This window comes from Physcomitrium patens, chromosome 21 (genome assembly GCF_059467195.1).
Source record: "Physcomitrium patens ecotype Gransden chromosome 21, ASM5946719v1, whole genome shotgun sequence".
Classification (NCBI taxonomy): Eukaryota; Viridiplantae; Streptophyta; class Bryopsida; order Funariales; family Funariaceae; genus Physcomitrium; species Physcomitrium patens.
In genome coordinates, this window is record NC_143430.1 from 10103652 (window position 1) to 10159026 (window position 55375).

Below are 55375 nucleotides of genomic sequence, written 5' to 3' on the forward strand. Positions count from 1 at the left end.
TCAAACTTCTCGGGCAAGGCAACTCTCGGTTCTCTAACACTCGAAGGGTGTTCCATTCTGGGAGAAGGGACATGGTTTGGTGTAGATGTTGAAGCAGCCCCAATCATCTCTATATCTTCACTTCCTACCATTCTTGTTGCTCCTTGTGGTGGTAAATTGAGTTGATGCATCGCAAGCATTAACTCCCTCAATTGCTCTTGCATCTGTGCCATTGCACTCTTCATTTCAACAAGCTCTGCCATAGTAGCACTTAGAAAAGAGAAGATGTCTAATAACGCTCAAAACAAATAGAAGAGAGGAATTGATAACAAAGAAAATACTAAGAACAATATCAGTTTAAAAGAGGGTAATCCGCAACTTCTAATGCGCTTATGTCTTATCAAGAAAAAGGGGTAATCCACTCTTAATCAAGAAAAGACAAAGCTCTGATATTGTAAGTGTACTCTTGTCAATCTGTCAAGGACAAGAACTCGATGAAAGCTAAAGAGTAAGTGAGACTTTTCTCAAAAAGAAATAGGACAAAATAGAAATATGTATATTAAGAAAGAAACTGGAATGGCTATTGCCAAAATACAAGAAAACTAGAGACCCTTGAAACTTAGACTAGAAGCAAGAAAGGAGTTGACAAGAGTGAAGAGGGCTTCACTCTTGCCTCTATATATACTATCTAACTAGAAGCCACGTGGCGATGTTCTATAAGACCTCCAATATATGTTGACTTTCTAGGCCACATGCCTTTGCTTGCAAGGCAAGTTTTCTATGGATGGACCACGTAGTTAGCTTGTTCTTTAAGCTTCCAACATGTGTGGCACATGGCTAACTTGTTGACCAAGTTTCTAACCTAAAAGTCAACTATAGACTCCTATAAAGTCAAAGCAGCGTCTATGAAGCTTCTAAGAAGCTTCTCTAGAAGATATTACACAATTAACCTACTTTTATCTACTTTTACATACTTTTATCTATTCATATAGGTAATTATATGTATGTCCGTGACACTCAGCCACCATTTGGACCAATTTACAGTTTATCGCAAGATGAGATGGCTGAACTTAAGAAATATATTGACGAGAATTTAGCGAAGAATTTCATACGCCATTCAAAATCTCCAGCAGGAGCTCCAATTCTATTCGTAAAGAAAAAAGATGGATCTTTACGAATGTGTGTTGATTATCGAGGATTCAACAAGATCACAATCAAGAATAGGTATCCATTACCTTTGATATCAGGACTCCTTGACCAATTGAATGAAGCTAAGATCTATACAAAAATAGATCTAAGAGGAGCATATAATCTAATACGGATCAAAGAAGGAGATGAATGGAAGACTGCGTTTCGAACAAGGTATGGACATTTCGAATATAATGTCATGCCCTTTGGACTCACGAATGCATCAACTGCTTTTCAACATCTTATGAATGATGTATTTTGTGAATTCTTAGAGAATTTTGTCGTCTGCTATCTAGACGATATCTTGATCTATTCTAAGAACGTCGAAGAACATGAAATACATGTTCGTCAAGTATTACAAAAACTTAAAGATGCAGGATTGTACGCCAAGATGGAAAAGTGTGTATTTCACACTACTCAAGTTAACTTTTTAGGATAAATCATTTCAAATGATGGTCTCATGATGGATTCTAAGAAAGTCCAAACAATCATGGATTGGAAGATTCCAAGGACAGTAAGAGATGTCCAATGTTTCTTCGAATTTTCCAATTACTATCGGATCTTCATCAAAGATTTCTCACGAGTTGCAGCTCCACTTACACGCTTGACTAGTAAAGATAAATTCCAATGGAATCAAGAAGCGGAAGCAGCATTTGAAGCCTTAAAGATATCGTTTGTCTCTGCACCAGTCTTATATTGTGTTGACTTTTCGAAGGCATTTTTTATGGAAACAGATGCATCAGATTTTGCCTTGGGTGCAGTTTTATCACAAATGGGATCAGATGACAAATTTCATCCGATAGCTTTTCATTCAAGAAAATTCTCAGCAGCCGAGATCAATTATGAGATCCATGATAAAGAACTTCTTGCGATCGTGGATTCCTTTCAAGAATGGCATCATTATCTAGAAGGCGCTTCTAGTCCAGTCACTGTGTATAGAGATCACAAGAACCTCGAGTATTTCATGTCAGCACGCGTATTGAATCGTCGTCAAGCTCGTTGGAGTATGTCTTTGTCAAGATTCGAGTTCATTATCACTTATCGGCCAAGAAAACAACAAGGTTTGTCCGATGCTCTATCTAGACATTCTTATTTTGCACCAAAAGAAGGAGATGCAGCTTTTGAGCAACAAAAAATAGTCCTCTTGAAATCGGAGCAATTTCATCTCCGAGCAATGAAATCAACATTGACTATTGATTCAACTTTTTTCAAGCAAATCCAGTCCAGTATGTCCTCAGACCCTCTTGTTCATGATATCGAGAATAATTCTTCCAAGTCTCATGATCTTTCTAAGTTCGAGTTCAAGAATAATTTATTATATTTTGAAGGACGCCTATATGTTCCAGAAAGAGAAGCACGTTTACGTGTTCTTCAAGCACGTCATGACTTTCCAGCAGCAGGGCACTTTGGATATAATAAGACTTTGGAACTCATATCAAGAGATTTTTGGTGGCCACAAATGTGGAAGTCAGTCAAAGACTTTGTAAAATCATGTGATATTTGTTCAAGATCAAAAATTCTTTGTCATCGACCTTACGGACTTCTTCAGCCATTACCTATACCAGAACAACCATGGTCTTCTGTTTCTATGGATTTCATCACAGATCTTCCAAGCTCAAGATCTTATGATTCTATATTTATGATAGTAGATCGTTTCACCAAGATGGCACATTTTGTGCCATGTACAAAATCTATCACAGGTGAAGAAACAGCTAAGCTTTTCATTGATAATATCTATCGCTATCATGGATTACCTAAAGATATCATATCGGATAGGGGAACTCAATTTGTGTCAAGATTTTGGAAGACCCTTTTCAAGATTTTAAAAGTGGACATAAAGCTATCTTCGGCTTTCCATCCTCAAACTGATGGACAAACAGAGCGCGTAAATCAAGTCTTGGAGCAATATTTAAGGTGTACTATCAACTATCAACAAGATGATTGGACAACCCTTCTGCCATTGGCAGAGTTTGCTTATAATAATACGATACATTCTTCCACGCAACAAACACCTTTCTTTGCCAATTATGGCTATCATCCACGACTTGATACTTTTGATTTTTCAAAAGTTGATAATCCTGCAGTAGAAGATATGGCAAATCGGTTGTCAAAGTTACATACAATAATGAAGACGCAATTGAAGGAAGCTCAAGAACGACAAAAGATAAACGCAGATCTATATCGTAGGGAGCAACCACAACTCAACGTGGATGCTAAGGTATGGCTACTTCGTCGTAATATCAAGACTACTCGATCTTGTGACAAGTTGGACTATCGTAGGCTTGGCCCCTTTTCTGTTTCTGAACAGATCAACCCAGTTGCATATCGGTTACATCTACTGGAGGCAATGAAGATCCATCCTGTATTCCACGTGTCTCTTCTTGAATCATATAAGACAGTGGATATACAAGGAAGAAGATAAATGCCACCGCCTCCTATAGAAGTAGATAATAATGAAGAATTTGAGATGGAAGAGATATTAGACTCAAGGCGGCACCGAAATAAGCTGGAATATCTTGTTCATTGGCGCGGATATGATATTAGTGAACGCACATGGGAGCCATCCAAGAATCTAGCAAATGCATCAATTAAAGTCAAAGTTTTTCATCAACGACATCCATCAAAACCAAGATGAAAATCTCTCTTATAAAAGAGAGAAGATTGAGGCAAGATAACATTCAATTTCCTATCCTTGTTTGTAACTTCTTTGCATTTGTGACGCTAATTAGATGGAGAGCCAACAACCAACGGATTCAACTCAAGAACCTTCGTTTGCTGACCTGCCGGACAAGACATTACGATTGTCACAACCTTCAAGATGACGCAATCGAGATGAAGATCTTCAAGAACGACATGTTCTTCCTCGAATAGATGGTGAGATACAACGCGTTTGGTATCACGATTTGGGAAGGGACTCTCGATGTTTGGTGATTTTGCTAGAGGTAAGAACAACTCCTGATGGTCTTCCAAATATTCTATTCGAAGGAAGTTACGAAGGCCTCAACAATGATCAAATAACTGGGTGGTCTTCCCGCCCTGGTATGGGACACTACTGATCGTTGAGAGGCCCTATCAATCATCTTCGAAGAGAACAGAGATCAGAGTATGTGGCGAATACAATTCGTCACATCATAGATTTCCTCAACATATGATGACCGCTCCTCGTGGAACTCGTCTCTAGAAGGGGGGGTAATATCACGGCCATAATCATGTAAGCTAATAATTACATATAAAAATAGGTAGAAGTAAGTAAAAGTAGATAAAAGTAAGTTAATTCTATAATATTTAATATAGAAGCTTCCTAAAAACTTCCTAGATGCTGCTTTGACTTCATAGGTGTCTTTAATTGATTTTTTGGATTAGAAACGTGGTCAACAAGTTGGCCATGTGCCACACATGTTGTTAGCTTGAAGATCAAGCTAACTATGTGGCCCACACGTAGAAAAACTTGCCTTGTAAGTCAAGGCATGTGTCCTACAAAGTCAACACATATTGGAGGTCCTATAGAACGTCGCCACATAGCCCCTAGTTAGATAGTATATATAGAGACAAGAGTGAAGGCTTCTTCACTCTTGTCAACTCCTTTCTTGCTTCTAGTCCAGGTTCAAGAGTCTTTAGTTTCTTGTCTTGTGGCAATAGCCATTCCAGTTTCTTTTTAATATACCTACTTGTTTATATTTTGACTTATTATATCGAGATAGCTTTTTTGTGTATATTTTCCCTCATCGAGTCTTTGTCCTTGACAATTAGAGAACTAAGAGTTGCTCTGCCTAAGAAGTTTGATAGTAGAAGATCCAAATTTTAAGGATTTATCAATCAAGTACAACTTGTGATTGAACTTCAATTCCAAAGCTATTCAACTCCAACATCACAAGTTAGATTCATTAGTACACTTCTTTCAGGTTTAGCATTATGGTGATTTTTATCTTTTCTTGAACAACTAGATCCAATATTGATAATTTGGAGGCTTTTTTAGCATAGTTTTGATCCATATATGGAAAACATGATATAACTTGTGTTGCAATCAATAAGATCTATATTTTACAATAAGACAATTGATCCATAACATTATATGTTTTACAATTTTGATAACTTACAATTGATATCAAGTAGGGTGATGCTACATTTATTAACCAATTTTTTTATAGATTACAATATGAGGTAAAGAAATTGATGTTCAACTTACCTGATCTTCAAATATTGAGTTAAGGAATTGACTTTGTTGTGAAGTATAATAATTGACTTTTCAAATTTTGATTTAAGAGTCAGACAAGTTGACCTCAATGTTACTATAATTCAATGGCAACACCAATGCTCTTCAATACATACATTGAAAAGTAGAGGATATGCAAATTATTGTAATATGTTTCAAATTTCTTATTTAGCAAGAAAAAACTTGTTGCCATTAGGAAGGATTGTGCTTATATTGTGGAGAATCTAAGCACACTACTCAACATTTTTCAAAGAAGCAACGCAATTATAAAATGAGAAGTATAAATGTCAAAGAAGATAATATATTGAAAAATGAGTTTGTCCAGCTACAATAGGAACCATGCTACTGGAATCTTGTACAATAGCTAATGAAAGTCCTATTCTCTCGTAAAAATCTTCTCCTTGTTTTATATTAAATATTATTTTACGACTTATATATTATAAAGCCTATACCTTGTTAGATTCAAGAACCTCAATGTATTTCTTAGTTGAAGAATTTACTAAAAGACTAAGCATATTTTTAGTAAAGAAAACTAAACATGTTCACGTAGAAGTCATATATGGTCTTCTGTTGTCTTTTGATGATGTTATCGACAAAAATTTTCATATAAAAGTAATAATCAATGGTTATAATAGCTTTCTGATATTTAATATCATTAGATCTCTCTTTAATCCAATCATTTTAGATTTATTGTGGTTAAAAAAATACAATCCTTGAATAGATTGAATTTCTTGTATTCTTAACTTTTCTAAAAATATAACTAAGAGTATAGTTAATTAAGTAAAAAATCACAAGTCTAATAAAATTAAACCTATGTTTGTAGGTATAAGAGCTTTTTTACATGCTGCAAAAGAAAGATCACCTTGTATTATTTATACTACACCCATTTCTAATTGTATAAAGACTTCAAGTGGTATTTCAAGCCAATATCAAGAATTTTAAGATGTATTTGATAAAAATAATGTGGATACCCTTCTAGAATACCATCCTTATAATTGCTCAATTGACCTTCAAGAAATAACACAATTACCATTTGGACCAATTTATAGTTTATCACAAAATAAATTGGGCAAACTCAAGGAGTATATTCAAAAAAATCTAGTTAAGGACTTCATACGCCATTCCATATTTCTAGTAGGAGTCCTAATTCTATTTGTCAAGAAAAAAGATGGATTATTGCGGATGTGTATTGATTATCAAAGACTTGATAAGATCACCATGAAGAACAAGTATATACTACCTTTAATATCTAGACTTCTTGATCAGTTGAATCAAGCTAGGATCTATATAAAAATAGATCTATAAAAATCATACAATCTTGTACACATCAAAGAAAGAGATGAATGGAAGACTATATTTTGAATCAGATACGATTGTTTTGAATATAATATCATGCCTTATGGACTTTACAAATGCACCAACAACTTTTCAACATCTTATGAATGATATTTTTTGAGAGTTTTTAGACGATTTTGTTGTTTATTATATAGACAACATCTTGATTTATTCTAAGAATATAGAAGAATATGAACTTCATTTTTGTTGTATGTTACAAAAATTAAGAGATATAAGACTTTATGCCAAGATAGAAATATGTATATTCCACACTACTCAAGTTGACTTCTTAAATTACATTATTTCAAACAATAGACTTATGATAGAACCTAAGAAAGTTCAAACTATTATGGATTGGAAGATCTTAAAAAAGGTCCAAGATGTCTAATATTTTTTGAGATTTTCTAACTACTATTGAATCTTCATCAAGAACTTTTCTTGAATTACAACTCCACTTATATGTTTTATTTGTAAAGACAAATCTCAATGAAATCAAGAAATAAAAGCAATATTTGAAGCTTTAAAGATAATCTTTATTTTTGCATCAATCTTGTATTAAACCATATAATATTACAAAAAATGGTCTTTTTGAGTGTGCTCATTGAATTTCCTACTATCTATGTATGCTCTTAATTTACCATTATTTTTCTTTATAACGACCATAGAAGAGATTCAATATGTTATTTCCTTTGGCTTAATAAAACCAGCTTGTAACAATTTTTTCAACTCTCTCTTAATAATCAATTGGAATTGAAGATTCATACGTCTTTCTTTTTATATAATTAACTTGGCACCAAGAATAAGGAGAATATGATGTTGAATCACCTCAAGTGATATACCCTTCAAATCCTTATAAGACCATGCTAAAACATCTTGATATTTCATGATCAAATTATAATATCTAGATACTTCTTTTTAATTTAAATAAGCTCTAATTTTAATATTTTTGGACTTTTTTTCTTGATGAAAAACATCTATGATTTTCCATTTGGATTCTTGCATTGGAAATTATTCTAAAGAATTCTTATATCAATTACTAGATATAGGGGGATAGTTGATAACTCCATTATCAACTAAAATTGCCGATGAAATATTTTAAAACTTAAGAGGTGGTACTAAGTCATCATTTCTTTTAAAAACCTCAATTTCTTCTTCTAATATTTTATCTATATTAATATTAAGAACATAGATTTCTTTGACTTTTAAAATTTTTAATATACCTTTCAAAAACTTAATTGATTTATTAAAATTAGAATTGGAATCTAGATGATCGTTTAGCCATTGTTTAATTATCCATCATCCTTTCAATGATACAAGTTGAGACCTAAGTATTTGATTTTTTTTGAATCGTGTTCAATTGAATTAACCACCCTTTTAATTTGCTTTACCTTTTGAATTTTTGAATATGTTCTAACGAATCAATAGAATTAATTTTTTCATGATTAAGGATAGATCGAATAGAGATTTTGGTTCTATTCTCTCATGGATCAAAGGTAATATGGGGCTTGTTTCTCCCCCCTAGTTGACTATGGCTTTTGAATCCCTTAACCATGGCCTATCAAACAATAAAAGAAATAAATCCTTTGACATATGTATTCAAATGACATGATATGTCAAGGCATATTCTTCTTCTCCTATTCAAGTTTTACAATTTTTAATTTGGCGTGCTGAAATAGATGGACTTTGATTTGCCATCTTGATAACAAACGAAGATAGACTAGTCATATTCAATCCTAGATTTTCATGATTTGGAAGGGTATGATATTCAAACTATTGCCACCATCTACAATGATATAGAGAATTATTTTGTCGATAATAGAAACCTCAATTTATATTATCTTCATCTCACTTTGTTTAGCATAGGTATCTATTTTTGCTATTATCTTAATCTTAGGCCTTCTTTGATTTTTCATAGAAATTTAGGTCTATAATGCCCTCCTACCTACTAAAAAAATATCCTATAATTAGGTAGATGTAATATTAGTCCTTAATTTACTAAGATCATTTCATAAATTATATTCTTGCGCATTGAATCCTTCCACATCTTTGTATTATTGAAAAACTTCAAACATTGAAATTTTGGGATCCTTTTAACTATGCTTATTCAGATTAACACTTAACTTATTTTCAACCCAAGATTTTGAAAAGGCAATTCTTCTACCAAACAATCAAATCTCATAGATTTAACATTATTGATTCAAGTTGCCTTAATTATATCTTTTGTAACTTGTTCTAAATTTTAGAAGCAAAGTGGACTCTCTGATATACTACTTTCTTTTTCTTGATAGACATGTAAAGATGCAGCTCTAAATCTAGTCATTATTGCTAGGACTAATACACAAGTAAGTTCTTTCTCTTTGATTATTTATTTTCAAACATTATCAAATTTAATTTGGGAGGACGGAATTGATTGATATTATGTTAGACAGAATCTTAAATAGGTTCTAGCTCTCCTATGGATTGAGGCACAAATCTCACATCCTAAGATCCTTGACCATGTCTAGGTTAGTTAGAAGGATTTTGACTTTGGTTAGGATTTAATGGAATATATCAAAAACTAGTTTGAAGCCCACTATGTACATTCTGATTCAATCAATTTTTCTCATAGTCATAATATAAATTTTGGGACCTCATATTATTATCTATTGGAAGTTGTTTTACTTTTCTTCGATTATTAAATGACTATTGAGGATAATTACCAAGTGGAGGTTGTAAAGGAACCACTCTATCTAGTTTTCTACAAAATTTCGTGGAATGGTTACCACCACAATTTTCACACTCTACTTCGTTTTTAATTTAGCATTGACCATGTAGATGTTTTTTTCCATAAAATGTATCAAATTCTACTTATTGTCTTCCTTGATTCATAGAACCTTGGTTCCTAGTATTAAATCCTTATTGTCCCAAGTTATATCCTTAAAAGGCTTGATTTTTGTGTCGAGGAACATATGGTTGGAAATATTATTCTTGTAAAGGAATGGAATTACAAAATTAGGCCAAATGCCCTGATTTCTTGTATTGAGTATATTATAATCCTATTGTATGTCTTCTTGCCTCAATGGAAGGTAGGAAAGGATTGAAATTGGAATTTTTAACTAGTCCAACTAATTGTTTTGTCATCAACTTCATTTGATGAGAGATTTGGATTTGGAATTCTAATTGAGATGTCCTCATCTTTTTTGTAAATCCTCTTTCTATCTATTATCCTCAATAGGATAGCTTAATGTCAATAAAAGAGGTAGAGGCCTAATATTTAATAGTAAAAGATAGGTTCCTATGGTTGTAGGAATAAGTGGCGGTTGATCATGCAATTGAGAGCTTGACGCATAATGATTCTTTCCATGGGTGGATGTAAAGCTAGGGATATTGTGGTCTTCATTATGCCATAGCCTTTCATATTCTTTGTTGATTTATTCTACTTCCTTTGCTACATGTTTAACTACCATAAGGTCCTTAGAGCTTGCATGAAGGATTTCTTTAATGGTTTCTTATTTGAAAAATCCTTGAATGAAAAAATGTTTCAAGGTATTATTAGTGAGCAAAGTTCTTACAAACCTTGTCACTACTAATTCAAAATGTTGAATGTATGATATAATGTCTTCATCCTTCCCTTGTCTAAGAGAAGATAAAGTAGTTAGAGCCATATTTTGTCCTACTTTAGGCCAAAATTGTTCTAAAAAGGCACGTTGGATCATATCCCAACTTAAAAAGGTGTTAGAAGAATAGTTGCAATATTACTCATATGTTCCTTCTTTTAATATGGTTGGAAATCACACTAAATAATAACGGCCATCTATTATCAAACATATAGTGAATGTTTCTATGAAATACTTTATGTCAGCCAAAGAGTCTTCATTTCTTATACTCTTGAAGATAAGAAGATTAAGAGGCATAGGTGCAATACTAAGTTCTTCGAGAATTTGAATGGATAAACTTCTTAGTTGGATCAAGGGATTAATTGGTATGGATGGTTGTTCTTTCCATTCTGCTCTATTCAAATCCATTGGTTCTTACAGTTGAGGCAATTGAACACCTTCTTGATCCAAATTATTTGTATTATCTACCAAAGTTTCAAAAATAATTTTTTTTGAGTTTTCTTCAAGGTCTTCTAAAGAAAGGTCTTCAAATTCTTCAAAGAGGTTTCTAGGTGTATTTAAATCGGATCCAAGAATTGAAGTCTTAATGTTTGATAAAGAAAGTATAATATTTCTTACAAACTATGGATTTTTTAAGTATTGTACTAATATAGATTTATGGGACCTAGTAGAGATGTGTATTAAATTGCTACAATCACAATTTCATCTCTAAAAATTAAAAACTAAAAAAATCAAATAAGCCAGACATGGTATCATATAAAATTTAGATTTTTATTATCTTATGCTTATTAACTTGCAATCTACTTAATTAATTCTTTCGATAGAAAAGGATAATATCATAAAAATAACCTAAAAGAAGAATATTTACTTGAATATCACCCCAAGTAAGACTTTCCTTCTCTTAGATTATTATATGAAACGACATTGTGTAGGAGTGACCCTAAGCAATATTCAATCCAAAGGCATTCTATTGCTCCCATAGAGCCAAAGTTTTTTTTTTCTTTTCTTTTCTTTTTCTTTTTACACCAATGTAGTTTGGAAATTATCCACTAATTTATTAATGACAAATATATTGAAAAAAAATGATTCTTTACATGCATCAATCCAATTTGAAGAAAAATTCATCTGATTGCATTGCCAGCCAATTTAGCACATATTAAAGAATATTTAATATGACCTTCTTATTTAATTTGAACTAATCAATTTTTTTAAAAAAAATATATATTTTTTTGAATTCAAATAGAAAAGGATTCTAAAGCTCTATTGATTCTAAAGAAAATAAAATTTATAAGAAGGTTTAGAAAGTTACCTCTTTTCATCCCATCCTTCTAGATTCTACTTTCCAACTCCTACTTCTCACTCCTTATATTCAAGAAATTTTCTAAAATTTCAAAGAAAGAAATAATTGATAAGGTTCAAAGATTTACTTGTTTGCAAGCTATTAATGCTTTTCTCCTTTCTTCTTATATTTTTTTTCTTCAAACCACAATTTGTATTAGCAAAAAAAATTTTAAACTAAATGAACTTTGTTGAAAAGATACTTACTTTGGATTATAATTTGAGCTTGTTGATCTTCAATCTTCTTCTTCTTCTTCTTTTTTTTTTTTTTTTTTTTTTTTTCAAATTCCTTCTATCTAACTTTTCTACTTATTCTTTCTTTTTGAATTTTTTCTTCTTTTGTTGATGAAGAATTCTCTTGAATTCTTTTTAAGCTCCTTCTATATTACTTCTATGAATAGAAGAGATATAAGGGGTGGGAGGAGTGATGAAATCTCCCCACTACTAGAGAAAAGCCCTCAATTGGAAATTTGGAAAGATAAAAAGAATTGATATGAAGGGTGGAAGGAGTGATTAAATCTTCCTACCACTAGAGAAGGTCCCTCAACTAGAAAAATTATAAAGAGAGGGAGTGATGAAACCTTGAAGACAAGCTCCACCTTGTATACTTTTGGAACTAAGAACCAACTTAAGAAAAACCACCAAATAATGCTAAGACTAACAATAAACTAATCAAATATTACTTAAGGTTAAAAATAATAATATTGTAGAGAAAATCAATTAATGAAGAAATAAAAAAATATACTAAATTGATCTCAATACATGAAATTTATCATGCACATAAATATATATATATATATATATATATATATATATATTAGTAGATAAAAGTAAGAGTAAAAATTAAAAATAAAAAAGATAAAAGATTAGTAAAAGAAAAAATAAAAGTAAAAATAATAATAAAAATAAAAGTTAAAAAAAATAAAAATATTAATTAATTTTATTTTTTATTAATTAATCAAATTTTTAATTTAATTTAATATTATTATTTCTATTTCTATTTCTATTTCTATTTTAATTTTAATATATTATTTTTAATTTAATATTAATTCTCTTTTATTAATTATTTCTTTCTTGATTTGCATATATTTTTAATTTAATTAAATTTTTATTTTAATTTTATATAGTTAAGAAGAAGGTTTTTAATAAAAAAAAAATTAATTATAACATAAAATCCAGAATGTAAATGATAGAAGAGATAGAAATCACTAACCTCAATTGTATTCCACTCATAGCAGCAGCCTCTCTCCACTCCAAAAATCGCTACAAATTCAATTTTGATTCAATAGTATTAAATCTTTCACCACTACAAACTCAAGTTTAAGGTGCTTGTCTTCCAAAACTTTTACAGTAAAATAATAACTAGGCACTAAGAAATGCCTTTCCAAATAAGGGGTACATGAAACTGCCAAGGCAGTGAACCTCTTCTTAATCTAAAATTCACTTAAAATTCAAATCAACTCCAATTTGAGCGTGTAATAGCTTTTTAGAAAGCTAAGATCCCAATAAACAACTTTGAAAAGTTTAAACTGAAAAGATGCAACACATAAAAACTGATTGATAAAAATCCGAGAGCAATACACATTCATTTCAACATTGAAATCCTTGACTATCTTATAAAGTGAAAATTTGGAATGCTTTGTTTTCACAAATAAAGAAAAAATGTATGACACTTACCAATAATGAAGATCCATTTGAACTGTTTATTCAACAAAACCAAGCAAGATTAATCACAACAAGCAACTTCACATTCACACTCACTATTAGAAGCACCACTTCCTAGTAAATACACCAAAATGTCAGTGTAAAATTCACTCCTCAATCCAAATTACAAGATGGCCTCAGTTAAGACTTTCTTGTAATTGGTGGTGTGAAGTAAAAGTAGCAAGAACAAGGACAAAAGGAGCAAAATACAAAAAATAAGTGAAACAGGCAATCAAGTAATTGTACTCTCAAAAACTAGTTACAATCTATTCATTGAGTTTTCATCTAATAAAAAATAAAAAATAAAAGTAAAAATTTTATTTTTTGAAATATTTTTTATAATATTTTTGATGATGTAAGAAATATGTAAATCCAAATTACTATGAATAAGTTATGAAGGTTTAAAAAATAACAATTAAATAAATAAAAGTTAAGTCAATAATTTTAATTCAAGGATAACTTGTTTAAGAGATCAAGAATTCGAGCCTCATCAAGGCTCACAAGTAGTATATATGGTTCCTAAGATAGGCTAAGAGGCCTTAGTCTTATCTTCTTAACTACCTTCAAGGTGCTACAATCCAAATGAGACTTGTGCACCTCTCATCTAACAAGGACTATACTAGCTCCTAGTTCTCCTATTTTTTACTAGTAAAATCCATAATTTTACATTTTTTTTTCTTCTCCATGGTGTTTAAAAACACGCAATCAGCCTAAGAACCTTCTATAGCCTTCAAATCTTACTTCATTTCTTCATAATGGCTCCCAAAGTAGTAAAACTCATTTTTACCAAAGTCTTAGAAATTACTCTAAAAATTCTTTAAAAAATTCTAAATAAATTCTAATTTTTTTATAATGGTTCTATAATACTAATATCAATTGAAGGCTATAATTTCCTAACTTTATCATTTTTATAGTAATAAAAAAAATTTAAATCTATTATAAAACTTTCTTTTTATATAACTAATTAAAAAGACATGAGGTTCTTTCTCATACTTCTCCTAACTACTAACTAACATTTGTAGTTTTTCTTATAAATAATATGTATAGATAGAAAGCCAATATAAATATTGACCTTATTAAATATCCCTCAATACTCAATAATAACTAAAAAAATACTAAATCAACTAAGATAATTGCTTCCAAGACTTACCAAGATTCTAATTCTACAACTAACACTCTAATTTTCTATTTGTCTAAAGATATATCTAAGTTTGAGTCCAAAAAAAACTTACTCTATTTTAAAAATTTACTATATGTTCTAAAAGAAGAAGCACATTTATATTACCTTTAAGTATATCTCAACTTTTCAGTAGTAGGACATTTTCAATACAACAAGTCTTTGGAGCTTATATCTAAAGATTTTTGGTGGCCGCAAATGTGATAGGCTATAAAAGACTTTGTAAAATCATTTGATATTTTTTCAAGATCAAAAACTCTTCATTATTAATCTTATAGACTTTTTCAACTATTATCCATACTAAAACAACTATGGTCTTATGTTTCTATAGATTTTATTATGAATCTTCTAAGTTTAAGTTTATATGACTTTATATTCATGATTGCAAATCGCTTCATAAAAATTGCATATTTTATATCATTTAAAAAATCTATTTTAGGTGAAGAAACAACTAAGCTTTTTCTTGAAAACATCTATCGCTATTATAGATTGTCAGAGGATATTATATCAAATAAAATGATATAATTTTAGAAAATCTTTTTTAAGATATTGAAAGTAGATATAAAATTACCTTTGGACTTTCATCCTTAAATTAATAGGCAACCAAAACATGTGAATCAAGTTTTCGAGTAGTATTTGAAGTATATAATTAATTATCATCAAGATGATTGGACAACTCTTTTGCCATTGATAGATTCTGTGTATAATAATTTGGCACATTCTTCTATTTAACAAACACTTTTCTTTGTCAATTATGATTATCATCCACAACTTGATATTTTTGACTTTTCAAAAGTTGATAATCTTGTGGCAGAAGATTTGACAAATTATTTATTAGAGCTACATGCAACAATAAAAGCATAGTTAAAAGAAACTCAAGAACAACAAAAGTCTTATGTAGATGCTTTTTGCAAGAAAAAACCACAATTTAATGTGGGTAACAAGGTATGGTTACTTTATTGCAAGATCAAGATTAGATCCTAAATCTGGCCTTTGTAATAAATTGGACTATCTTAAGTAATGAAATTGTATAGATATTCAAGTAATATATATTTTTATTGTATCAACAAGAATCTAACCAACATATTTTACTTAAGATTTTGCATAAAATAAAGGTGTTTTATTATTTCTTATTAATTTTTTAATTATAAGTAAACTTATAAATATATCAAAGATTAAAATATATATATATATATATATATATATATATATGCTTTAGAAATTTTAATTTTTTAAAAGAAATAACCAAAAAAAATTCAATTCAATATGAAATTAATTCAATTTTTATTTATTTATTTTTAAATCTATAATAATAATAATTTAAATTCTTCAAATATTTTATATTTTTAATTATTTTTAGTACTAACTATTTCAAATCTTTAACATATTTGTAACATAATTTTATCTTTATCTTTATATAAAATAATTGATATAGATGAATTAATAACTATTAACTTTTTAAACTTGGCTTTTTATTTAATATATCTATCCAAAATTAGTATTAGATAATTAAAAATTATCAATAAATTAGAAGAAAAAAAGATTAAATATTGATATTTAAAAAAATCAAATATGATAGAAAGAAATAATTCTAAATAATATGAATACATTATCAATATATTATGTTACATTTATTTCGAATAAATTTTTAAAAACCATAAATAATAAGAATAATATTAAGAATTTTCTATTGAAATTAAAACTAAATTCTTATCCAAAATAAAGAAGCTTGTAATGTTTTGTATAAACAAATAATAGATTCTAAAGAAAAATTAATAACTATACTTTCTATATGGATAATTTAAGTATTATATACAAGTAATTTGAATCTTTAAATTCTTTAATGTTATAGATTTATGAATGCAACATCAAGACATCAAAACATATAAAAAATGAATCTATAATAAGATCTCTTATTAAATCATAAACACATCACAAGTTCCAAAGTGTGGCTTAGAATTTTCTATGTGTAATAAAAGTCGTCAAGAAATTTTCAAATAATTCTTTGTCATCAATATTTAAAATCATGATTTTATTTTTGTAGTAGGAATTATTTTTTTTTACTTATCAATATTCATAATAAAATTCTAAGAATTGTAGAAATTTATCTAATAAGAAGAAAAAATATTTAAGATATTTAGAAGAATAAAACATAATATTTTATGCCATTAACAAAAGCTAAATGCTTTTGGATTTTTTTAAATTTACTAATAGTTTAGTCTTTGATATTTTGTTTTTAGTAGATGCATGTATTAACTAAAGTCTAATGATTAAATTAGAATTTATGATACAAATAAAGCATTTCTATCAAATAATGTCTTTTAGGTCAACTAAGTATTTTGACCAATTTATGTTTATTCATATTTTATATAGCCTCATCTTATAAAGATAAAAATATATTTTTTTGAAATATAATTAAGATTTTTATATTATAATGATGTATTAATGGATCTCTTATTTTATCTTAAATGGGCATGAGTTCATTTTAATATAAAAAATATATAAGCTTTAGCTAAAATTATAATGGTGATTTTATAATCAAAAGAAAATTTTAAAATTTAGAAGAAAAAATGATATTTTTGGTACTATTATAAGATGCAACTTTAATCCATAAATACAATATTAGGAAAAAAGAGTCAATTTTATGTCTTATTCTACTAAACTTGGTACAAAAATTTTACAAAAATATTAAGTTCAATAGAATTTGATTGCATCTACATAAGAGAATCAATTAGATATAAATTACAATACTAATAGCAAAAATATTTGGTTTTGATTTCAAGCATGTAATGAAACTATGTATTTTTTATTAATCTATCATACAAGATTTGTAATAAAAATTTGAAGGCATAATTCAATAAAAAGAACCTCAAATGCAATCCAATTATATGTATCAAGTCTTTTAAAGATCTTGCCTCATAAATCTAAAATTCTTGTTAAGCTAGATAAATTTGAAAATAAATAACAAGTGTTCTTTATAATTTATCTACTAATCCTAAATTTTGAAGTGCTTAGAAAGTATTTACATAAAAATAAAAAATAAAAAATTCTAAAGATATTTCTAAAGTATTTAAACAATTTCAAATAACATGGTCTTTATTTTAAGGATCCTATCTAAAAACAATATGGATACAATACAATGATTCTTCAATAAATAGTAAGACATAGAATGACCAAAAAACTAAGTGATTTTTTATGATCAAATTTTATTTATTATGGTTGGGTGTGTTAGAAATTAATAAGAATAATAATAATAATAATAATAATAATAATCACAAGCAAACAAACAAGTAATGGTGTAACTCTTTTACATAAATGAGACAAAACATGGATGATTTGTAAACTATTAGGAGTTAGAAGAAATACAATAATTTTTGGGATTTAAGAATTCTACAAAGTAATTGATAATACATAGTTCCTTAGAAGGAAACTAAAAATATCAGAAGTAGACTAACTAATATTAATGATTAGTAATATGTACTAATCCTAGTGTATTAGAATTATGAATAATCAATGTTTTCTACAACCATTCTATTATTCTCAAAATTGGGTAGGCCCTATTTGTGTACAAAAAAATTAAAAATAAATAAAAATAATTTCTACGAGCAAAATATTATAAAATAAAACAATTATTTAAAAACCTCAAAAGATCCTTAAAATGTAGATGAACTATCTTCATAATGAAGTGTCTTTTATATATATATATACATTTATTTTTATTTTTTTTAATGTCTAAAATTACACTCATTTAAGAGGAAAATAAATAAATAACCACACTATTTTATTATCATTGAAGGCAATATTTACATAGTGTCAATGTAGTGCTGAGAGAGACATAGAATTATTGAGTAGAGAAGCACAAGATGAATGCAGCATAACGGTAGTGATAATAGAGCAGCATGCACACCTGTGCCCGGATTATGTTTTTTTAATAAATAGTGGTGCGAAAACAACAGACTGAGAGGAGATGGCACATGGAGGCAGGCAGTGAATTAGGGTTCGGTTGGGCGTTTGTTAAACAGCACTTTGCATTGACAGCAACACAAGCTTGGTTTATGCGTAATGTGGGTGGTACCGAAGGAGCAGTTCTTTGGACAGGAGTCTATCCTGGACAAAGCTTGATCATGTCAAATAATCTCAAACTACATGTGTAGATTCAGTGCTATTAAAAACCTAAATCTAACTGTGGTCATTCATTTCAACCGCTGCACAACCATGCGGTTTTCTGTCTCAAAAATAATTCAAAAGATCTGCGATTTTTTGATGAGCTCAGTTTTCACACTCCAGAGAACACACATGATAGTGATCATAACTTCATTCTTCTTCTTTTTTCTGTTTTTGTCTAATGTTTCAGTACATGTATGCCTTCGATGTGTATTTCATCAAAGCAAGTGCACAACTCTATCTGGGGTCTCTGCATAAACTACAAAGTGAAGCTTGGTGTTTCATGACTACCTGTTGCGATTCTTCCATCTTCCAGTGAAGCTGAAATGAGCAGTGGTCACATTCGGTAGATGGAACTGAACTGAAGTCATCAACAAGCCTCCTAACTACCAGTATCTCCTTCACACAAAAATATTTTTTCATCGAATCAACCCTCTATAAGTGCAGCGCATCAGAAGTGAATTTTTTTCAAACATTTAGAGTGTGTGAACATTAGAATAGTTAGACATGTAAATAACATAGCAGTGTACACGTACATTCTTCATATTCTTCAAAAGCTTTAAATTTAGGATTCAGTAACTTTTATACTATTAAGGTAGAGGGAGGTTCTTTGGTCTCCAACGAGTTCTCCCTCGAAGTATCTCTGCTCCATCACTTTCCATCCGCAACAAGTGTACAAATTGCAAAAAACCTACATTGACATCTGTAATTTTCAACTCAGGCATCCGAGTCGGGGAAGCTGCCGAGTGTGAGAAGGTATGCGTTGCACCGTTAGATGCGCCATTAGATGTCCCATTTGAAACCCCATTCGACTCTGGAGAATCCGAGATTGATGGCTCAAGACTGACCATTGATTGAACCATATCAGACTGTCCGCACTCTCGCCTGTACTCCAGATTCATGCTAGCCAACTCATAATTGTCCAAAATTGTGGGCGGAATACCCTGCATGAGCACATCGCATAATGAGTTTCAAGTGCAATAATTACTAAGGACAAAAAGGACATTGTTCCATAGGAAATCGCATTGGAAAATGAAAAACGGGAGGAGAAGCAACCTCACGTCCGGAGGATATTTCATGTGCATTTACCTCCATCATCCAACCGATGTACTTCACGTTGTTCACATGCTGATTCATGTCTAAATCACTGCGTCTCGGCTGCACGAACAATGAAGTCAAGTCTCATCAACATTCGTACCTTCCAATTGATTTTGAAACCATAGCCCATCACACGTGGTAAATCAATTCAACGTAGAATTAGTTCAACGAACACAGAAGGCAACTTACTGTTAGCCCTGACCGAACGAACTGTGCATTCCCATCGAGCCTGATGATCTTCTGTGTTAACATGCTCTCATCTTTAATTGCCGATCTATCCAGAAAATAGGGAGAAATTTCAGCTCTGACTTCTTCGGGCATCTTAGAAAGCTTTCTTGTTTTTCTGTGCATCATCACCCATGTACTGCACACCACAACCAATCCTAAACAATATCACCATCATGCACTTCTAGATAACAGAAAAAAATAGACCATGGTAGATTTTTTGAGAAGCTTTGTGTGTCCTTTTAACGAGGAGGGCTCCAGGTCATTGGGGATATTCACCTAGTAGCACGGGCTAAAATCTGTCCTGTTTTGTAATCTCGTACAAGCCAATCTCGACGCATCCCATTCTTTCCGGATGCAGCAACCCACGTGCCCACCTCAACAACATCGCCCCTGATCATGCACAAATTCAATGGGTGTCATAGCCACTTGGCCGCCAGAATGTGGTTGCATTTGAGAACCTCACAATTCGAAGGCATTTTTCTAAAGCGGCTTTTCTACACATGTCATTTGAAGACCTAGAACATATTTAGCAGAGCAAATTAAATCCTGTAGATATGTTACATCATTTGCATAATTGGTAGTCCATAACTCAATTAATCGAGCAATCTTTGCAACAAGACAAAGGGGCAAGCCTATCTATATTGTGCGCACCACGCAGGATACTGCTCAACGTGGACTTGCATCCGGCTAACGACCCAGATTAGATTCCTGCAAGACATTGCACGCGTTGCTCCAAAGCCATCCCCAGCAATCCCCGACATCCACACATGATTCAAAGCCGTCTCCTACACAAGGTCCGGCACAAAAGTTTTGTTGAGTTGCACTAGGCAAGTAAACAGAAAAAAAAAAAAAAAAAAAAAAAAAAAAAAAAAAAACTCACAGGGTAAAGGATCCAGAATATCCATGTAGACTGCGACGCATGAACCTGCCAACCATGAATTTACACGACGCTAAGCAAACAGAATGCCCAATTACCTGGAAATGATTCATCATTGTCTCGATGGAGGCCGTTCGATCAGCTCCTATCTCATATGAGCGAATCACAAATGTCTGCCGGTACACTAGCCTGCTCTCCACAAGCCTCCCTTGTCGAAGAGCATCAACGGGAACTTCTGATTTTACAGGAAAAACGTCATGTCGCCTCTGATTCTCGGCTGCCAGTGCGACACTGGCTATGGCAGCTAGGATCGCCCTAAATGCTGCACTATCTTTCTCGAGAACAGTGTGTGGCAATACTTTCGAGAAAGCATCGTTCACGTCTTCAGCCCTATTTCCCCCTGTGAAGGCTCCATTGCCTGTCGCCGCCGCGGCATTCATACCCCTCGAGGTGCCATGCAACCCCGCCGATGCTTTGAGCGGGAATTGGCTGTCTGCTACCGAGAAAAAATTGGAGAATTCATATCCTGAGCTCGATTTCACAGCATAGCATGCTCCAGGATTTTTCGGTGAATACGAGGGGGACTCGCAGTGCTTCCAAGGAGAAAACCCAGTGGCCGAACCGCCTTTCCATGCATCAATACCAGAATATTTTGTTCTAATTAAACCTGCTCCTGCGATCATCTCCATCGACTCTACACCTGTGCGTTGTCACATGCGGGACGGAGAGTCCCGCGATTACCAATCTAGCTTCGCAGCGACCGTCTGCGCCCAAGGGCGATTAGCAAAATGCTAGCAGTACAGGAGAAAATGTGATCTTTGTCTCCACCCTCTCCCCTCGAAGATCCGATTCTATCTCAGCTGCCTACCTTCACGGCCCAGATCTACACAAAAGCACTCTCAACATTACCGCTTGCCGATCTCGACCTACACCTTTCACCCTCCCCGAGACTTCTGCTCCAAAACTGAACGCCCCGTCCCCGCTACAAAAATGTACTCAATGTCACACCATTTTCAACCCAAGCACAAGGGCAGAACTCACATTCCAACCGACGCGATGATTTCAAACGAAACAGAGCACCCTGTCCTCGCTCATCCTCGCCTCTCGCTCATCCGCACACCAACAACCCCCGCTCTCGTTTCTCTCTCTCTCTCCTCTCCTCTCCCAGGCCATCACCCAGCACAGCATCCCCCATGTGCAATCATCATCAGCACCACCATCATAAATCATCAACAGAATGTATCATTAAGAACAAATTGGAAAGAGACCCCCATGCCTAAATCCAAAGCGTCCTCCCCCCTGCTCCACCAAAATTAAATACTCCCACGTACTTCGTAACATACTGTACCTTGAGCAACCTTGCGGGGGAAGGAGGAAAGAGGGAAGTGTGTACTACTCACATATTCCTTCTGGAACGTTTTTCCTTCGCAAATGAAGGATGGTTTCCGGTTTCCTCAGGCTTTGGCGACAACGCTCACACTCAACCCAATGAACGGTGCTCACCCTGGCTCCACTGCGTACATTCCCGACTTCTCACTCTTTTGCTTGCTTCGAGAGTGGCGGTAGCATTACCAATGAAGCATTCTACGATGTGGGCGAGGAGTCAGGGGAAACGGGGGAGAAAGGGGGTCTAGGGGGGAGGAGGCTGTTGCTGCTGCTGCTGCAGGCAGGGGCTGCGATTGCCTGACCTGACCTGGCCTGACACTGCCTTTCGCAACAGCTCGCGTCTGTTTTGCTTGTCTGCCAGCCTTGCATCCAGCGACACTTTCCTTTTTAACTTACTCGCCCACATCCGCTGCTGTACCACCACGGCGCGTCGGGTGGTGTCCTGTCACATTCGAGTCCTGTCACGTCGCAGCCAAGCACGGGGCGCGGTCATCCGGTAACTCCTCCCTTCACTCACCAGTAAGTCGCCGTTCGCCACCACACTGGGCATAAGTACTTCCTTCGCACCTCGTCCGCTACCTCTCTCCTAGAAACCACAGAACAGGCCTCCGCTTGGTACATACTAGAGGAATGCTTGTGTGTATGAGTCTCTGTGTGTGTGGGTGTGTGTTTTCGCTCTCTTTTCGACTGACTCGCTTATATTCGTGGCATGAGCCGGTACCTAGTCTCAGTCAATGCACATCTCCTCCCCACTTGTCTTTTTCCTGCTTATCTTCTGGCTTTCTTGTTTTTATGCTTTTCGTTTCTTTTCTTGCATTTCATTGTTTGTGTTGTTGGTGTGAGCTCTAATTACAATTTCCTTTAGCAGGTAAGAAAGGGCGGAAGCTCCAACGACTTTGTGAGAATCTGCAGAGCTGCCACGAAGGGGCCATCATCACTCAATATCTTATGTTTCATCTGCCTACACCCACCCTCATTAATGTGGCTGAGGGGATTCCATTCCTTGGCTTCGTCCCACACCACCTGATTCTCTACCGATCTACCACGTTGAATGAAAAAAAAAACACACGGCCAAGAATGTTAAAATGAATAAATAAATAAAGAAATAAAAAGACTCACATCTCGACTTCACGAAGGGTACAACAACTCGACCCCGCTAGGCAGTAGAAAGTCAGGCAGTTAGGCAGCCAGCTAGCCGGCGGACGAACAAGTGAGTGAAGGGCCATGCCAGGCCAAGCAATTCCGTCACGTTAGTGAAATGACCCCAACAACTACTACTTGTTCCACACGCCACCGCGAAAAAAGGGTTCACACAAACAAAGAGCGCGACGTCCTCACAAAAACATTTCCTCTGGGGGAAATCTGCAAGTGTGGGATTTGCTGGGGCTGCGAGCATCCACAAAAGCCCCTGCCGCATAAGTTCCCTGGTGGGGTACGGCGATCCCGCTACATACTCATGGTATGCCCTCCTCCTCGCCCTCTCAGCATGGCATTTTCTTCTTTACCCTTTTACACCTCCTTCCTTGTTCATCACTGCACAGCGAGCGGTCTCGAGCTGCCGGCTACCGTTGCGCCACTGGTTTTGAGCTGTCGCCCACTGATCTCATCGTTTTTATTATTTCACTCCCTTCCATTCTCTCCTTCCACTCAACATTTTTACGAAGTTAGGATCCCACTGGATGCACACTCACACACACACACACACATATCCACACACCCACACACGGTTTTTGCTTTAGTTATGGTTTCGTGCTTTCTGTGTATCGGTGGGGGTTGCATGGGCGCTGTGTGTTGCAAACTGATTGCCTTACATCCTCTGCTGCTTCACAACTGCGGTGAGTTCCGTTTCGAGATCTGGAAACAACCATAATCTTCCCAACTGCGGCTCTCTGCTTGCTGATCTGGAAACTGCCTTAGCTTTCAAAACTGTCGTTTCGGTTTGCATCGGAAGCATTTCACCGTCTGGATTCGTGTCGGTACAGACTCTTCGATGAGTTGTGGGATGTGATGAATGGTGCTTCCTTGGAAGATTTGTGTGAGTTTTATCTGGGTGGGAATAGTTTGAGATCAAAAATAGATTCAAATCGAGATCTCTCTCTCCCTCTATGTATATATATATAAATATATATACACATATATATATAAATATATATATACACATATATATATAAATATATATATACACATATATATATATATATAGATATATATATATATACATATGTGTATTCTTTTTTGCAAAACCGTGATTTTCCTTATTATTTTGGACACTTCATGATGCTAGACTTATTGAATGACAAATAGTTTTAAAGCAAGTGTTAGAATTGATGAAAAAATTACACATAATCTATAAACTTCACATGGGTGCACAACTGCAGAAGTAATTTCGTGGTTAGACTACATGAAATAACTCACTAAATCATTAATGTTCTTGATTTTAATGTTTGAAAATAAATAAATAAAGAAACAAATAAAACACACACACACACACACACTAATCACACAGAATCGTTGAATGTAGGTGAGAATGATTGGTTTAACATCTATTGTATCTGTAAAGTACTTACAAACCAGACTGTAATGAAGTGGGTGTATTTAAACTTCAAAATATTATGAGAATAATGTACTGTAAGATTCTCTTGACGATTGGATTGATTGAAAAGAGCATAATATCAAATTCTGCACATTGATAATAAAATTCACCTTGTACTGCAAATGTAGAACTGGAAAAGAAACCTCTTGTGACTAATTTGTTATCAGTTGCAACTAATTTTTTTTGAATAACGTGGCTTTTGGAAGAATACAAAGACAAGGAAAATGCATCTAATGGTTAAGAAATGATAAAGTGACAATGTTTTAGGGTACTATTTTGTTTAATTTTGCATCAATCATACTCTTTTAAAGTGTGTTAAATGAAAATGTTGAGTAATTGGTAAAATGAAACACACACACATGTGTGTGTATGTACATGTATATATGTATATATGTAACAGTTTAAAGATCATAAAATGCATTAATGAAAATGAACATTATGTTTTAGGTTATTTTGTCAAAATATTATTTTATTCAGCATGAGTTAAAATATATATATATATATATACATACATCAACATAAACAATTAACTTATTATCAAAAAGTAAAAGTGATTAACTCCCCCACTCACGTATAAAGCAACTTTTCAAGCATGATAAGGTACTTTTGTCTTTTTAGTCTCATGACGTGGCAGTCAGCCCATGTTTTGAAGCTTCCCTGAAGCACTGTTGTCCTTCAGTGGAGGTAGATCCGTCACCAACTATCTCCAGGGTATCAACCAGGGTATAGATCATATGATCATGCCCAGTGACTGACCTCATTGCTAAACAACAAGAGAAAATAATAATAATAATAATAAAATGTTTGGGTTGTGATTCTCCACCCATTCCTCTAACTAACTTGTTTTTGTTTTTGACCACATTCCCTTCTTCCTTACACAGCTACAATCAAAGACCCATGTTTGTTATAGTAAAAGTTGGTTGCTATTTCCATAAGAAGAAAACAAATGTTTAGATATTTCTATAATACGGCAATAGACTTCATCGTGCTACGATTAAAAAATCGAGTGGATTGCTTTTCTACAATATAATCATAGACATTGGCGATCATCACTAAGTTTCTCCAGCTTAAATGGATACGAGAATTTTGAATAAACGATGATGGACACACACACAAAAAATAATAAAAAAATATAAAATAAAATCACGAGGAAAATATTGATGGGTATATTCACATTTCATGAATATATTTCGTTGTTACGTGGCAAGTCATTGACAGTATGGAGACATTTTGTCTAATGTTATATAAATGCGTATAAATGGTGAGAAACATGCACATTAATATATTTGGAATGATGAGAAACAGCCCATAATGTGATGAAGCGGATAAAAAAGCAAAAATGAAATTCTACATTATCTGATCCACAATTCTGTATTGGATTAAGCTCTGATCCATTCATGTACAGCTGGCGCACTTCTGCCACGCTGGCATCCGACTCATCCCATCCCAAAACAGTAATAACTACTAAACCAATCCCAATCAAAGGCCGCAATGAATGCCAGAATTGGGCCTGGCCGGGCCGGGTCGATCGGGGCCAAGCGCACCTGGGATTCCTTACAACCGCTCCTACGTGGGTGCAGGTCGACCCTCGGTGACAGGGCGGGTCTTCGTTCTCCAAACTGGGGAACAACACCAAACCAACTACCAAACCGTCTGGGTCCTGGTTCGGGATCAGGTTAGGACCCGAACCCAATCCCAAACCCAAACCTGGGCCCTATCTTTCGGCGCTGATGGATTCGACTGAGCAGAAGTCTTCGAATAGAATATGCAGCACATACTTACAATGTGCGGACATTGGAAATAGTAATTCTTTGTAGAGATGAAACGATTGGAGCTTAAGCGTCACAGAGGAGGAGAAGGGCATAACAACAAAACGAGTAAAAGGAGTAAGGGAAGACGAACTGAGTGGATAAATAAGGAAAAGCGGTACTTTGGAGAGGACCAGTAGGGTGTCGTCAATCGATCGGCCGGGAATCTAGAACCAGCATGGCGACTGATCGATCAGCGGGTTTTGTTGGTTCCGGGAGGGAGATAGGACATAACCTCGGAAGCATCGCACATCGAGCAGAGCGCAGTCGAGGTGTGCGTGGATTCGTCTGTTTGATTCTCCTCGTTACGGAATTGTTTTTGTTGTTTTTTGGCCGGAGTCCACCACGGATTCGGTAACAAAGTCCCTGGGATGTGGGGGAGGGTTGGAAGCGGAAGAGGGGGGAGGAGACGATGGGTAGGAATCAGTCAAAGGACTAGGACAAGCCAGGGTTGGACGCTCTGCGACCCAGGTATTTTTAGTGTGTAGCTATGGGAAGCGTAGCTATGATTCGAGCGCTGCGGCGGCTATGTGGAGGGGGAGGGTTGGAAGCGAGAGAGCAGCTGCAATCTAGAAGCTGTTGTCGCGAATAATGAGTCCGTTGTTCCTGTAAGCTGGGGGGGATTAGAAGGTTTATCCAGCTGGGGATTACCTGCAATCAGGTTTTCTGGTGGGAGCGGTGAATGCTTCGGGCGGGTGGTAGGAGGGAGGTTGAGGTGGGATTTTAGGAAGACGAGATGAGTGATCCATATGGGAGGAGATTGTTGGTGGATGATTTCCACGTGGGTCCCGTGCTGGGTACTGGGGGGTTTTCGGTGGTGAGAGCTGGTGTGCGGAAGCAGGACAATCTTCAGGTTGCTATCAAGACGCTGAAGAAGTTCGGCTACGGGAGAGGGGACCATGGCCGGCCCGGCGCGCAAATGTCGCAGGCGGAGGCGCTGGTGAAGAATGAGATTATGGTCATGATGCGCATTGTGGACGAAGTGTCGCCTCACCCCAATGTGATTCATCTTATCGATGTGTATGAGGACGACGGAGCAGTGCATTTGGTGCTGGAGCTCTGCAGAGGGGGCGAGCTGTTCGATCGCATAGTCCAGCACGAGCGATACTCGGAGCGAGACGCCGCGAAAGTCGTGCGTCAGATTGCGTCAGGGCTGGCCGCACTGCACCAGGCGCAGATTGTGCACCGGGACCTAAAACCGGAGAACTGTTTGTACGTGAACCCCTTGGCAGAGGCGCCGCTCAAGATCATGGACTTCGGCTTAAGTTACATTCACCATAACACAAATTCGATTGTGGGTATCTTTGGGTCGATTGATTACATGGCCCCTGAACAACTCAGTCTGTCTGGCATAATGCCTGCCAATGATATGTGGTCGCTCGGGGTGATCCTCTATATTCTCCTATGCGGGTGCGTTCTTTGAACTCACTCAATTTTTCAAGAAAACCAGAAATCCCCTAATTGCAAATTTCATCTCCATGTTGTTGTTGTTTTTTGCAAATTTGTTTCATGCAGAACATGCTAGAGTCTATGCTGTGTGTTTTCTAAGCTTGGCTCGTTTTTTAATCTGTGTGCAGGTATCCTCCATTTCGTGCTAGGTCTAGCCGTGACAAGCAGATGCAAATCCTAACGGTGACTACTCGTTCCCACTTATTACACTCTCGTAGTGCTCTGTCGGATTAGAGAAACTCTTCTTGTTGTCTCAAACTTTTCTCTGTGCTTTCCCTTGTTAAGGCGTTTATCGCGGTTTCTTCACCATAGTAAACAGCTCGCGTGACAACCCGGCATCGAGTGCGTTACAGAGACTCCATTTACCAGTAGCTAACTGCTTTGATTGATTCGTTTGTACCGATATTTAAGTTTGTCAAAACGTCTACGCTTAGCACAGCTTTTGAGTAAGCCAATCATAGGTTTGCAGGGATCATACAGCATGGAAGAAGAAAGTTGGAGAGGTATTTCTCATGAAGCGAAGCAGCTCATTAGAAGGTTGTTGTCGGTGGATCCGTTTGCGCGTCCCACTGCTCGAGAGGTAAGTTGTGTGCCTCACACTAATCCAATCTCAGCCCTCCCTTCCGGTACCGTTTAAATATTATTGATGGGCATTCAATATTTACTTAACCCTGAATAAGGATAAGTGCGAGGTTGCAAAACCCCATCCTCGCTCTTAAGCTGGATTGTTGTCGTTCCTTTGAATTTGTTGTCACTTTTTCCGAGGTCCGTAGTAATGGCAAGAGCGTTTACCAAAGCGATATAGAAGAGTTGCTGACAGGGCACCAATGGCGGATGCCTAGTTATTGTCACACCCATGGGTGTCTGGAGATATAGCAAACAGGGACCTGCTTCACAAAGACGTTTTCATGCGCTTACAACACTTCAATGCCCGACGCAAGTTTCGGGCTACAGCCTATGCCAGCATTGTGAGAACAAAGTTTCTGCTGCGCACCAGATATTTGAAGGAGCTTCTTGGAGACCGTGTTCTTACTGATTCTGAGTTGGAAGCTTTGCGTGTAAATTTCATGCGTATGTATGTACTTTACCGACACCGTCAGATCCTTTTGTTTAGATTTTTATGGAGCTACTGGGCTTACGCCTTTTGATCTTTCAGTATTCCATTTCCGGTCGCTCTTAGCTCTAAAACTACAAGAAAAGAAAACAGTTTTAGCCCTTCATCTTAGAGATATAGTTACACAATATGAGCAGTGAAGTTGGTGCTTGACAAGGTCCTTTCTGGATGGGACTTCGACTGAGCTGATTACCGTGGACGTCTCCATATTGGGGAGCTTGTATGACCTTTCAATGCTGGTTTTGTGCGTACAGATCTTCAAACGGACAGACGGCTACGCTTAAAGAGTTTGAAGAAGTTTTACGCTCCATAAACTTGCACTGCTTCGTGCCACTTGCTCCTCGCATTTTCGAGTTGTTCGACTACAACCACGATGGCGGGATAGATCTGCGCGAAGTGGTCTGTGGATTCTCTCTTTTGCGAACATCACATCTAGATGATGCCTTACAAATGTGCTTCAAGGTGTGTCCCACGAAAGTTTTCTCTGCTTTCTGAATCATTATCCATCTCTAATTCTACGTTTTTGAGTAGTTTTCAATCTGCTCAAGTCTACTCGTCATGAATGCCATACATTGTGTACTTTCCGGATTCCTCCTAGATTTAAATGATCTGAAACATAGCAATTTTTCTCTCGGTGCTTGTAGATCTATGACAGAGACGATTCTGGTTACATTTCTAAGGGTGAACTGGCTCGAGTTCTTGGGGTATGTCACGATCCACTCGCAGTGTGGTACATTCTTCTGCAAGTTGGTAATATCTGCATTAAGTTCGTCGAGTCTGACATCACAATATCCTTAAATGTCATTTGTGAGTTCTGCGTCTTCATGAAGATGGTGCCGTGTACTATACTCCTAGGGGGCTTGGTTATGATGGGGGCTTTTAGAGGCGCTGCTACTGTTTGGATCCTAACTCTGTTCAAATTTGCTGAGCAGGCATTGCCAGAAGACTACCTCCCAGCAGATATCAGTCAAGTGCAGATGGACGATATCTTTGAGCATGTCGATACCGACAGTGATGGTCGCATCAGCTACCAGGAATTTCGACGAGCTCTCTCTTTACAAGATGCTGTCATGAATCATTTTCGTATGGAGGGTCAGGTCCAGTGAAATGCGCATTCATAAACACATTCTTTTTGAAGGACTTCGTGATAGTCTGATACTAACGAACAAAATGTACTCGCAGTATTGACACAATCACGAGATTTTTGGCTTGTAAAGTTGAGCTGGAACCCTCTGATTCTTGAGGAGTTGTGCTTCTAGATGTCATTTGAAGTGACGTCGAATGTGAAATGAAACTGCTGTAGATTCGTCTTAGCCTGGTGTAAATATGGTGTGCATGTGTACTCAATTAGCTTGAAGGAAGGAACAATCAATTTGACTGAATACAAGAACAAGAAATTTTCTTTTCAGCCAGTTGGGCAAGGAAACTAGATACAACTGTTGTATGTGGATGATTCATTCTGTATCTTTTCACTGCCGAAGTTCATCTGGAGCTTGATAAGTGGGTATTCGCCGCAATCCAACCACAAAGGAGGCTAGTAACGAGCTGCATACAGAAATATCATTAGCAACATCTGGAGCTTGTGTTGAGGTCAGTTTAATAACTGTTAAGAATTGAAATTCATTACATGCTACCCAGGCGTGTCGTGTTTCATTTGTTTTGTATCTTTTCGAAAGCTACTTAAAACAGCTGGATTTGACCATTTATTAAAAGAAAAAAGTTAAGAAAAAAAAGAAGCGAAGTATTGCTCGGTACTGATCTCGTTCCCCTCAACTCTCTCTGATCTTCGTGTACCAAATCTCACATTTGTCTGTCACAGCTGAAGGCCTCCCGTCCGCTCAGCGTGACCTCGACGAAGATTAGGACTTTCCAGAAACTAGGGCTTGGATTGCACATTTTAAGACTATTATTATGTGCTTTGACATTTTTGATCCAAACACATCCTAAAATTCTTGCATGGATTATTTTAAGAAGCATGTTAAACAAGTTAAAAGTAATCAGTAAATATATTTCTAATAGTATAAGTGATTTATTAGGAAAATATGCAACTAATTTGGACACTTTGATCCAAAAATATGTATTATAATAGAAAAAATTATAATAGAGTATAAAAGATGATATAATTATTAATTTAATTACTGAATACAAAAGGTTGTCATTTTCTTATGATTTACCTGCAAATGTTATTTATATACAAAGTATACAATTCAAGACTATCTTATACCCTTCTTTTAATTATTATTATTACTATTCTATCCAATATTCTTATTATTACTATTCTATTCAATTATTACTATTCTATCCAATATTATTATTACTACTATTCTATTCAATTATTACTATTCTATTCAATATTGTTGTAGTTGATTTTGATTGTTGCTAAATATTAATACTATTGCTATTATTGAGAATTAAAGTTGATAAGATTATTACTTTATCATAACTTGGTATTGTTGCTTTGTGGCATTGATTCTAATACAATACTTGTTGCTTGTTATATTATTGCTACTTTAAGATTTGTTGTTGTTGAACAATCTTGTTATTCGCTACTGTTGCATATATTTTTTTAATAATGGCATCATCTTTGATCGACCATTGCATTGATTGATTGAATGAAAAGAACTATGATACATGGATGTTAGTCATAAAGCATTTGATGCACATACATAAGCTCTACACACATATAGACTCAACATTACAATGTCTTTTGGATATGAACAAGAAATCAAAATAGAAGTTAAAAGCGGTGGAAGCATAAGCATTGATTGTGCTCAATCTCAAATCTTTGTAATTAGTATACAAATGTAAGTCAACAAAAGAAATGCAAGATGTTTTAGTTAGCATCTACAAGCTATTAGAGTTCAATATTGAGATCTTCTTGATGAAGAAACTCCACAATCTTTGGTACATTAATGAAAAACCTATTGAGAGTTTTCTTGGCAAAATCTTTGACCTTAGAAATTAATACATTGAATCTGGTGGTAAAATTGGCAAACATAGTTGGACTTTTCTTGTATTTACTACATTATCAAAGTTATTGAATTTGTTTGTTTAGTTGATTGCATTGAAAAACAAGAAGAGATCACAGAAGAAATTATATGGACCATACTTTTTAAAGAAAAGATATAAAGAAATAATAAGAATAGCTTTCTATTTTTTGCTTTAGTAATATATGTATATAGGAAACAACCTTTGAAGAAGAAATATCCATAACAAAAGCAAAAATTAAAGATTAATAAGTCCAAAAGTAGTTGTAGGACTTATGGATAGAAAGAACATTAGTGAGGTGATGTAGAATATTTTAGAATAAACGGTAGTGATATAAGTATTGATATTATTGTTATTTTCTTAAGCCAAGAAGCATTATATGAATCACAAGCAATAATTACATCACTATTTCAATCATGCCATTATATTTGCATTAGTAATGCAAAAAATATGCACATCTAAAAAAACATAAGTAAGCTTCTCAATTTTCATGAAAATGCAACTATCCAACTTTATGGCTACAACAGTGTATCAACACATCACAAAGTTTAAATAAAATGCACATCAAAATTTTAAATCTAACAAAAAAAAAAAAAATAAAAAAAATCATATGATTGTGAAGGATATATATTGGATTTATAGAGCACATAATATATTCTTGTCAACTATAATATTCTACAAGAAAGATTGTAAGTATAGCTTGAATGAAAATGGAGTTGATTGGATCCTTTTCTTAGATTACTTATTCATGCAAGGTACTCTCAACAATAAAACTTATCTTATGCCTTGTAAAATTAAAGAAGTTATTGTTAGTGCTAATTCATCTATCTTAGGTTGTATATTCATTGAATAATATTAAGCATTATCATATGCTTTGATGCATACAATATGAAAGGTGGAGCAGATGAATAGTATTGAAGAATTTGAAGATTAAGGATGAAAAGAATAAAGTACTCACATGTGAATTGTGCATTATTGATAAGGTCTATAGGTAGTCTTTTTCATACAAGTAGAAGCATATTGATAGCATTTTAGATGTTATAATATCTAATCTTAGTTATTTTGATACAACTAATTTTCATAGTACTAAATGGTTAGTTGTGTGGATTAACAAATATTTATATTATAGTAGTCTTCCATTTCTTTAAAATAATGACCATGTGTATGTTGCTTATAAGTCATAGGGAATAGAGGCACAAAGAAGAACTAAAAGAAAGGTGAATATATTATTAAAGAATGCCAAGTTAGATAGTTGGTATTTAGAATTTATTGCCAAGTTTATAACCTAGACTTGTAATTGCCTTCTACTTGTAAGATTTAGTGGTAAGATACTATATAAAGTTTTTTATGATAAAAAAACCTTCAATTAAATATGCTTATTATTTTGGTTATTATGTGTAGTATTACATATTAAAAAAATGTTAAAATCTTGATTTAAATTTAAAGAAGGGTATTTTTTTAATATTAAAATATACCAAAAAAATATAAGATTTTCCTATTTAAAGACAAGAAGATGTTTTTTAATCAAGATTTTTTTTTTTTTTTTTTTTTTTTTTTTTTTTTTTCTTAATTTTTTATGACAAAGTTAAATTGTTCAATGAGCCACCAGCTCTTCAAGATTATAAGAACAAGCTTGGTTTTCTTAGTCTTGAATATCCAATTGGAGTAGAAACATCCAAACATCAAGCCTTGGAATCATATATATATGATGGATTTAATAGAGAAATAATTGATAAGACAGTAAGTTGTATATCAACATAAGTAGTAGAGTTCTATTAAATAGAAGTAGATGCAACCACTTAAGTTCTACTACCAAGACGTTATTACATAGATGGAATTGACTCAATAAACATTAGAAGTGGTAGAAGGACATGTTGCATGCTTTGGAAAAATGAAAACTATTTTGTTTAAAGAAATTATCATATTTTAATTGAAATAATATATATTATTCATATTGACAAACATAAAAAATCAAAAACCATTGAATAAGCCATAAAAATATTCGTTAACAAGAATTAGAATCATGCCATAGAAGAAGAACTTGATTTTTTGAATGATCATAATACAAGGGGATTTTTATCTTTACTAAATGGCAAAAAGATTGTGAATTTGAAATAGATTTTGTAAGATGAAGCTTGTTAGCAATGGTTTTATTGAGAATTTTAAATCACACTTGGTTGTGAAGGATTTTACTCAGATAAATGGTCTTGGTTACCAAAAGACTTGTATACAAGTTTCTTATCTTGCAACAATCTACATACATGTTATAATTGCTACTATCATTGATTAGAATATATTGCAACTTAATATTGTTTCAACTTATTTGAATAATGAACTTAAAGAAAAAAAATATCTATATAAAGATTCCAAAAAAATTAAAAGTTTTGCTTAAACACAAAGACAATGTTTTATGATTATAAAAGACCTTCTAAGGCTTGAAACAATGCAGATGCAAATTAAACAAGAGTTTAGATGCATCCTTGGTAAATTTTTGTTAGGAGCATTCAAAGTCATATCTTTATTTGTATACAATTTACATAAAAAAATAATTCTTATTTTGATTATCTATATTAGTGATGTATTAGTTGATGACAAAAAAATTGAGATCCTTATGAATAATAAGGATGAATTGCAAAAATGCTACAAGATAATAAAACTTAGTGAATCTAGTTATTTCTTTTATATTGATTTCTTTAAAAATAAGAATAATGGTACTATCAATTTGAGCCAAACTAAGTATATTTATTGGAAGTTGGAGGAATTCAGAATAAATGATACAAAAATAGCTGCAATATCAATGATACAAGGTCATTTCACTAAGCATAAGAATGAAAAATCTTTGGATGTAAAAAGAATAAAGCTTTATAAAAAATCTTTAAATTTGCTATTGTATCTTACAAATACTACAAGGCACAACATTACATTTGTTTGTTAATACTTTGCTCAATAAAGATTACCAAATCACCATTACTATTGCCAATAATTTAGCATACTATGGTTGTACAAAGAATTAGAATATAGAATATCATTTCATCACATAATGTATAAAAAAAATAAAAATAAAAATTGGATTGGAGTAGTCTTACAAAACAAATGGTGGTAGATAACTTCACCAAACCTCACTAAAGATAAGTTTCTAACTTTCAGATATATGTTAAACCTTGTTTTAACAGAGAACTAAGTCCGACTTCCGAAAGAGAAGTGTTGAATAGTACCACAGGAATTGTACAACAAGCTACTACCTGTCCAACACATAATCAAGGTTAGAAGAAGTGCTGACCTTCAATGTTGGATGAATGTTGTTTCATAACACCCACACACAATGTGCAGGAATCAAAATTACAATTTTCAAAAACAGGAAGAATGTATGGTAGCACAAGTGAGAAGATTTTTATTGCTGGATGGAATGAATCCAAAGACTTGAAGTCACAGGTGGGGGCTCACAAACCCCAAATCCAACATTTGCTTTAAACAAATAATATGCAAGACAGTAGCAATGACTACTCCTCTGAATAAGTTAAAAACAATTTGTTGTGTGCAAACCATGTCTGGTGCAAATGAATGAGTGACGTCTACTCTGATCCTGTCCACAAAATCACCACTTTCTATCGATCTCCATCGTGATACCCTTGAACTTAATCTGTTGGTTAGACTCAACCTGCACGAGAGTGACAACAACATGCGATACATACGGCTTTCTTATATCCTGCAGCTTACTCGTCAGTCCCAATGTCCATTGCATGCTGAAATCACTGGGTCGATGGTGATCTGCTTGAGGTATGTGGGAGAATGTGCCGAAGAACTCATGGCAGCCGGTGGAGTATTCAGTGGCGCTTGGGAGGAAGAGAAAAGCGTGAATCTGCGCAGGCTTGGTCCAATCCAGTACCAGGTCGTTGATTGTCAGGTATTCAAAACTGTTTCCGGAGGGATCAATTCGGCGAGCACGAAACGTGAGGGGCTCACCGGAGAATACCGTCCAGCCCTTTTTCAGCAATTTGGCATTCTTGATCATACGTCCTAGCCTTGGACTGTTGGGGGGTGAGCAGATTCTCGGCCCAGATGGTGGTGGTGGCGGTGATTCATCCCTAGATTCAAAACTCATGATACTCGCTATAGTGACCGGTGCAGCTGCCGGTGCTAGTGGTGGGTCTAGTGGTGGTTCAATCGTCCAGAGGTTGTCACCCTGATCGTAATCGTATCTGGCAATATAACGAATTCGGACAGAACTCAGAGTCCGCTCAAACATAATGGAACACAGTTAGAGGGGAGAGTGAGTTTATGTGTAACATCACTTTGTCACCTTTACAATGAGCAGGGATTAGAGTTGTGATACGCACCTCAAGTTGGCCAAGTTCAAGACCTGGCTAACCGATATGGAAATCAGGGTCTTGTTCTCGTCGTAGAAAATAAATTTGGAATTCAGGTAATCAGGGTCGTTGTAATCAGAGTGCATACCACCTTGAGCTATCCAGAAAGCCCACAGACGATCCAAGTTGGCGTGATGCGAGTAGAACAGTGGGTCTACAGCTGCCCGGTTGAGGTTCCCCATGTCGTCCCTGACAGCGTATGGCTTCAGCGTTAGTGGGTTCACGCGGGTGTTGGCCGAAGGATCACCTGTGAAAATATGAACATTTCCGTGAGGAGTGCGCTCAACGTTTCCTGGACTCCTGCCTCCTCGTGTATTGTATCTGACTGGAGCTCCATGGAAGAGCCTCGCTGTTTCAGCGGCCATCTGAAGTCTCATGATGTCATTGTTATAGGTATCCAGCCCCAAGCTGTCTGGACATGGCCCACCCGGAGTTTGAGATATATACCCGAGGTCGACGACATTGGGAGGACGAGCGCACTGGTCTCGATTTGCATTGTATAGGGGGTTGTCGATCGGATCGTCGAAGAAGCTGGGCATGACATTCCCCTGTACTGCTCCCGGCGACTGGTTGTCCCAGTTCCAGAACAACAGTGAGAACGAATCGTCCCCAATCAGACTCGCAAGTATCCGCTCGTGGAAGTAGAGGAATGCTCGGTGCCACGCGAAGAAAAACCAACCGCCATGAATCTCCAGTGGCCAACTACTACCATTAAATTTGAATGCTCCGCCACAGTAGGCACAGTGCAAATTCGCTTGTGCATACAAGGAGCGAGGGTCTGTGTTCGGAAGAGCTGCCATCCTCTTATACGCAAGTCGGTATTTAGCAATGTAGGCATCGTCGGCAAGATGAGCAGCACGGCGTATTCTAATCGGCAGGTTGGGTCGAAAAGTGAAATCCACTGGAGTCCTAGAATCCGGTAGGGGACAACATCCCTGCGTACTTTTACAAAGTTTAATCAATGGTGCGGGGAAAGGAGCTCCTTCCACAAGAACACACGCTAACAGAACGGCTACTGCAACACCTGACACGTAATTGAGCTTCATAGCTGTGCCACCTCTTGTGTGTCTTTTCACACAACCATCCCTAATTTTGCCAAAGAGCAGCCAGTCGGATCGACCTTGCCTCACAAAGCACGGCTTCTCAGCAATCGAACTATCTACATCCTGTCAGTCAGCGCACCACGCAACCAGCCTTGAGTGATGAGACAATTTCACCGAGCTACATAATCTGAGCCTATAGCTCCAACAACCCGGTGTGGGGAGGGGAAGCACAAGGAAGTGCGACACAGCAACCGTAGTCGTCACCGAGACTTGATAGTTTCCAGCCCTGAACATCCAAATTCCAAAAGCAACTCGACATGCAGCTCCAGAGCAGGTGGTTAAGCGGGACTAGAGGACGACGTGCATGGACGCTGTCATATAGTCTTGACAGATCCTGCACTGGTCTTCAGATGTATCGGTAAAAACATTTAAATACAAACTGTGTGGTGCAGTTGTTCTAAATCAGAGCTCGAGACTTAGCGCGCAACACCGCCAACTTGGTTCCGGCTCGTGCAGTCCGAGCGTGTCAACGTGCAAATTCCCCACATGGCTCCTACAAATTCAGCTGTAGTGCTGGCTCGTGCCAGTCTTTTGTTCCACATATAGCCTTTGGTTGTGTATACAATAGTTTCTGGGGTTCTAAGGCGGGGGAAATGCAAAATTGAAATCAAACACACATTCAGTGACTGCAGTATGGATCCTAAGTCTTCAATTTTAGCTTAGCCTTGATTTTCTAAATGAGGTGGTGTTGCTTTTCCATTCCCACGCGGTAAGGATTTTGTGCCTAATAATATCACCAAATCGCCGAACAGCATCGGAATTTTGTACTATTTTCATTGTAAAAAATACAATGAAAATAATTTAATATCATAAAATATTAATAATAATTAAGAGAACTGTGTTCTAAAACATGTACAATAAATAAATAAATAAATATATATATATATATATATATATACACACACATATATAATAACAATTCATATATATGTAATTTAATCTTTGTAAATAAATGAATACATATTGATTTTTATGTATTAAAAATAGTGGCTATAACAAACATCCATTATAGAGATACACAGTACACATCAAAGTAAAGTTATGCAATATATAATTTCAATCACAAGTAGCAAATGTAAATATATCTAATATTACATAAATTCGTCGTGATTATTTTGTCGAATGTAGAGTTGACTAACAAATATGAAACACACAATCTCCTGCCAGATGCACTAAATAAAATAAAAAGAAAAAGAAAAAAGAGTTAAACTCAAGAAAACTGATCTCATTTTGCATTTCGGAACATTCACACAGGGAAACAGCAGAAAGTGGAGCTGCACCGAAGCTAACATTGAATCACAGAATACTTCAAAATGTACCAGATAATTGCAGTGTTCGGCGGACTAATGTAGAAACAAAAATGTTTCTAATGTTGCCTCGGAAGACAGATTGAGAAGAAAAACCAATCTGCTACACGCTAATCCTTGTCACACTGGGCTTCCGAAATTTTCTGTAAACGTCCCACGATCAAATGACCCATGTTCAACAGATGGTCCGATGCAATCTGGTCCAGGTTTCCCTTATCAACGTGTCTGGCATTCTGATTTCCTGATAACTTGTGTACAGTGCCCCATCACGAGCCACCTCCCGCTTTCCTTCACATCGACCGGGTCTTTGTCGACGAATCTCGAAGAAACTTTTAACCGCAAACCGGGTTTTCTAGAAGTGGGTAGTTCTCTGTCGGTATTAGCTTAGTCGACATCGGAGAAAGCCTTCGTTTTGAATCCAGATCGACCACATTTGGAGGGAGAGCTTCCGGTGACGAGGAGATTGGAGTCTTCGGCGTAGTAGACTGCAGGGACCGTATGGAATGTGTTACACCAGGTTCCAGATTGATCAGACCTCTATTGGGCGTCAGCCGAGTTCCGGATTGATCAGACCGCTGCGAATCCACTTGTGAATGTTAAATAGGGCAGGTGCAATGCAACAGATTGAAATCCTCCCATCCTGAATCTCAAACCTAGTCCGCCAACAACCACCGAGAACATACGCTTAGCTCCGCCGCCACTGCAATGCTCCTTCGGTTTTAATGCCGCACATGCCTTTGTGGCACTTAGCAACATAGATGGCATCGACAAGTTGTGTTATCAACATCAAATATAACCTCTTGAAACCATATCATTCAACACATTTTATAATAGAAAACGAACATCCAGCTATTGATTCAGAAGCGTAGACTGGGGGGTTATGCTATCACCATGAATTTCTTACAAATGTTTGCTTTGTTATAGAATCCGCAACAATGTTACAACACTGTTACGGATTCTACAACATTGTTGAATTTCTATCTCTTTTGCTGCGTCGGTTCTGGTTTGTAGTACCTGGCTACTCCAGCCGCGCTTTCTGCCTCGTCATCACCGATGTGTGAATATATATTCTTTGTGTGTGTGCATATATATATATATATTCATACATGTGTGTGCGTATACATATAAAGAATGGCGGAAGTTAAGGGATTTTTTTTTTAATGTAAGGGGCACAATTTGTTTTTTTGGTTTTTTTGGTTTTTTTTTATGAAGAAGGAAATAAAATAAAAATTTGTCAATATTTGGTTATAGTTGATATCAAGTGGCACATATTTCCGAATCCAACTTGTGCCACTTGACGAATTCTTCATAATTGTTATTTGAGTTGGATGTGATTGTGGATGAGTGAATAATGCATGCAGATTAAAAGAGGCTGGCAAAGGACTTTATGTAGGGGTAGTTTCCTCAAGGGAAAACGAAAGCATTCACTCATTCCTAATGCCGAGGTGAGGTTTTGCAACATCAATGAAAATCAAATACTTGCTTTATATATACATATAATCCTAAAAATACGTATTTAAAATGTCTTAAATTTTTTTTAAGAATCTAATGTAGAAAGGTTTTAGCATTTCATTGAGATGAGTTATTAATTTTTAATAAATCAGTAATATATATATATATATATATATATATATATATATTAATATACGTGATTGATTAAAAATCATTATTTTTTTTATTTTTTTAAAAATATAATAAAACATCTTAGACAAAATCTATTTTGATTTTATAAACAATCGTACTATGAAAAGAAAAAAAAGGAAACAAAGAAAAAATCATATGTGTAAATACATTATGTTTTTAATTTAATAACTTAAAAAATATTAAATATTAAATTTCAAACTTGTGTATATATATATATATATATATATATATTATAAAGAATAAAATTAAAAACCTTCTTATTTTAGGTTCAATATTTTATTTTTAAAAATTATATCATAATTATATTTAGAAATAAATATAATATCTAAATTTTATATATATATATATATATATATATAGATGAAATTTTTGAAAGAAAACTCAATTCTTAAGATCTACTTAAAATCCAAATATTAAGATTAAATCAATTCAAGGCAGATTAAGAAGTAGCCACATAAACAAAGATGGTTAGCTGCCATAATTAAATAAGAATAGTATAAGTGTATAATAAGTCTAGTTTAAAGGAATTTCTTTTTTTCTTTTTGATTTCTACTTTTATATTGAATAAAATTTTCCATCCAAATTACATGTGCAAACTAAATTCTCAATGTTGTCTATTTTTGCTCTAGTCTTTTTGTTTTAATGTAGCTTGTAATCATGGTTGGTGTAGAATTTATCATATAAAAGTTTCATGCTTGATTTATTTATTATGATAAAAGTCACCAATTTTTTATGTATAATTTCTATAGATAGAAATTTAAAAAAGCTATCTTTATTTTTTTGGTACTTGACATAATTTTTATTTTATCAATTCTTTTCATAATATTTCAAACTTTATCACAATATATATTCAACTTCTATTCACTTAAAAATAATATATAATATTTTTTTAAATATTAATAAATAATATTCAAAAATATCATTTATAAAGTGCTAGAAAACCTTTAGTATCTTTTACAATCTTGAATACATAATCATGTAGTAAAATATACTTTATATAATAAAATAATTAAATGAGTGCAGATTTTATAATATATATATATATATATATATATAGACGTGGATCTGGTTAATGCAATTATAGAAGTGTCACCTCAAAGAACCAAGTCAAGATGAATTTCATATTAACAACATAAAAACCTAATACCATTTATAATCCCAGGTATACATTTCTCCACATTACTTATTAATTTTATAAACTTGATATTTATTTTATTTTATTATTTATATATTTTTATTTATAAAATAAATAATGATCTTTAATTTTTTATATCAAATGTTATAATATTATAATATCTATAATGTTCAATTAAAATTTTTTATTTGTTAAATTTAACTTGTTATATGGATGCGTTATCACCAATAATAATAATAATAATAATAATACATTGTAGTTGCACTATTATAGTTTTTGAATCTCTACAAATGTACCAAAATCTATGTACATATTATACTTTCTTTCTTTGATTTAAAAAATATTTAATACAACTACTAATAGGCTTATATAAATACAATTTTTTTTTGGTTCCAATGAATTTTAAAAATTTAATATAAAATTTGTGACATTAATAAAAAAAAAGGTCTTAAGTATTTAATATCTTTAAGTAATAAAATTTTATGCAAATTTAAATATTTTTATTTTTTAATATAAAAATAAATTAATATTTAGATATTTTCTTTTATATCATCACTTCTTTTTTTTCATACTATTTTTTAGAAAACATTCTTGGTGCCTCTTTCAAGTTTCTTAATTTACTTTAGATTCTCTATTTATTATATTTACTTGATTTTTTTTTTTTAATTTTATAGATTTATGAAAATAAAATTATAATTACTTAATATCTTTGTTTAATAATATTATTATTATTTAATTTTAATTTTTATTTAATAAAATAACTTAAAGACTCTTACTACTTAAGATGCCTTAACTTTTAAATGTTTTTATTGGTTGAATTCACAAAGGTCTTTTTAAGTTGACTTTAAAATTTTAAAAGTACATGCAAAGGATTTAAGTAGAAAAAATAAGATGGAGTGCACTTTTTTCTATATAGAATAAATAGTGTTATCCTCTAAAATTTTCTATTGACTTATCTTAAAAATGTGATTTCTAGAAAAAATTAAGAAATCATGTCAAGAATTACTCAAGACAACGATTAGAAGAATTATATTTGAATGCCTTATGATTATTTAAATAAATATAAAAACGAACATATTTAGAATTGTGATAAAAAAATGATTTGATCCGTTTTATGGTCTTTACTCACTTTATACTATATCCAAAGGACAATACTTCCAAACAAGGTCTTTTCTTTACAAAGCAAGGAATCTTGATGAGACATTCAAACCATAGCCTTTTAAAGTGGGCTTTTAGGTATAAAGTTTCCTTTATAAAAATAAAAAAAAGTTGTGGTTTGACAACATAATAAATAAATAGTTAAAATGTGAAAAAATATTTATGATATTTTTATGATATATAAACAAAATAAAAATATTTATGATATTTAGTGAATAATAGATTTCCTTTTAGTTTCTTTTTATTTAAAATATACTTGTGACTAAATTCTACTTATTCATCTTTATATGACTATGACTATATTGTCATATTTTGCATCTTGCATAACTATGGCTATCTTGTGTTTTTTATATCATATTGTTAAATTCTAACATATGAGTCAAACTTATACTTATTTATTATAATAAAGACTATTGAATAATGTTCATTGTCTTCAATCTTTGCTCTCATATGTGCTTAATACATTATAGATTTTTGAGTCTCTTAAACCTTGTATTTTTCACATTTCTATATATACATAAAAAGTATAATGATTAGATTGCAATAAAATTAAAAAATAAAAATATTATGAATTTTTTGTTTAAGATAATTTTATATTATTTAAGCATAATAACTTAATGAATTGGTTAATATGCTATAAAATATTTCACAAAAAAAAAATAATATTTATTAATTTTACAAACATCAAAAAAGTGTAAAGATTACCATCAAATTTCAATCACATTATTTTATTTTGTAGACTTTATAACTTGTATATATGTATTTATAAATATGATTTTGTTAAAAAAATTGTATTGGAAAAAATAGAATATTTTTATTCATAATAAAATATAAACTTTATAAATGATTTAATAAAATCCCAACAAATAATATAAAAAAATTAGATTATTAAAATTTCTGATAATTATAAAACGTAAGCAGTTAGGTATATATGTTTATATATAATTTCTACTATAATTTTTTTTTTTTTTATTATTCATATTAAACTTGTTAAAAATAATTTAGTATTTCAAGTGTTAATTATTTCTTTTCCAAATTCTATTAAACTTTTCAATTTATTAAGTATAGTAATTTTAATGTGTATTTGATGCATAAATCATTAGTGTGATAAGTATAAACATGCTTGTACCAATCCTCAATTCTATTTAAATTAATCAGTAAGTCAATGTGTTTTACCCTATAAATCTCATATTCAATTTGTGGCTTAAAACTTTACTCAAGTCAGTGGAGTAAGAAGTTATCATTAAATTTCATATTTTAATTTAAATAAGAGTGACCAATTTTTTAGCTTTTAATTTAATCTGTCTCATCACATACAAAACTAAGTGTTTTTAAAGTTCATAAAAATAGCTTTCTAGTTTTTAGAAATTATGAGGTCAGGTTGTAATTTAATAAAACAAGCATTCGTAAATTCACAAAATTCAATCCTATAAACTTGTGACTATTACTAATTTTACTTTGGATTTTATGAAATTTTGAATTAAGTGGTTTTTGAGATTTATTACAAGTTTAAAAAAGAAATGAAATGCATTTTAAAGTTATTCTCTTCTGAGAATATAAAAATAAGGAAGTTAAACAATGAGTATACAGATAGATGTCAAAAGTTTACATGCAAGAGAGCTATACATATATATATATATATATATATATATATTGTTTGTTCTCAGTAGAATCAAATAAGAATACAAAAAGAATTTTACTTTTATAGATTCTACTTCTAGATTTTTTGCAATCCTTGCAAAAAGCTTTCTACCAACCATTTGTGGAAGATTCTTTGTTGCTATATTGTCAATTTATAATTCCTTCAATTGCTACTTGATTTCTTTTTCTAATTATATTTGCTTGGTTACAGTTGTTAAAGAATGTTCATTAAATCTTTATATTGATTTTTTTCTTTAATTTTTATTTATAACTAAAGTACCTAATTGTTTTTGGAATAAAATATTTATATGTATTTTGATAATTTTTTTTTCTTATTACGAAGTGAAATTAAAAATATATTAATTAGTCCTAAAAAGACTTTAAAGTTGTTTAAAATAATTAAAAATAAAAATAGTGTGTATTGATGATTAAATGAAATTATTAAGAAAAAAAAACTTTAATATTATGATTTCTTATTTATTCTATTAGTTAATTGTATAATATATGATGATTGTTTATTTATTTTTATATGTAATCTTTTAAATTTTTATGCATTTTTATCATTATTTTTTTTGATTTTAGTGTGGTATTAATAAACTCTATTTGTTTGATTTTTGGTTATTTTGTTTGTATTATAACTTATAAGTTTATTGTATACTATTTTACATCAACAATTAACTTTAATGTGTTGTATCTAAAACTTAGGAATACTCTCAAAAATAATAAGTATATATAAAAAATATACATTCATACATATATACGAATTATTTATATTTATCAATATTTCTCTTATTTATTTATTACATATTTATATAGAATTGTGTATTTATGCCTACTTTATTATCTATTTAAAAAGATAAAATACAAAAGAATAAAAATAAATAGATATGTTCTAAATAGTTTTAAGTAACTTCAATATTTATGTGTATTTTAAGATTAAAATAATATTATTTAAAACAACAGATTTAATTAATTCTTAAAATCAAACTTATTACTCTATTTTTAAAATAAATATATTTTCAAATATTTAGTCTAATATTATTTTATTTTTAAATACATATATGTAAATTTAAGAGACACTAAACAAGGTGATATTTTTATTTGCTTATTTAGTTTTTGTAACAATTAGTGGTCAATATACAACAAAGACTATGATTTATATGGTAGAAGTAAACACCTATCAAAATGAGGATTTGGATTTTAATACACAATTGATTAGGCTCACTAATAACTTTCACATGTGCAATACAACATCAAACTCTAGAATCTCTACTTGGATTCATCATGCTTAATACCTTTGAGCTTAACTCAAATTCATCTTTGTGGAGCTACACACACTACAATACTTACAACAATATATATAAGGGAATGTTAAATAGACCCAGGTTTTGTATTAAGTCAATCTACCCTTGATGAAGAATATGGTAATCATGATGAATGTGGTTGGATTTCATTGGTTTCAAATCTTGTAATGGAGAAATGAATCTACATGTCATTTTTCTTTTCTTAGGATGGGTGGATCAATTTAGTAAAAATATGGGTTTATTTAACATTCTCTTTCTCTCTATATATATATAAAACACAGCAAACAAACGGTTTCACCCAAATTATTGATTTAAATAAATATCTATTACAAACATTTTTATTATGTCCATGACGTGGCATGAAGGGTAGTATCTACCTCACCATAAGACGAGGGGTGTGCATGTGGGAAAAGGAACATGGGCATGTGGGCCAAAGGGATTGCACATGTGGAAAAAGGGGAAGGTGCAGGTGAGAAAAGGGAGTGAGTCCCATGTTGCTCAGTGCCCCCTACTCGTCCTCCCCATGATTGAAAGATGATCACCAAGGTGGTGGTTGGAGGGGAACTTGGGGCAATGGCCCCACCTTTGCAACACTAAAGAGGGCAATCATTTTCTGGAGTGGAGCTGGCGATGGCGCATTGAGTAGCTCATCACCACCTCTGCCCCTGCAATGTCAACAAAGCGTTACCCCCGGGGATTTGTTCCATTGTGGGTAAAGTGAGTAAGTATGTAAGTATGTGTGTGAATGTGTATGTGAAGGTAGCAGTAGTTTTGGAAGCTTGTGTTAATGTTGCTGCTGAGGCCTGACTCCATAATCATCAGCATCATCATCAGATCAGGGCTCAAGTCGAAGCTTTTAGACCTGCAACGGGTACCACTGAATCTGCCCTTCAGGACGACGACGCAGCAGCCAAGGCGTGTGCGAAGGGATCAAGGAACCGATCAGACAAAAGTGCTCACTTACTTATTCCCTTTTCCTTGACTGATGGGTCTGAGTGGGTTCCCATTCTGGTCTGCGCGGGGTTGCCACGGCCTTAGCGATTGCAGTGTTGCGTCTGCCTCGAGGGACTGGCGACTAACTCTGCGTTCGTTGCAAAGGTCGGCGTGGGTTGTTGGTCTCTCGGTGCTCATGCGCTTACCCACAAAAGTCGCCACATAGATGATTTTTTCGCGTGAGTAGATGATTGTGCGCAGATGTATAACTATATAACTATGTATATATATGCATGTGTGGTAGCAGAGAATGTTGTGGTATGAGTTTATCTACTTGAATTTGTAATCTGAGTAGAGAAGAAGAGATGATATGTCAAATAGAAAAAAGATTCACATTTGTGGTGTTTGCTTGCATCAATGCTAGAGATACATCTTGCCTCTGGTGCCAAGCTTGGAACCCAGATGGAATTCAGATTAGGAGCCAACACTCCAAAAGAAAAAAATGGCTTAAGTCACTGCAATCCACTCGTCACCTAATACCACAACTTCTGTGCCTCCCCACCGTCAACCGAAACAACTTCACGTATTCCTCAATGCGCCTGATAGCAGAACGGTCACAAACCTTCTGGGTAGCCGACACTCAGGGGCCACTGCGAGATTTGGAGTCTTCTACATGAGGACTTTCTATTGGGGAAAAAAAAAAAAAAAAAAAAAAACAACACAAAACACTCTCAAGCGGTAGACGAAGCTCAAGTGGCATCGAAAACCAAGCAAGGCCAACAAGCGAGGCATGGGAGCAAAACTGAATGTTCGGGGAGGTACTGATTACTGTTGTCTAGTCGGGGGTTCTGGAAGCCTCGACTCTTGCTAACCGATCCACTAGCATTTCAAACTTCTGATTCCGCTCCAACATGCTCAAGCGCACAAACTCTGCACCAGCACCAAAGTGCCGACCACTTCGTGTGATAATCCGCCTCTCCTTTAGAAATGCTTGACAATCTGCTGTTTTTTTGCACCTTAACCACGCAAATGCTGTACACATTTCAACCGCCAGGAGTTATAGACCTTGATAAATGACCTTCAGAATCGTTCATGTGCAGGTAAGGTTAGTTTTGCTAGTCGAGCGACAAAGAGGCGAGTGCATACCAGGAGTTTGATCTATGTCTTTCTGGAAGAAAGTACAGTAAGAAGGCTGAAAACCCGGGATAGAAAACGCGGAGGACCCATTCAGGGCCTCCCGCAGTCGTTTCCACCGATAATGCATGACGGAATTTCCAAAATGGAACAGCTTGTTGTTGTCCGAATGCTGAGCGACGGTTTGGGGACTGCCACTTTGTGGCTCGGACGAGGTGTATCCTTCAATTACGGCCTTAATTACCTGCGTTGCACGCACTTGAGAATCATGAGAGACGCCTATCGTGTTAAGTTCCAAGAACTTCGTCATCTTCTTCGCCACTCTCTCGTCCTTCAAGATAGCCCACCTGCATACACATATCCACAACTAAGACAACCGAAGCAGGGGGTGCGTGGTTTCGAATTCGCCTGCGAGAGACATAATAAGACATGACAATACCATGAGAGCGAAGAAGGTGATCCTCACCCAATTCGAGTTCCTGCATGCCCAGTACTCTTCGAGAGCGTGAAGAGCATGATAGCATGGTCGGCTGCTCCTGTGATGGGCGTGTAATGCGGCCAGTAATACGCCAGGTCGTGTACGACGTGCCCCGTCCCATTCACAACGGCATGCTGTATCCTTCCATCTGGATTGTTCGGAGAACACACCATCTCAATGTATGGTTCTTCGTGCTCTGCGCCGAGATTGTACTCCACAGCATCGCCGGCCCACTTGAATAAGGCGGAACGCAGATAGTCGGTCACTGCAGGGTATGACTGCCAACTAGAACTTGTCACCTTCGCAATCATTAGAAGCAAGAGCTTAGACTCGGAACTGTGCTAAATGCATACAACGGGATGACAGGTGGGGAGCTTACGGAGTAGAAGGGAGCCGCGGAGACAATGTTCGTTGGCTTGGATTGGTCCGACGAAGTAAGAGCGTATAGAGTAGCTTGAAAGAGCTGGGTGGAACCTGTGCCAACCACAATGTGACGGCCCTCAGTGACTGCGTTTCCCACCACTCGGTGCAACTCCCGGATCTGGACCTCCAGCTCGTTCTCCATGAACCAAACATGCTTGCTTTGTGCGAAGTAACTCATTCGTTGGTAACCAAGTATGACGGTGATAGTGTTAGCTGCGTTTCGGAACCAGAACTCCTCGAACATGGTCGGATCCCCGCTGCACAGACGAATACTTCAGTTTCATCTCCTATTCATTAAAAGAACCATGCACGAAGATTCTGTACAACTCAGTGAACGACTGGTTGGGCTGGTTTAGATGGCTTACTGGTCCAGATCGATAACACAATTGTCGATCACCTGGGAGCAGTCCACGCCTCCGAAACACTCGTAGCACTTGCAAATGCCAAGACTTCGCTCAGTGTCGAAGTCTGCCATGTAGCCATGGCCAGAGCAGGGAAGGGAATTGGTTGCGGCAATTTGTGATGCCAATTGGCTAAGCGCCGCAGATGTGTCGACATCGACAGTCGCGGGATGAGGAGACTGACTGTATTGAAATAACCATGTCGAGAGTAGACCAATGATCAATGGGATGGACTTAGAAACCCAGTTAGTGAATTGGACATTCCCAGACGGACTGCACTTGGTCGACAGAGAGGTGTTGGGCAGAGCAGCGGCAACCAAATGTTTCTTCCTCTGATGCCGCTCGTATCTGCCTATCCGCTCGGCTTCAAGAGCCATTTCGGAGTCGATAAGGCGACTCAGTCGGCAATGCGTGGAGCCACTTTCGCCTCTCAAGAACTACACACTTTACCCGAGGCATCGGCTATTCGCACCGCTGAAACGTTTACTAGTGTAATCTATTGATGGCTCCCATTTCCATTCCCAGCTTGATCGCCTCGCTTCCAGCTTGGAGAATTCCTCAAGCGTCCTTACTCTGTTCCAACCAACACAAGAACTCCAAATTGGTCGACTCGACAGTAATAGTTGGAGAAGTGCAGTGCCACAAATGATTTACTAATACGCAATTAGCGCAGTGCGCCACAGTACCAACTTAAATATCCACTAGAAGATTCTGGTCCCCTCAGACGAATCCTACGACGACAATTTAGCTGGCCAACAACCTGACAGGCAAAGGGAGCACTGCAGCTCATCTCCACTGAACCCAAGACACCAAGACAATGGGCTGAAGAGGCCATTCCTTTACAGCGTCGGCCTGTATTTCCCAAAACCGACAGCTCGATTCTTAGAGCCAGCAAACTGTAAGCAAATTCCAACACCGCAATCCACCTCAACCATCTCCAACCCCTTGGTAGCTCAGTTGAGATTACGTCAATATCATGTGCTCGTCGCAAGAAAAGATGAGCAACAACTCTCAAACACGGAGTCCCGCAATCCAGGAGCCGAAACGGGACGCTAATGTCCACCCTTTCGGAGGCTGTTCATCAAATTCCACGACCAAAGGGAATAGACGCAAGCAACCATTCCGCACCGCACTACAATCATCAAAAGAAACCCTCAGCGACGAAAATCATCAGCCCTCGCTAAACCGCGACCAGGAGAGCAACCATCGACGCACATTCGATCTGCCACGGATGCCAGAAGCTGAAATTTCTACCTGGAGCTGGCAGCTCACACATCAATGAGTGCATGTTCATACGTACCAACAGTAGGCTGCGACATGCCTTGCAATTACTCTTCACCACAACTAAGTACTAGCAGAAGGGCGACAAGCAACCATTAAAAAGATAAAATGACGGAACAGGAAAAAACTTAACATGAATCGTGTCTTCTTTAGTGCCACTCATCAAGTCCACCACTTGCGCCCGACGCCCGTTGGACTGGGAAAGACCCAGCGTAAGTGCTCTCTGTGCCGACATCCAACCAAACCAGCGCTAATCAACTTCGGGAGATGTGCCAGGCTAGGACTCCGGAGGTGGTGCTTGAGCCTAGCGCTACAGGGAGCGCAGCTTAAATAGGAACGCAGCCAGCCGCCCTCTGCGCCCGCCACCAGATTAGGGACTTTCTCCGCGTCGTCATCGTCAACAAGATGATGATGAAGAACAACCCAGATTGGTTCGGTGTCCATTGCTGTGTGAAGCGAGCCGGGCCCTATTCTCCTGGGGTTGGCCCTCCGAGTCCTCATCATGCTAATTCAATCAATTTCTTATGCTCGTAAATGTTCCATTCATTAGCCTGGCTGCTTTTATTAGCCACCACCTGCCTGGTTTTATGGCCCGATAACGCTCACCAGCTCGCGTTTGCGTTATCAGGCCATAAATTGCTCTCTTTACCCCGCTTGCCTCTGGAACACGTCCCACAAGTAGGTTGCTTTCCTCGACCCCTCGTCATCGAAAAGGAGCAGCGCGCTACATTCTCTACGAAATCCCTCATGGCGGCGCTTTATCCTTCCACTACGCCTTTGGCTGACCTTCGAGCGATTTCGGTTCGGTATCAACGATTGCCGCCATCTCCACCAGATCAAATGTAATCGGGACGGATATTGCTTCGTAAATGCGTCCGCAACTCCTGATGGATCCGCGAGTTTATGGTGTTGCACACTTTTCCAAGCGGCGGCAAACGCAGACCCCCGTGTGATCAAGCAAGCTCCAATGGGCCTCTGTGGCCCCACTTACTAATTTCGTGCGAGATGAATGTGTGCAAGACTGGGGATGCATGTAGATATACTAAGGAGTACAATTGGTATGCCACTTGGCTACCCCTCATTGACTACGGTCCTGCGTGTGTCCAATTTCACAGATGTGAAGCCCGCAGTCCAACAGGCACCAGATTTGGCCACGCTGCTGATGATGCCGTCAATGCGATAACCATCGAGGTTTGAGAGGAGCCCAGCTGTTGATTCTGTAGGATTAGTTGTCTGAGGTTGGCGTCGTGTAGCCGCTGCTCCGGCCAGTTGTTCAAGTGCCTTAGAGGCAAAAGGAAGGCGTGGTATAGTGAGGGCACCGGAGGTTGAGAGTGATTTATAGGTGAATCTTTGAGCGGCCATCGTTGATGAGGGATTACATTTTATTGTGCGTTGGTAAAAGCGGCTGCAATTGCTCGGAGATTTGTGTCGGATATATCTTCTTCATATACTGATTATGGGAAATTAATGAGTTCCTGTCCCTATCTAGCTTCTTTCTGTTATTGTCGTAATACTGAGTTCTGTCCCTCGTCTTATCCATTGGAGTCTATGGTTCATCAAGGACTTGAGTTAAATTGATGCTGTTTTCTGTGAAATTTTTAGGATTTTGGGCTTGCCCACTGGAGTGATGAGGTGATTTGTCGTATGTTAACGCAATGTAGTATTGGGTGTGCACACATAGTGCAAATGGATAACCAAGTGGTGCCGTGTATTTGATTCATAGTTTGAGTAGTTGTAACGATTTCATCGTAGTGTAGCATCAACTTGACGAAAACGGATTGTTTGCAAGTAGTGTTTATTGTCATTTGTATCCCTCAACCATTATCTGGACTCTCATTAACAACTTCAAACTGCTCATGCGACTAGCATTACAAGAACCTTGAATGTTTAGGGCTACTGTTATATCTAGATAAGAAGGCTGTATTGTCCAATTTGCAAAACTTATCGATATAGCATGTAATCGCATTTCTAATTCATTGAATAGAGAGGTTAATCAAGTTTTAACTATTTCGTTAGGGTTTGTTTAACAAAGTTTTCCTGATTCAATCTAATTAGTCGCGCGTTTTCGTACTCGTTTTGTAAGTTCAATTATCTAATTATTGTGAGTATGAACATTCGCTACTACCAAGGTTCCCATGCCACTAAGATAGTGCTGGCCTGACGTAATGGAAGCTTGTGAACTTGCAGAAAATTTGTAATGACGGTAGAGCGAAGTCCAAGTTGAGGAGTTTGATGAATTAGTGGAGCCGATTTTGGCAGCAATATAGTATCCAATCGAAGGAAACACATCCGGAGGTTTTCTCAAGCAAAGACGTCATGATTAGAGCACTTTCGAATAGTAATGACGATTCTTTCTGGGTTAGTGATAGTTCACGTCCTGGGGCCTACTATCACGAAGAGGAAATGGCCCTGATTACAGCAGACAAGAAAACTGCAAGTGACGAAAGTAATTCGTCTTCGTCAGGTATAAATTCACAAACAGCAATTGTAAAGTGGAGAAAAAGCAGGTCTTACAACTTCAATGAGGTAGCTACGAACCTTCTAAACACTGCTGAGAGATTAGTGCAAGAAGCCAATGTGAGTGACAATGGCTACAAGCGTAACTCGATTTCTCGGAGCGTGGCTCGAATTGTTCTCGACCAAAGTAATGAGGTTGTGGACACATCAGAGGAATACATCACTGGAGTTGTACGACAAGTTGCTCGGTATGCGCAGCATGCAGGTGACGATGATGAAACTAGTTACTCAGCTGCTAACCAGGTCACACAGCCAAAGGTAAGACTTCTGTGAACTCTGCATTTGTAGTATCAATCAGCTTTTGATGGTTTCTCATAGTGGCATACTACAACTGGTTAGATGTGTACTTCTCGGTGTATTTATGTTGCTTCTCCTCGCATGTAGAGGTCATTTGCGGCAAACGAGTCGGCTAACGTTTTTTGGGGGTGAACAGGGCACCACAAGCTTGGGGACCATGGTTTCTTTTTTTGTAATCTGGTGTGTATCACTTTGTGCTTCACACATAGATAGCAAAGACATGCCTCCTCCTGTTCTCAAACTTGCTGCTGAAGAGGTGGCGTCTGTTCTCCAGTCAAACTAATAGACTGTTGTTTCGAATCTATTCACTCAAGCCCAAGTAGGTGACTGCAGGTTTTGTAAATCTGCTCGACAACTCTGCAGTTACAAAAGTGCAAGGCTTTTAGCCCACAAGTCTACATGTAGAGCTCGTTGTTGACTATCAGCTGTCCATGTGTATTTCTACGACATAAATTCAAGGTGATTTTGTAGAAGTTGGACCCTTCTTGGATCGAGGTTTTTGCTCTTCTCGCTTATCTTAGCTTTGCTGAATTGAATTTCTTATAACAGCCTAGATTAGAAATGTTGGCTTTTCCGTATTATGGTGTTCAAGAGCTACAAGCAGTTTGTTTCTCGATGAAAGCTTAGAGGTGGGGTTGTGAAATGCCTATAGTGTTCACATTTGCTTGTTTTGAAAAGCCCGGCCATTGGTTTTGGGTCATGACAAGTCTCTTGAATCAGTTTCCACAGTCGGTGTGGGTCAATGATTATCATATCTTTCTCCACTTGTTATTCTACTAATTCTTCGATGTTCCATATTATTATTAATTAGATATCGTGGCTTTTATATCGTGGCTTTTATTTCCTTTCTTTCTTTTTTCCATGTTCAAGCTTCTATATACATTGAATGCAACTTAAGTGTCCAACGTATTCACTGTATAAAGTTTGAAGAGGTTTCGAATGGTGGTTTGCGAACAGGACTGATCTTCCTGATTCCTCTTAAATATCTCATTCATCACTAAAATATTGCAAGCCAATTGATTGGATATCTATTTGCATTGCATGCATGATGTCTCCAAGTTAGTATACAATAGCACTTAATAGTACAAAATGGTTAACACAACCATGATCCTTCGATCCTTCAACATTGGAGGACATTTGTAGTACATTTGAATGTACAATGACTTCAACTATACAATGACTTCAACTAGTAAAGAAAGAGATAACTCGGATGTTTACAACAATACTATCAAAAAACATTGTGATTGTCTTGAGGGTGAGAAATTTTTAAAGTTGAGTTATTGCACATATTACTTTTAATGAATACTAATGTGACACAATGTGTTACATTGTTCTTGATGGTTTTACTTCTATTGTTCAATAAATGGCAACATTATGTGATAGTGCATATTAATTTACTTATTAATGTAATGACAATTTTTATTTTATTTTATTTTATTTTATTTTTATTTTTTTACACATGCTAAATGTGCTTAATTAGCAAAAAAAATATTCTTCTTCTATCATTATGGATTGTATAGATAAAACAAATTGATTCAAGATGCCTATATAATATATAATTGGAATGACCAATTTTAATCTTTTATAGTTGCTATTGTTTTTTTCCAAGAAAAACAAAATCATTCTTTTGTTGTATGGAAATATTTGATCTATTTGTGTTAGATCTTATTGAGATTTTGCATTAATAAATACCATTGAAAATCTTTTTTCTACTTGTAATATCTTACTTTGCATATGGTACATTCAAAAAAACGTCTTTACAAATTGCAAGAAGTATTTTGCCACTAAGTTGGAAGCAAGTTGGTCTTCATTTCTTGCAAATTGGACCAATGTGATAATTTTTTTTTTTTGAGGTGCTTTACAATAAAGAGTGAAATATCCTTCTACAACCACCCATGTAACTATTAAGTGTTAAATTTAATACTTAGATATCACAAAAAATACATTTTGTTAAAGCTTGGACAAATAATTACCTTCATTTTGGAATTGTAACTACATCTTGAATTAAAAGTTAACA

General features: G+C 35.1%; 5 protein-coding genes across 16 annotated transcripts; 2 read left to right on the top strand and 3 right to left on the bottom strand.

Annotated features, from left to right (window-relative positions):
* Positions 1 to 18829: 18829 nt before the first annotated feature.
* On the bottom strand, positions 18830 to 22938 carry LOC112274563 (palmitoyl-acyl carrier protein thioesterase, chloroplastic). 4 transcript variants are annotated; one of them, XM_090245775.1, is made up of 7 exons: positions 22298 to 22938; positions 20996 to 21780; positions 20672 to 20805; positions 20297 to 20410; positions 19982 to 20156; positions 19784 to 19852; positions 18830 to 19638 (listed from the first exon to the last, which is right to left on the bottom strand). In XM_090245775.1, the coding sequence occupies exons 2-7, from the start codon at positions 21584 to 21586 to the stop codon at positions 19285 to 19287; spliced, it is 1437 nt and encodes a 478-aa protein (XP_090101901.1). In that variant the 5' UTR covers positions 21587 to 21780; positions 22298 to 22938; the 3' UTR covers positions 18830 to 19284. The 4 variants fall into 4 exon arrangements, with proteins under 4 accessions (XP_090101901.1, XP_090101904.1, XP_024359990.1 ...); XM_090245778.1 differs by having other exon boundaries at positions 20996 to 21661; positions 22298 to 22483; XM_024504222.3 differs by lacking the exon at positions 22298 to 22938 and adding an exon at positions 21939 to 22107.
* Positions 22939 to 27044: 4106 nt separating this feature from the next.
* LOC112274473 (calcium and calcium/calmodulin-dependent serine/threonine-protein kinase) lies at positions 27045 to 30655 on the top strand. Its single transcript, XM_024504021.3, has 7 exons — positions 27045 to 28094; positions 28262 to 28316; positions 28603 to 28713; positions 28976 to 29208; positions 29502 to 29709; positions 29892 to 29951; positions 30180 to 30655. Exons 1-7 carry the CDS (start codon positions 27421 to 27423, stop codon positions 30351 to 30353), a joined length of 1515 nt encoding a protein of 504 aa, XP_024359789.1. The 5' UTR covers positions 27045 to 27420; the 3' UTR covers positions 30354 to 30655.
* A 4946-nt stretch (positions 30656 to 35601) lies between these two features.
* On the bottom strand, positions 35602 to 38034 carry LOC112273973 (polyphenol oxidase A1, chloroplastic). Its single transcript, XM_024503086.3, has 2 exons — positions 36573 to 38034; positions 35602 to 36434 (listed from the first exon to the last, which is right to left on the bottom strand). The coding sequence occupies exons 1-2, from the start codon at positions 37646 to 37648 to the stop codon at positions 35831 to 35833; spliced, it is 1680 nt and encodes a 559-aa protein (XP_024358854.1). The 5' UTR covers positions 37649 to 38034; the 3' UTR covers positions 35602 to 35830.
* A 9166-nt stretch (positions 38035 to 47200) lies between these two features.
* Positions 47201 to 50833, bottom strand: LOC112274010 (tryptophan aminotransferase-related protein 1). Of its 5 annotated transcripts, none has more exons than XM_024503140.3 (6): positions 50678 to 50833; positions 49228 to 49836; positions 48819 to 49119; positions 48428 to 48717; positions 47974 to 48308; positions 47201 to 47859 (listed from the first exon to the last, which is right to left on the bottom strand). In XM_024503140.3, exons 2-6 carry the CDS (start codon positions 49638 to 49640, stop codon positions 47663 to 47665), a joined length of 1536 nt encoding a protein of 511 aa, XP_024358908.1. In that variant the 5' UTR covers positions 49641 to 49836; positions 50678 to 50833; the 3' UTR covers positions 47201 to 47662. The 5 variants fall into 5 exon arrangements, with proteins under 5 accessions (XP_024358908.1, XP_090101888.1, XP_090101887.1 ...); XM_090245762.1 differs by having other exon boundaries at positions 49228 to 50395; positions 50678 to 50832; XM_090245761.1 differs by having other exon boundaries at positions 49228 to 50523; positions 50678 to 50832.
* A 708-nt stretch (positions 50834 to 51541) lies between these two features.
* Positions 51542 to 54122, top strand: LOC112274012 (uncharacterized). 5 transcript variants are annotated; one of them, XM_090245766.1, is made up of 3 exons: positions 51542 to 51735; positions 52732 to 53319; positions 53495 to 54122. In XM_090245766.1, the coding sequence occupies exons 2-3, from the start codon at positions 52861 to 52863 to the stop codon at positions 53639 to 53641; spliced, it is 606 nt and encodes a 201-aa protein (XP_090101892.1). In that variant the 5' UTR covers positions 51542 to 51735; positions 52732 to 52860; the 3' UTR covers positions 53642 to 54122. The 5 variants fall into 5 exon arrangements, with proteins under 5 accessions (XP_090101892.1, XP_024358913.1, XP_090101891.1 ...); XM_024503145.3 differs by having other exon boundaries at positions 51692 to 51886; XM_090245765.1 differs by having other exon boundaries at positions 51698 to 52015.
* Positions 54123 to 55375: the final 1253 nt, after the last annotated feature.

Excerpts from the sequence above, each read along its gene's own strand:
- LOC112274563 (XM_090245775.1), bottom strand. The coding sequence starts at position 21,586 with ATGGAGATGATCGCAGGAGCAGGTTTAATTAGAACAAAATATTCTGGT. Across the intron at positions 20,806-20,995 it reads CAATGATGAATCATTTCCAG|GAGACGGCTTTGAATCATGT; the intron begins GTAATTGGGCAT and ends GACCTTGTGTAG. Across the intron at positions 19,853-19,981 it reads TCGTTCGGTCAGGGCTAACA|CCGAGACGCAGTGATTTAGA; the intron begins GTAAGTTGCCTT and ends TTGTTCGTGCAG.
- LOC112274473 (XM_024504021.3), top strand. The coding sequence starts at position 27,421 with ATGAGTGATCCATATGGGAGGAGATTGTTGGTGGATGATTTCCACGTG. Across the intron at positions 28,095-28,261 it reads CTCTATATTCTCCTATGCGG|GTATCCTCCATTTCGTGCTA; the intron begins GTGCGTTCTTTG and ends ATCTGTGTGCAG. Across the intron at positions 28,714-28,975 it reads CGCGTCCCACTGCTCGAGAG|TTATTGTCACACCCATGGGT; the intron begins GTAAGTTGTGTG and ends GCGGATGCCTAG.
- LOC112273973 (XM_024503086.3), bottom strand. The coding sequence starts at position 37,648 with ATGAAGCTCAATTACGTGTCAGGTGTTGCAGTAGCCGTTCTGTTAGCG. Across the intron at positions 36,435-36,572 it reads TTGAACTTGGCCAACTTGAG|ATACGATTACGATCAGGGTG; the intron begins GTGCGTATCACA and ends TTATATTGCCAG.
- LOC112274010 (XM_024503140.3), bottom strand. The coding sequence starts at position 49,640 with ATGGCTCTTGAAGCCGAGCGGATAGGCAGATACGAGCGGCATCAGAGG. Across the intron at positions 48,309-48,427 it reads CATGCAGGAACTCGAATTGG|GTGGGCTATCTTGAAGGACG; the intron begins GTGAGGATCACC and ends ATGTGTATGCAG. Across the intron at positions 47,860-47,973 it reads AGACATAGATCAAACTCCTG|CATTTGCGTGGTTAAGGTGC; the intron begins GTATGCACTCGC and ends AAATGTGTACAG.
- LOC112274012 (XM_090245766.1), top strand. The coding sequence starts at position 52,861 with ATGATTAGAGCACTTTCGAATAGTAATGACGATTCTTTCTGGGTTAGT. Across the intron at positions 53,320-53,494 it reads ACCAGGTCACACAGCCAAAG|GGCACCACAAGCTTGGGGAC; the intron begins GTAAGACTTCTG and ends GGGGGTGAACAG.